The sequence below is a fragment of the Vespa mandarinia genome, chromosome 13 (genome assembly GCF_050613455.1).
Source record: "Vespa mandarinia isolate Hongniang chromosome 13, ASM5061345v1, whole genome shotgun sequence".
In the NCBI taxonomy this organism is placed as follows: domain Eukaryota; kingdom Metazoa; phylum Arthropoda; class Insecta; order Hymenoptera; family Vespidae; genus Vespa; species Vespa mandarinia.
In genome coordinates this window covers 1-72089 of record NC_140822.1, presented here as the reverse complement: position 1 = coordinate 72089, position 72089 = coordinate 1, and the positions used below count along the sequence as shown (strand labels likewise).

General features: G+C 46.5%; 1 protein-coding gene and 1 long non-coding RNA gene across 10 annotated transcripts; one reads left to right on the top strand and one right to left on the bottom strand.

The window, feature by feature from the left end:
- Positions 1–45669: 45669 nt before the first annotated feature.
- Positions 45670–62834, bottom strand: aop (ETS variant transcription factor anterior open). 7 transcript variants are annotated; one of them, XM_035879441.2, is made up of 5 exons: positions 62693–62834; positions 50741–50991; positions 49957–50622; positions 49502–49751; positions 45670–48951 (listed from the first exon to the last, which is right to left on the bottom strand). In XM_035879441.2, exons 2-5 carry the CDS (start codon positions 50958–50960, stop codon positions 48681–48683), a joined length of 1407 nt encoding a protein of 468 aa, XP_035735334.1. In that variant the 5' UTR covers positions 50961–50991; positions 62693–62834; the 3' UTR covers positions 45670–48680. The 7 variants fall into 7 exon arrangements, with proteins under 7 accessions (XP_035735334.1, XP_035735331.1, XP_035735332.1 ...); XM_035879438.2 differs by lacking the exon at positions 62693–62834 and adding an exon at positions 61463–62661; XM_035879439.2 differs by lacking the exon at positions 62693–62834 and adding an exon at positions 60470–61446.
- A 2544-nt stretch (positions 62835–65378) lies between these two features.
- LOC118447473 (uncharacterized) lies at positions 65379–70895 on the top strand. Of its 3 annotated transcripts, XR_014982898.1 has the most exons (4): positions 65379–66106; positions 66558–66741; positions 66903–67194; positions 67602–70895. It is a non-coding gene; the product is annotated as an uncharacterized LOC118447473 (long non-coding RNA). The 3 variants fall into 3 exon arrangements; XR_014982897.1 differs by lacking the exon at positions 66903–67194 and having other exon boundaries at positions 65412–66106; XR_014982896.1 differs by lacking the exon at positions 67602–70895 and having other exon boundaries at positions 65412–66106; positions 66903–67591.
- The last annotated feature ends 1194 nt before the right edge of the window (positions 70896–72089 follow it).

Sequence of the window (72089 nt, the reverse complement as noted above, 5' to 3'; positions counted from 1 at the left end):
TTCCGTAACATTACATTCTCTCATCTTATAGATACGATTGTTTTATAATTATTTAAACAAAATATATTGCTCTCGGAATACGGTGCGACGATGAGTAATTAAATAATTATAAAATGACTGTGTCTATATAACGAGTAGCTGTACGGAAAGATTTCATTTCGACGTTTATACCTCGGAGTACGAAAAAAGACTGACGTGGTATCTCTTATCGTCCTTCCAATGAACCTTTCTTGTTGGCATGATCGATCGACGAAGATCGAATGAAAACTATTTATCTATCACGTCTCACAAGTTATCCAACGCTAACGCAAAACTATATTGGGTTATTACTGTTTCATCGTACTCCGAGTGCATTCTACATTGTTTAAATAATTATAAAATAATCGTATCTATAAGAGGATAGAATTTAACGGTACGGAAGAGTTTCATTTCGACGTTTACACCTCGGGATACGAAAGGAGACTGACTTAGTATCTCGTATTGCCCTTCCAGTGTTCCTTTTACTTGAAATTATCGATCGAAGATCGTTGAATGAAAACAACTTTTTCTAACGCGTCTTAAGAGCTATACAACGCTTTACGAAATGTAATATTAATTAAACAACGTACAATACACTCGGAGTACGATGAGAGAGTAAATAAATAGTATTACATTTCGTAAAGCGTTGTATAGCTATTAAGACGCGTTACATAAAATAGTTTTCTTTCGCTCTTTCTTGTTCGATAATTTCAAGAAGAAGGAAGAACACTGGAAGGGCGATACGAGATACTACGTCAGCTTCCTTTCGTACTCCGAGATGTAAACGTAGAAATGGAATATTTCCTTACCGCTAAATTCTATCGTCTTATTGATACGATTACTTTATAATTATTTAAACAATGTACAATGCACTAGGAGTATAATGAGAGAGTAATTAAACAATATAGGCGTTCGTAAAGCGTTGTATAGCTCGTAAGACGTTTTATATAAAATAGTTCTCATTCACTTTTTGTCGATCGATAATGACAACAAAGAAGGAGTATTGGAAGGACGATACGAGATACCACCTCCTTTCGTACTCCGGAGAGTAAATGTCGAAATGAAATTTGTTCGTACCTCTATATTCTTTCGTCTTATAGATACGTATGTTTTATAATTTCATAAACCCGTGGGTTTCCATGTGCAGCAATTTCCACTTAGTGAGTCCTGTATCGATATTACTTGCGAAGTCTAATTCTAAATAACGTTACGTTCGCAGTTGAGACTGGTTTCGTTTGTAGTTGAGACTGGTTACATTCGCAGTGGCGACTGGTTACATTCGCAGTTGAGACTGGTTTCGTTTGTAGTTTCGACTGTATACATCCGCAGTTGCGACTGGTTACTTTTGTAGTTGCGACTGGATTCGTTCGTAGGTGAGACTGGTTATATTCGCAGTTGCGACTGCATACATTCGCTGTTGCGACTGCTTACGTTCGTAGTTGAGACTGGTTAAATTCGCAGTTGCGACTGGTTTCGTTCGTAGTTTCGACTGGATACATTCGCAGTTGCGACTGGTTACTTTTGTAGTTGCGACTGGTTTCGTTCGTAGTTGAGACTAGTTAAATTCGCAGTTGCGACTGAATACATTCGCAGTTGCGACTGCTTACGTTCGTAGTTGAGATTGGCTACATTCGCAGTTCCGACTGGTTACTTTTGTAGATGCGACTGGTTTCGTTTGAAGTTTCGACTGGTTATATTCGCAGTTGCGACTGCTTACGTTTGTAGTTGAGACTGGTTACATTCGCAGTTGCGACTGCTTACGTTAGTTGTTGCGACTGGATTCGTTCATAGTTTCGACTGGATACATTCGCAGTTGCGACTGTTTACTGTTGTAGTTGCGGCTGGTTTCGTTCGAAGTTGCGACTGCTTACGTTTGTAGTTGAGACTGGTTACATTCGCAGTACCGACTGGTTTCATTCGTAATTGAGACTGGTTACGTTTGTAGTTTCGACTGGATATATTCGCAGTTCCGGCTGGTTACATTCACAGTTGAGACTGGTTACGTTTGTAGTTTCAACTGGATACATTCGCAGTTGCGACTGGTTACTTTTGTAGTTGCGATTGGTTTCGTTCGTAGTTGCGACTGCTTACGTTCGTAGTTGAGACTGGCTACATTCGCAGTTGCGACTGCTTAAGTTCGTAGTTGAGACTGGTTACATTCGCAGTACCGACTGGTTTCATTCGTAATTGAGACTGGTTACGTTCGTAGTTTCGACTGGATACATTCGCGGTTGCGACTGGTTTCGTTCGTAGTTGAGACTGGTTATATTCGCAGTTGAGACTGGATACATTCGCAGTACCGACTGGTTACATTCGCAGTTGAGACTGGTTCCGTTTGCAGTTGCGACTGGTTACTTTTGTAGTTGCGACTGGTTTCGTTTGTAGTTGAAACTAGTTAAATTCGCAGTTGCGACTGGATACATTCGCAGTTGCGACTGCTTACGTTCGTAGTTGAGATTGGCTACATTCGCAGTTCCGACTGGTTACTTTTGTAGTTGCGACTGGTTTCGTTTGAAGTTGAGACTGGTTACATTCGCAGTTGCGTCTGGTTACATGCGCAGTTGAGACTGGTTTCGTTTGTAGTTTCGACTGGTTATATTCTCAGTTGTGACTGGATACATTCGCAGTTGCGACTGCTTACGTTTGTAGTTGAGACTGGTTACATTCGCAGTTGCGACTGCTTACGTTAGTTGATGCCACTGCCTACGTTCGTAGTTGAGACTGGTTACATTAGCAGTTCCGACTGGTTACTTTTGTAGTTGCGACTGGTTTCGTTCGTAGTTGAGACTAGTTAAATTCGCAGTTGCGACTGGATACAATCGCAGTTGCGACTGCTTACGTTCGTAGTTGAGACTGGTTACATTCGCAGTTCCGGCTGGTTACATTCGCAGTTGAGACTGGTTACGTTTGTAGTTTCGACTGGATACATTCGCAGTTGCGACTGTTTACTTTTGTAGTTGCGGCTGGTTTCATTCGTAGTTGAGACTGATTACGTTTGTAGTTTCGACTGGATACATTCGCAGTTGCGACTGGTTACTTTTGTAGTTGCGACTGGTTCCGTTCGTAGTTGAGACTGGTTTCATTCGTAATTGAGACTGGTTACGTTTGTAGTATCGACTGGATACATTCGCAGTTGCGACTGGTTTCGTTCGTAGTTGAGACTGGTAATATTCGCAGTTGAGACTGGATATATTCGCAGTACCGACTGGTTACATTCGCAGTTGAGACTGGTTCCGTTTGCAGTTGCGACTGGTTACTTTTGTAGTTGCGACTGGTTTCGTTTGTAGTTGAGACTAGTTAAATTCGCAGTTGCGACTGAATACATTCGCAGTTGCGACTGCTTACGTTCGTAGTTGAGATTGGCTACATTCGCAGTTCCGACTGGTTACTTTTGTAGTTGCGACTGGTTTCGTTCGTAGTTGAGACTAGTTAAATTCGCAGTTGCGACTGGATACACTCGCAGTTGCGACTGCTTACGTTTGTAGTTTCGACTGGATACATTCGCAGTTGCGACTGTTTACTTTAGTAGTTGCGGCTGGTTTCATTCGTAGTTGAGACTGATTACGTTTGTAGTTTCGACTGGATACATTCGCAGTTGCGACTGGTTACTTTTGTAGTTGCGACTGGTTCCGTTCGTAGTTGAGACTGGTTATTTTCGCAGTTGAGACTGGATACATTCGCAGTTGCGACTGCTTAAGTTCGTAGTTGAGACTGGTTACATTCGCAGTACCGACTGGTTACATTCGCAGTTGAGACTGGTTACGTTTGTAGTTTCGACTGGATACATTCGCAGTTGCGACTGATTACTTTTGTAGTTGCGATTGGTTTCGTTCGTAGTTGCGACTGATTACGTTCGTAGTTGAGTCTTGTTACATTCGCAGTTCCGACTGGATACATTCGCAGTTGAGACTGGTTCCGTTTGCAGTTGCGACTGGTTACTTTTGTAGTTGCGACTGGTTTCGTTCGTAGTTGAGACTAGTTATATTCTCAGTTGCGACTGGATACATTCTCAGTTTTGTCTGCTTACGTTCGTAGTTGAGACTGGTTACATTCGCAGTACCGACTGGTTACATTCGCAGTTGAGGCTGGTTCCGTTTGCAGTTGCGACTGATTACTTTTGTAGTTGCGACTGGTTTCGTTCGTAGTTGAGACTAGTTATATTCGCAGTTGCGACTGGATACATTCTCAGTTGTGACTGCTTACGTTCGTAATTGAGATTGGCTACATTCGCAGTTCCGACTGGTTACTTTTGTAGTTGCGACTGGTTTCGTTCGTAGTTGAGACTGGTTATATTCGCAGTTGAGGCTGGATACATTCGCAGTTGCGACTACTTACGTTCGTAGTTGAATCTTGTTACATTCGCAGTTCCGACTGGATACATTCGCAGTTGAGACTGGTTCCGTTTGCAGTTGCGACTGGTTACTTTTGTAGTTGCGACTGGTTTCGTTCGTAGTTGAGACTAGTTATATTCTCAGTTGCGACTGGATACATTCTCAGTTTTGTCTGCTTACGTTCGTAGTTGAGACTGGTTACATTCGCAGTTCCGGCTGGTTACATACGCAGTTGAGACTGGTTACGTTTGTAGTTTCGACTGGATACATTCGTAGTTGCGACTGGTTACTTTTGTAGTTGCGATTGGTTTCGTTCGTAGTTGCGACTGCTTACGTTCGTAGTTGAGACTGGCTAAATTCGCAGTTGCGACTACTTAAGTTCGTAGTTGAGACTGGTTACATTCGCAGTACCGACTGGTTTCATTCGTAATTGAGACTGGTTACGTTTGTAGTTTCGACTGGATACATTCGCAGTTGCGACTGGTTACTTTTGTAGTTGCGACTGGTTACATTCGCAGTTGCGACTGGTTACATTCGATGTGGAGACTGGTTTCGTTTGTAGTTTCGACTGTATACATCCGCAGTTGCGACTGGTTGCTTTTGTAGTTGCGACTGGATTCGTTCGTAGGTGAGACTGGTTATACTCGCAGTTGCGACTGGGTACATTCGCTGTTGCGACTGCTTACGTTCGTAGTTGACACTGGATACATTCGCAGTTGCGACTGCTTACGTTCGTAGTTGCGACTGGTTTCGTTCGTAGTTTCGACTGGATACATTCGCAGTTGCGACTGGTTACTTTTGTAGTTCCGACTGGTTTCATTCGTAGTTGGGACTGGATAGGTTTGTAGTTTCGACTGGATACATTCGCAGTTGCGACTGGTTACTTTTGTAGTTGCGACTGGTTTCGTTCGTAGTTGAGACTGGTTATATTCGCAGTTGAGACTGGATACATTCGCAGTTGCGACTACTTACATTCGTAGTTGAGACTAGTTACATTCGCAGTTCCGACTGGATACATTCGCAGTTTAGACTGGTTACGTTTGTAGTTACGACTGGTTACGTTCGTACTTGAGACTGATTACATTCGCAGTTGCGACTGGATACATTCGCAGTACCGACTGGATACATTCGCAGTTGAGACTGGCTCCGTTTGCAGTTGCGACTGGTTACTTTTGTAGTTGCGACTGGTTTCGTTCGTAGTTGAGACTAGTTATATTCGCAGTTGCGACTGGATACATTCTCAGTTGTGACTGCTTACGTTCGTAATTGAGATTGGCTACATTCGCAGTTCCGACTGGTTACTTTTGTAGTTGCGACTGGTTTCGTTTGTAGTTGAGACTGGTTACATTCGCAGTTGCGTCTGGTTACATGCGCAGTTGAGACTGGTTTCGTTTGTAGTTTCGACTGGTTATATTCTCAGTTGTGACTGGATACATTCGCAGTTGCGACTGCTTACGTTTGTAGTTGAGACTGGTTACATTCGCAGTTGCGACTGCTTACGTTAGTTGTTGCCACTGCCTACGTTCGTAGTTGAGACTGGTTACATTAGCAGTTCCGACTGGTTACTTTTGTAGTTGCGACTGGTTTCGTTCGTAGTTGAGACTAGTTAAATTCGCAGTTGCGACTGGATACAATCGCAGTTGCGACTGCTTACGTTCGTAGTTGAGACTGGTTACATTCGCAGTTCCGGCTGGTTACATTCGCAGTTGAGACTGGTTACGTTTGTAGTTTCGACTGGATACATTCGCAGTTGCGACTGGTTACTTTTGTAGTTGCGATTGGTTTCGTTCGTAGTTGCGACTGCTTACGTTCGTAGTTGAGACTGGCTACATTCGCAGTTGCGACTGCTTAAGTTCGTAGTTGAGACTGGTTACATTCGCAGTACCGACTGGTTTCATTCGTAATTGAGACTGGTTACGTTTGTAGTTTCGACTGGATACATTCGCAGTTGCGACTGGTTTCGTTCGTAGTTGAGACTGGTTATATTCGCAGTTGAGACTGGATATATTCGCAGTACCGACTGGTTACATTCGCAGTTGAGACTGGTTCCGTTTGCAGTTGCGACTGGTTACTTTTGTAGTTGCGACTGGTTTCGTTTGTAGTTGAGGCTAGTTAAATTCGCAGTTGCGACTGAATACATTCGCAGTTGCGACTGCTTACGTTCGTAGTTGAGATTGGCTACATTCGCAGTTCCGACTGGTTACTTTTGTAGTTGCGACTGGTTTCGTTCGTAGTTGAGACTAGTTAAATTCGCAGTTGCGACTGGATACACTCGCAGTTGCGACTGCTTACGTTTGTAGTTTCGACTGGATACATTCGCAGTTGCGACTGTTTACTTTTGTAGTTGCGGCTGGTTTCATTCGTAGTTGAGACTGATTACGTTTGTAGTTTCGACTGGATACATTCGCAGTTGCGACTGGTTACTTTTGTAGTTGCGACTGGTTCCGTTTGTAGTTGAGACTGGTTATATTCGCAGTTGAGACTGGATACATTCGCAGTTGCGACTGCTTAAGTTCGTAGTTGAGACTGGTTACATTCGCAGTACCGACTGGTTACATTCGCAGTTGAGACTGGTTACGTTTGTAGTTTCGACTGGATACATTCGCAGTTGCGACTGATTACTTTTGTAGTTGCGATTGGTTTCGTTCGTAGTTGCGACTGATTACGTTCGTAGTTGAGACTGGCTACATTCGCAGTTGCGACTGCTTAAGTTCGTAGTTGAGACTGGTTACATTCGCAGTACCGACTGGTTTCATTCGTAATTGAGACTGGTTACGTTTGTAGTTTCGACTGGATACATTCGCAGTTGCGACTGGTTACTTTTGTAGTTGCGACTGCTTTCGTTCGTAGTTGAGACTGGTTATATTCGCAGTTGAGACTGGATACATTCGCAGTTGCGACTACTTACGTTCGTAGTTGAGACTAGTTACATTCGCAGTTCCGACTGGATACATTCGCAGTTTAGACTGGTTACGTTTGTAGTTACGACTGGTTACGTTCGTACTTGAGAATGGTTACATTCGTACTTGAGACTGATTACATTCGCAGTTGCGACTGGATACATTCGCAGTACCGACTGGTTACATTCGCAGTTGAGGCTGGTTCCGTTTGCAGTTGCGACTGATTACTTTTGTAGTTGCGACTGGTTTCGTTCGTAGTTGAGACTAGTTATATTCGCAGTTGCGACTGGATACATTCTCAGTTGTGACTGCTTACGTTCGTAATTGAGATTGGCTACATTCGCAGTTCCGACTGGTTACTTTTGTAGTTGCGACTGGTTTCGTTCGTAGTTGAGACTGGTTATATTCGCAGTTGAGGCTGGATACATTCGCAGTTGCGACTACTTACGTTCGTAGTTGAGTCTTGTTACATTCGCAGTTCCGACTGGATACATTCGCAGTTGAGACTGGTTCCGTTTGCAGTTGCGACTGGTTACTTTTGTAGTTGCGACTGGTTTCGTTCGTAGTTGAGACTAGTTATATTCTCAGTTGCGACTGGATACATTCTCAGTTGTGACTGCTTACGTTCGTAATTGAGATTGGCTACATTCGCAGTTCCGACTGGTTACTTTTGTAGTTGCGACTGGTTTCGTTCGTAGTTGAGACTGGTTATATTCGCAGTTGAGGCTGGATACATTCGCAGTTGCGACTACTTACGTTCGTAGTTGAGTCTTGTTACATTCGCAGTTCCGACTGGATACATTCGCAGTTGAGACTGGTTCCGTTTGCAGTTGCGACTGGTTACTTTTGTAGTTGCGACTGGTTTCGTTCGTAGTTGAGACTAGTTATATTCTCAGTTGCGACTGGATACATTCTCAGTTTTGTCTGCTTACGTTCGTAGTTGAGACTGGTTACATTCGCAGTTCCGGCTGGTTACATTCGCAGTTGAGACTGGTTACGTTTGTAGTTTCGACTGGATACATTCGTAGTTGCGACTGGTTACTTTTGTAGTTGCGATTGGTTTCGTTCGTAGTTGCGACTGCTTACGTTCGTAGTTGAGACTGGCTAAATTCGCAGTTGCGACTACTTAAGTTCGTAGTTGAGACTGGTTACATTCGCAGTACCGACTGGTTTCATTCGTAATTGAGACTGGTTACGTTTGTAGTTTCGACTGGATACATTCGCAGTTGCGACTGGTTACTTTTGTAGTTGCGACTGGTTACATTCGCAGTTGCGACTGCTTACGTTCGTAGTTGCGACTGGTTTCGTTCGTAGTTTCGACTGGATACATTCGCAGTTGCGACTGGTTACTTTTGTAGTTCCGACTGGTTTCATTCGTAGTTGGGACTGGTTAGGTTTGTAGTTTCGACTGGATACATTCGCAGTTGCGACTGGTTACTTTTGTAGTTGCGACTGGTTTCGTTCGTAGTTGAGACTGGTTATATTCGCAGTTGAGACTGGATACATTCGCAGTTGCGACTACTTACGTTCGTAGTTGAGACTAGTTACATTCGCAGTTCCGACTGGATACATTCGCAGTTTAGACTGGTTACGTTTGTAGTTACGACTGGTTACGTTCGTACATGAGACTGATTACATTCGCAGTTGCGACTGGATACATTCGCAGTACCGACTGGATACATTCGCAGTTGAGACTGGCTCCGTTTGCAGTTGCGACTGGTTACTTTTGTAGTTGCGACTGGTTTCGTTCGTAGTTGAGACTAGTTATATTCGCAGTTGCGACTGGATACATTCTCAGTTGTGACTGCTTACGTTCGTAATTGAGATTGGCTTCATTCGCAGTTCCGACTGGTTACTTTTGTAGTTGCGACTGGTTTCGTTCGTAGTTGAGACTGGTTATATTCGCAGTTGCGACAGAATACATTCGCAGTTGCGACTGCTTACGTTCGCAGTTGAGACTGGTTACATTCGCAGTTGCGACTGCTTACGTTAGTAGTTGCGACTGGATTCGTTCGTAGTTTCGACTGGATACATTCGCAGTTGCGACTGTTTACTTTTGTAGTTGCGACTGGTTTCGTTCGTAGTTGTGACTGCTTACGTTCGTAGTTGAAACTGGCTACATTCGCAGTTGCGACTGCTTAAGATCGTAGTTGAGACTGGTTACATTCTCAGTACCGGCTGGTTTCATACGTAATTGAGACTGGTTACGTTTGTAGTTTCGCCTGGATACATTCGCAGTTGCGACTGGTTACTTTTGTAGTTGCGACTGGTTTCGTTTGTAGTTGAGACTGGTTACATTCGCAGTTGCGACTGGTTACATTCGATGTTGAGACTGGTTTCGTTTGTAGTTTCGACTGTATACATCCGCAGTTGCGACTGGTTACTTTTGTAGTTGCGACTGGATTCGTTCGTAGGTGAGACTGGTTATACTCGCAGTTGCGACTGGGTACATTCGCTGTTGCGACTGCTTACGTTCGTAGTTGACACTGGTTACATTCGCAGTTGTGACTGCTTACGTTCGTAGTTGCGACTGGTTTCGTTCGTAGTTGAGACTAGTTATATTCGCAGTTGCGACTGGATACATTCTCAGTTGTGACTGCTTACGTTCGTAATTGAAATTGGCTACATTCGCAGTTCCGACTGGTTACTTTTGTAGTTGCGACTGGTTTCGTTCGTACTTGAGACTGGTTATATTCGCAGTTGAGACTGGATACATTCGCAGTTGCGGCTACTTACGTTCTTAGTTGAGTCTAGTTACATTCGCAGTCCCGACTGGATACATTCGCAGTACCGACTGGTTACATCCGCAGTTGAGACTGGTTCCGTTTGAAGTTGCGACTGGTTACTTTTGTAGTTGCGACTGGTTTCGTTCGTAGTTGAGACTAGTTATATTCGCAGTTGCGACTGGATACATTCTCAGTTGTGTCTGCTTACGTTCGTAGTTGAGACTGGTTACATTCGCAGTTCCGGCTGGTTACATTCGCAGTTGAGACTGGTTACTTTTGTAGTTGCGATTGGTTTCGTTCTTAGTTGCGACTGCTTACGTTCGTAGTTGAGACTGGCTACATTCGCAGTTGCGACTGCTTAAGTTCGCAGTTGAGACTGGTTACATTCGCAGTACCGATTGGTTTTATTCGTAATTGAGACTGGTTACGTTTGTAGTTTCGACTGGATACATTCTCAGTTGTGTCTGCTTACGTTCGTAGTTGAGACTGGTTACATTCGCAGTTCCGGCTGGTTACATTCGCAGTTGAGACTGGTTACGTTTGTAGTTTCGACTGGATACATTCGCAGTTGCGACTGGTTACTTTTGTAGTTGCGATTGCTTTCGTTCGTAGTTGCGACTGCTTACGTTCGTAGTTGAGACTGGCTACATTCGCAGTTGCGACTACTTAAGTTCGTAGTTGAGACTGGTTACATTCGCAGTACCGTCTGGTTTCATTCGTAATTGAGACTGGTTACGTTTGTAGTTTCGACTGGATACATTCGCAGTTGCGACTGGTTACTTTTGTAGTTGCGACTGGTTTCGTTCGTAGTTGAGACTGGTTATATTCGCAGTTGAGACTGGATACATTCGCAGTTGCGACTACATACGTTCGTAGTTGAGACTAGTTACATTCGCAGTTCCGACTGGATACATTCGCAGTTTAGACTGGTTAAGTTTGTAGTTACGACTGGTTACGTTCGTACTTGAGACTGATTACATTCGCAGTTGCGACTGGATACATTCGCAGTACCGACTGGATACATTCGCAGTAGAGACTGGCTCCGTTTGCAGTTGCGACTGGTTACTTCTGTAGTTGCGACTGGTTTCGTTCGTAGTTGAGACTAGTTATATTCGCAGTTGCGACTGGATACATTCTCAGTTGTGACTGCTTACGTTCGTAATTGAGATTGGCTTCATTCGCAGTTCCGACTGGTTACTTTTGTAGTTGCGACTGGTTTCGTTCGTAGTTGAGACTGGTTATATTCGCAGTTGCGACAGAATACATTCGCAGTTGCGACTGCTTACGTTCGCAGTTGAGACTGGTTACATTCGCAGTTGCGACTGCTTACGTTAGTAGTTGCGACTGGATTCGTTCGTAGTTTCGACTGGATACATTCGCAGTTGCGACTGTTTACTTTTGTAGTTGCGACTTGTTTCGTTCGTAGTTGTGACTGCTTACGTTCGTAGTTGAGACTGGCTACATTCGCAGTTGCGACTGCTTAAGGTCGTAGTTGAGACTGGTTACATTCGCAGTACCGACTGGTTTCATTCGTAATTGAGACTGGTTACGTTTGTAGTTTCGACTGGATACATTCGCAGTTGCGACTGGTTACTTTTGTAGTTGCGACTGGTTTCGTTTGTAGTTGAGACTGGTTACATTCGTAGTTGCGACTGGTTACATTCGATGTTGAGACTGGTTTCGTTTGTAGTTTCGACTGTATACATCCGCAGTTGCGACTGGTTACTTTTGTAGTTGCGACTGGATTCGTTCGTAGGTGAGACTGGTTATACTCGCAGTTGCGACTGGGTACATTCGCTGTTGCGACTGCTTACGTTCGTAGTTGACACTGGTTACATTCGCAGTTGCGACTGCTTACGTTCGTAGTTGCGACTGGTTTCGTTCGTAGTTTCGACTGGATACATTCGCAGTTGCGACTGGTTACATTTGTAGTTCCGACTGGTTTCATTCGTAGTTGGGACTGGTTAGGTTTGTAGTTTCGACTGGATACATTCGCAGTTGCGACTGGTTACTTTTGTAGTTGCGACTGGTTTCGTTCGTAGTTGAGACTGGTTATATTCGCAATTGAGACTGGATACATTCGCAGTTGCGACTACTTACGTTCGTAGTTGAGACTAGTTACATTCGCAGTTCCGACTGGATACATTCGCAGTTTAGACTGGTTACGTTTGTAGTTACGACTGGTTACGTTCGTACTTGAGAATGGTTACATTCGTACTTGAGACTGATTACATTCGCAGTTGCGACTGGATACATTCGCAGTACCGACTGGTTACATTCGCAGTTGAGACTGGTTCCGTTTGCAGTTGCGACTGGTTACTTTTGTAGTTGCGACTGGTTTCGTTCGTAGTTGAGACTAGTTATATTCGCAGTTGCGACTGGATACATTCTCAGTTGTGACTGCTTACGTTCGTAATTGAGATTGGCTACATTCGCAGTTCCGACTGGTTACTTTTGTAGTTGCGACTGGTTTCGTTCGTAGTTGAGACTGGTTATATTCGCAGTTGAGACTGGATACATTCGCAGTTGCGACTACTTACGTTCGTAGTTGAGTCTAGTTACATTCGCAGTTCCGACTGGATACATTCGCAGTTTAGACTGGTTACGTTTGTAGTTACGACTGGTTACGTTCGTACTTGAGACTGATTACATTCGCAGTTGCGACTGGATACATTACCAGTACCGACTGGTTACATCCGCAGTTGAGACTGGTTCCGTTTGCAGTTGCGACTGGTTACTTTTGTAGTTGCGACTGGTTTCGTTCGTAGTTGAGACTAGTTATATTCGCAGTTGCGACTGGATACATTCTCAGTTGTGACTGCTTACGTTCGTAGTTGTGATTGGCTACATTCGCAGTTGAGACTGGTTAAATTTGTAGTTGAGACTGGTTACAATCGCAGTTTCGACTTGTTACGTTCGTAGTTGAGACTGGTTACATTCGCAGTTGCGACTGGATACATTCGCAGTTACGACTGCTTGCGTTCGTAGTTGAGACTGGTTTCATCCGCAGTACCGACTGGTTACATTCGCAGTTGAGACTGGTTACGTTTGTAGTTACGACTGGTTACGTTTGTAGTTGAGACTGGTTACATTTGCAGTTGCGACTGGTTACGTTCGTACTTGAGACTGGTTACATTCGCAGTCGCGACTGAATACATTCGCAGTACCGACTGGTTACATTCGCAGTTGAGACTGGATACATTCTCAGTTGTGACTGCTTACGTTCGTAGTTGAGTCTAGTTACATTCGCAGTTCCGACTGGATACATTCGCAGTTTAGACTGGTTACGTTTGTAGTTACGACTGGTTACGTTCGTACTTGAGACTGATTACATTCGCAGTTGCGACTGGATACATTCGCAGTACCGACTGGTTACATTCGCAGTTGAGACTGGTTCCGTTTGCAGTTGCGACTGGTTACTTTTGTAGTTGCGACTGGTTTCGTTCGTAGTTGAGACTAGTTATATTCGCAGTTGCGACTGGATACATTCTCAGTTGTGACTGCTTACGTTCGTAATTGAGATTAGCTACATTCGCAGTTCCGACTGTTTACTTTTGTAGTTGCGACTGGTTTTGTTCGTAGTTGCGACTGCTTACGTTCGTAGTTGAGACTGGCTACATTCGCAGTTGCGTCTGCTTAAGTTCGTAGTTGAGACTGGTTACATTCGCAGTTGCGACTGCTTAAGTTCGTAGTTGAGACTGGTTACATTCGCAGTACCGACTGGTTTCATTCGTAATTGAGACTGGTTACGTTTGTAGTTTCGACTGGATACATTCGCAGTTGCGACTGGTTACTTTTGTAGTTGCGACTGGTTTCTTTCGTAGTTGAGACTGGTTATATTCGCAGTTGAGACTGGATACATTCGCAGTTGCGACTACTTACGTTCGTAGTTGAGTCTAGTTACATTCGCAGTTCCGACTGGATACATTCGCAGTTGCGACTGGTTACTTTTGTAGTTGCGACTGGTTTCGTTCGTAGTTGAGTCTAGTTATATTCGCAGTTGCGACTGGATACATTCTCAGTTGTGACTGCTTACGTTCGTAGTTGTGATTGGCTACATTCGCAGTTGAGACTGGTTAAATTTGTAGTTGAGACTGGTTACAATCGCAGTTTCGACTTGTTACGTTCGTAGTTGAGACTGGTTACATTCGCAGTTGCGACTGGATACATTCGCAGTTACGACTGCTTGCGTTCGTAGTTGAGACTGGTTTCATCCGCAGTACCGACTGGTTACATTCGCAGTTGAGACTGGTTACGTTTGTAGTTACGACTGGTTACGTTTGTAGTTGAGACTGGTTACATTTGCAGTTGCGACTGGTTACGTTCGTACTTGAGACTGGTTACATTCGTACTTGAGACTGGTTACATTCGCAGTCGCGACTGAATACATTCGCAGTACCGACTGGTTACATTCGCAGTTGAGACTGGTTACGTGTGTAGTTTCGACTGGATACATTCGCAGTTACGACTGGTTACGTTTATAGTTGAGACTGGTTATGTTTGTAGTTGCGACTGGTTCCCTTTGTAGTTGCCAATTCTTACATCCGTAGTAGCGACTGTTTACGTTTGTAGTTGTGACTGGTTATGTTTGCAGTTGCTACTGGTACGGTTTGTCGTTATGACTGGTTACGTTCGTAGTTGAGACTGGTTCCGTTTGCAGTTACGACTGGTTATGTTTGTAGTTGCTACTGGTTTAGTTTGTAGCAGAAACTGGTTAAGTTTGTAGTTGAGACTGGTTACGATTGTAGTTGCGACTGATTACGTTTGTAGTTGCGACTAGTTAAGTTCGTAGTTCCGACTTCTTACATCCGTAGAAGCGACTGGTTACGTTTATAGTTGTGACTGGTTATGTTTTTAGTTGCTACTGGTTTAGTTTGTAGTGGAGACTGGTTACGTTCGTAGTTGAGTCTGTTTATGTTTGTGGTTATTACTGGTTTAGTTCGTAGTTGTGAATGGTTTTGTTTGTAGTTGAGACTGGTTATGTTTGTAGTTGCGACTGGTTATGTTTGTATTTGCGACTGGTTATGTTTGTAGTTGAGTCTGCATATGTTTATGGTTACTACTGGTTTAGTTCGTAGTTGTGAATGGTTTTGTTTGTAGTTGAGACTGGTTACGTTCGTAGTTGCGACTGGTTATGTTTGTAGTTGAGACTGGTTATGTTTGTAGTTGCGACTGGTTATGTTTGTAGTTTCTACTGGTTATGTTTGTAGTTTCTACTGGTTATGTTTGTTGTTTCTACTGGTTTAGTTTGTAGTTGAGACTGGTTATGTTCGTAGTTGAGTCTGCTTATGCTTGTGGTTATTACTGGTTTAGTTCTTAGTTGTGAATGGTTATGTTTGTAGTTGAGACTGGTTACGATCGTAGTTGAGTTTGTCTATGTTTGTGGTTATTACTGGTTATATTTCTAGTTGCTACTGGTAATGTTTGTAGTTGGTACTGGTTTCGTCCGTAGTTACTACTTGTTGTGGATGTAGTTTCTAATGGTGAATTTTTTTAGTTGCGTCAGGGTTGCGTCAGGGTTGCGTCAGGGTTGCGTCAGGGTTGCGTCAGGGTTGCGTCAGGGTTGCGTCAGGGTTGCGTCAGGGTTGCGTCAGGGTTGCGTCAGGGTTGCGTCAGGGTTGCGTCAGGGTTGCGTCAGGGTTGCGTCAGGGTTGCGTCAGGGTTGCGTCAGGGTTGCGTCAGGGTTGCGTCAGGGTTGCGTCAGGGTTGCGTCAGGGTTGCGTCAGGGTTGCGTCAGGGTTGCGTCAGGGTTGCGTCAGGGTTGCGTCAGGGTTGCGTCAGGGTTGCGTCAGGGTTGCGTCAGGGTTGCGTCAGGGTTGCGTCAGGGTTGCGTCAGGGTTGCGTCAGGGTTGCGTCAGGGTTGCGTCAGGGTTGCGTCAGGGTTGCGTCAGGGTTGCGTCAGGGTTGCGTCAGGGTTGCGTCAGGGTTGCGTCAGGGTTGCGTCAGGGTTGCGTCAGGGTTGCGTCAGGGTTGCGTCAGGGTTGCGTCAGGGTTGCGTCAGGGTTGCGTCAGGGTTGCGTCAGGGTTGCGTCAGGGTTGCGTCAGGGTTGCGTCAGGGTTGCGTCAGGGTTGCGTCAGGGTTGCGTCAGGGTTGCGTCAGGGTTGCGTCAGGGTTGCGTCAGGGTTGCGTCAGGGTTGCGTCAGGGTTGCGTCAGGGTTGCGTCAGGGTTGCGTCAGGGTTGCGTCAGGGTTGCGTCAGGGTTGCGTCAGGGTTGCGTCAGGGTTGCGTCAGGGTTGCGTCAGGGTTGCGTCAGGGTTGCGTCAGGGTTGCGTCAGGGTTGCGTCAGGGTTGCGTCAGGGTTGCGTCAGGGTTGCGTCAGGGTTGCGTCAGGGTTGCGTCAGGGTTGCGTCAGGGTTGCGTCAGGGTTGCGTCAGGGTTGCGTCAGGGTTGCGTCAGGGTTGCGTCAGGGTTGCGTCAGGGTTGCGTCAGGGTTGCGTCAGGGTTGCGTCAGGGTTGCGTCAGGGTTGCGTCAGGGTTGCGTCAGGGTTGCGTCAGGGTTGCGTCAGGGTTGCGTCAGGGTTGCGTCAGGGTTGCGTCAGGGTTGCGTCAGGGTTGCGTCAGGGTTGCGTCAGGGTTGCGTCAGGGTTGCGTCAGGGTTGCGTCAGGGTTGCGTCAGGGTTGCGTCAGGGTTGCGTCAGGGTTGCGTCAGGGTTGCGTCAGGGTTGCGTCAGGGTTGCGTCAGGGTTGCGTCAGGGTTGCGTCAGGGTTGCGTCAGGGTTGCGTCAGGGTTGCGTCAGGGTTGCGTCAGGGTTGCGTCAGGGTTGCGTCAGGGTTGCGTCAGGGTTGCGTCAGGGTTGCGTCAGGGTTGCGTCAGGGTTGCGTCAGGGTTGCGTCAGGGTTGCGTCAGGGTTGCGTCAGGGTTGCGTCAGGGTTGCGTCAGGGTTGCGTCAGGGTTGCGTCAGGGTTGCGTCAGGGTTGCGTCAGGGTTGCGTCAGGGTTGCGTCAGGGTTGCGTCAGGGTTGCGTCAGGGTTGCGTCAGGGTTGCGTCAGGGTTGCGTCAGGGTTGCGTCAGGGTTGCGTCAGGGTTGCGTCAGGGTTGCGTCAGGGTTGCGTCAGGGTTGCGTCAGGGTTGCGTCAGGGTTGCGTCAGGGTTGCGTCAGGGTTGCGTCAGGGTTGCGTCAGGGTTGCGTCAGGGTTGCGTCAGGGTTGCGTCAGGGTTGCGTCAGGGTTGCGTCAGGGTTGCGTCAGGGTTGCGTCAGGGTTGCGTCAGGGTTGCGTCAGGGTTGCGTCAGGGTTGCGTCAGGGTTGCGTCAGGGTTGCGTCAGGGTTGCGTCAGGGTTGCGTCAGGGTTGCGTCAGGGTTGCGTCAGGGTTGCGTCAGGGTTGCGTCAGGGTTGCGTCAGGGTTGCGTCAGGGTTGCGTCAGGGTTGCGTCAGGGTTGCGTCAGGGTTGCGTCAGGGTTGCGTCAGGGTTGCGTCAGGGTTGCGTCAGGGTTGCGTCAGGGTTGCGTCAGGGTTGCGTCAGGGTTGCGTCAGGGTTGCGTCAGGGTTGCGTCAGGGTTGCGTCAGGGTTGCGTCAGGGTTGCGTCAGGGTTGCGTCAGGGTTGCGTCAGGGTTGCGTCAGGGTTGCGTCAGGGTTGCGTCAGGGTTGCGTCAGGGTTGCGTCAGGGTTGCGTCAGGGTTGCGTCAGGGTTGCGTCAGGGTTGCGTCAGGGTTGCGTCAGGGTTGCGTCAGGGTTGCGTCAGGGTTGCGTCAGGGTTGCGTCAGGGTTGCGTCAGGGTTGCGTCAGGGTTGCGTCAGGGTTGCGTCAGGGTTGCGTCAGGGTTGCGTCAGGGTTGCGTCAGGGTTGCGTCAGGGTTGCGTCAGGGTTGCGTCAGGGTTGCGTCAGGGTTGCGTCAGGGTTGCGTCAGGGTTGCGTCAGGGTTGCGTCAGGGTTGCGTCAGGGTTGCGTCAGGGTTGCGTCAGGGTTGCGTCAGGGTTGCGTCAGGGTTGCGTCAGGGTTGCGTCAGGGTTGCGTCAGGGTTGCGTCAGGGTTGCGTCAGGGTTGCGTCAGGGTTGCGTCAGGGTTGCGTCAGGGTTGCGTCAGGGTTGCGTCAGGGTTGCGTCAGGGTTGCGTCAGGGTTGCGTCAGGGTTGCGTCAGGGTTGCGTCAGGGTTGCGTCAGGGTTGCGTCAGGGTTGCGTCAGGGTTGCGTCAGGGTTGCGTCAGGGTTGCGTCAGGGTTGCGTCAGGGTTGCGTCAGGGTTGCGTCAGGGTTGCGTCAGGGTTGCGTCAGGGTTGCGTCAGGGTTGCGTCAGGGTTGCGTCAGGGTTGCGTCAGGGTTGCGTCAGGGTTGCGTCAGGGTTGCGTCAGGGTTGCGTCAGGGTTGCGTCAGGGTTGCGTCAGGGTTGCGTCAGGGTTGCGTCAGGGTTGCGTCAGGGTTGCGTCAGGGTTGCGTCAGGGTTGCGTCAGGGTTGCGTCAGGGTTGCGTCAGGGTTGCGTCAGGGTTGCGTCAGGGTTGCGTCAGGGTTGCGTCAGGGTTGCGTCAGGGTTGCGTCAGGGTTGCGTCAGGGTTGCGTCAGGGTTGCGTCAGGGTTGCGTCAGGGTTGCGTCAGGGTTGCGTCAGGGTTGCGTCAGGGTTGCGTCAGGGTTGCGTCAGGGTTGCGTCAGGGTTGCGTCAGGGTTGCGTCAGGGTTGCGTCAGGGTTGCGTCAGGGTTGCGTCAGGGTTGCGTCAGGGTTGCGTCAGGGTTGCGTCAGGGTTGCGTCAGGGTTGCGTCAGGGTTGCGTCAGGGTTGCGTCAGGGTTGCGTCAGGGTTGCGTCAGGGTTGCGTCAGGGTTGCGTCAGGGTTGCGTCAGGGTTGCGTCAGGGTTGCGTCAGGGTTGCGTCAGGGTTGCGTCAGGGTTGCGTCAGGGTTGCGTCAGGGTTGCGTCAGGGTTGCGTCAGGGTTGCGTCAGGGTTGCGTCAGGGTTGCGTCAGGGTTGCGTCAGGGTTGCGTCAGGGTTGCGTCAGGGTTGCGTCAGGGTTGCGTCAGGGTTGCGTCAGGGTTGCGTCAGGGTTGCGTCAGGGTTGCGTCAGGGTTGCGTCAGGGTTGCGTCAGGGTTGCGTCAGGGTTGCGTCAGGGTTGCGTCAGGGTTGCGTCAGGGTTGCGTCAGGGTTGCGTCAGGGTTGCGTCAGGGTTGCGTCAGGGTTGCGTCAGGGTTGCGTCAGGGTTGCGTCAGGGTTGCGTCAGGGTTGCGTCAGGGTTGCGTCAGGGTTGCGTCAGGGTTGCGTCAGGGTTGCGTCAGGGTTGCGTCAGGGTTGCGTCAGGGTTGCGTCAGGGTTGCGTCAGGGTTGCGTCAGGGGTTGCGTCAGGGTTGCGTCAGGGTTGCGTCAGGGTTGCGTCGAAGGGTTGCGTCAGGGTTGCGTCAGGGGGGGTTGCGTCAGGGTTGCGTCAGGGTTACTGCGTCAGGGTTGCGTCAGGGTTGCGTCAGGGTTGCGTCAGGGGATTTTGCGTCAGGGTTGCGTCAGGGTTTGCGCGTCAGGGTTCACGTCAACCTTGCGTCAGGGTTGCAACCCTGACGCAACCCTGACGCAACCCTGACGCAACCCTGACGCAACCCTGACGCAACCCTGACGCAACCCTGACGCAACCCTGACGCAACCCTGACGCAACCCTGACGCAACCCTGACGCAACCCTGACGCAACCCTGACGCAACCCTGACGCAACCCTGACGCAACCCTGACGCAACCCTGACGCAACCCTGACGCAACCTGACGCAACCCTGACGCAACCCTGACGCAACCCTGACGCAACCCTGACGCAACCCTGACGCAACCCTGACGCAACCCTGACGCAACCCTGACGCAACCCTGACGCAACCCTGACGCAACCCTGACGCAACCCTGACGCAACCCTGACGCAACCCTGACGCAACCCTGACGCAACCCTGACGCAACCCTGACGCAACCCTGACGCAACCCTGACGCAACCCTGACGCAACCCTGACGCAACCCTGACGCAACCCTGACGCAACCCTGACGCAACCCTGACGCAACCCTGACGCAACCCTGACGCAACCCTGACGCAACCCTGACGCAACCCTGACGCAACCCTGACGCAACCCTGACGCAACCCTGACGCAACCCTGACGCAACCCTGACGCAACCCTGACGCAACCCTGACGCAACCCTGACGCAACCCTGACGCAACCCTGACGCAACCCTGACGCAACCCTGACGCAACCCTGACGCAACCCTGACGCAACCCTGACGCAACCCTGACGCAACCCTGACGCAACCCTGACGCAACCCTGACGCAACCCTGACGCAACCCTGACGCAACCCTGACGCAACCCTGACGCAACCCTGACGCAACCCTGACGCAACCCTGACGCAACCCTGACGCAACCCTGACGCAACCCTGACGCAACCCTGACGCAACCCTGACGCAACCCTGACGCAACCCTGACGCAACCCTGACGCAACCCTGACGCAACCCTGACGCAACCCTGACGCAACCCTGACGCAACCCTGACGCAACCCTGACGCAACCCTGACGCAACCCTGACGCAACCCTGACGCAACCCTGACGCAACCCTGACGCAACCCTGACGCAACCCTGACGCAACCCTGACGCAACCCTGACGCAACCCTGACGCAACCCTGACGCAACCCTGACGCAACCCTGACGCAACCCTGACGCAACCCTGACGCAACCCTGACGCAACCCTGACGCAACCCTGACGCAACCCTGACGCAACCCTGACGCAACCCTGACGCAACCCTGACGCAACCCTGACGCAACCCTGACGCAACCCTGACGCAACCCTGACGCAACCCTGACGCAACCCTGACGCAACCCTGACGCAACCCTGACGCAACCCTGACGCAACCCTGACGCAACCCTGACGCAACCCTGACGCAACCCTGACGCAACCCTGACGCAACCCTGACGCAACCCTGACGCAACCCTGACGCAACCCTGACGCAACCCTGACGCAACCCTGACGCAACCCTGACGCAACCCTGACGCAACCCTGACGCAACCCTGACGCAACCCTGACGCAACCCTGACGCAACCCTGACGCAACCCTGACGCAACCCTGACGCAACCCTGACGCAACCCTGACGCAACCCTGACGCAACCCTGACGCAACCCTGACGCAACCCTGACGCAACCCTGACGCAACCCTGACGCAACCCTGACGCAACCCTGACGCAACCCTGACGCAACCCTGACGCAACCCTGACGCAACCCTGACGCAACCCTGACGCAACCCTGACGCAACCCTGACGCAACCCTGACGCAACCCTGACGCAACCCTGACGCAACCCTGACGCAACCCTGACGCAACCCTGACGCAACCCTGACGCAACCCTGACGCAACCCTGACGCAACCCTGACGCAACCCTGACGCAACCCTGACGCAACCCTGACGCAACCCTGACGCAACCCTGACGCAACCCTGACGCAACCCTGACGCAACCCTGACGCAACCCTGACGCAACCCTGACGCAACCCTGACGCAACCCTGACGCAACCCTGACGCAACCCTGACGCAACCCTGACGCAACCCTGACGCAACCCTGACGCAACCCTGACGCAACCCTGACGCAACCCTGACGCAACCCTGACGCAACCCTGACGCAACCCTGACGCAACCCTGACGCAACCCTGACGCAACCCTGACGCAACCCTGACGCAACCCTGACGCAACCCTGACGCAACCCTGACGCAACCCTGACGCAACCCTGACGCAACCCTGACGCAACCCTGACGCAACCCTGACGCAACCCTGACGCAACCCTGACGCAACCCTGACGCAACCCTGACGCAACCCTGACGCAACCCTGACGCAACCCTGACGCAACCCTGACGCAACCCTGACGCAACCCTGACGCAACCCTGACGCAACCCTGACGCAACCCTGACGCAACCCTGACGCAACCCTGACGCAACCCTGACGCAACCCTGACGCAACCCTGACGCAACCCTGACGCAACCCTGACGCAACCCTGACGCAACCCTGACGCAACCCTGACGCAACCCTGACGCAACCCTGACGCAACCCTGACGCAACCCTGACGCAACCCTGACGCAACCCTGACGCAACCCTGACGCAACCCTGACGCAACCCTGACGCAACCCTGACGCAACCCTGACGCAACCCTGACGCAACCCTGACGCAACCCTGACGCAACCCTGACGCAACCCTGACGCAACCCTGACGCAACCCTGACGCAACCCTGACGCAACCCTGACGCAACCCTGACGCAACCCTGACGCAACCCTGACGCAACCCTGACGCAACCCTGACGCAACCCTGACGCAACCCTGACGCAACCCTGACGCAACCCTGACGCAACCCTGACGCAACCCTGACGCAACCCTGACGCAACCCTGACGCAACCCTGACGCAACCCTGACGCAACCCTGACGCAACCCTGACGCAACCCTGACGCAACCCTGACGCAACCCTGACGCAACCCTGACGCAACCCTGACGCAACCCTGACGCAACCCTGACGCAACCCTGACGCAACCCTGACGCAACCCTGACGCAACCCTGACGCAACCCTGACGCAACCCTGACGCAACCCTGACGCAACCCTGACGCAACCCTGACGCAACCCTGACGCAACCCTGACGCAACCCTGACGCAACCCTGACGCAACCCTGACGCAACCCTGACGCAACCCTGACGCAACCCTGACGCAACCCTGACGCAACCCTGACGCAACCCTGACGCAACCCTGACGCAACCCTGACGCAACCCTGACGCAACCCTGACGCAACCCTGACGCAACCCTGACGCAACCCTGACGCAACCCTGACGCAACCCTGACGCAACCCTGACGCAACCCTGACGCAACCCTGACGCAACCCTGACGCAACCCTGACGCAACCCTGACGCAACCCTGACGCAACCCTGACGCAACCCTGACGCAACCCTGACGCAACCCTGACGCAACCCTGACGCAACCCTGACGCAACCCTGACGCAACCCTGACGCAACCCTGACGCAACCCTGACGCAACCCTGACGCAACCCTGACGCAACCCTGACGCAACCCTGACGCAACCCTGACGCAACCCTGACGCAACCCTGACGCAACCCTTTTTTTTTTTTTTTTTTTTTTTTTGTTTCGTCAGGAGGAAAAACCTTCATAGGCCCTCTGAGCCCGGTACTCAGAGGAGTGTCGGATTCAGCCCGCCTGGGAATGCTCCCAGGAACGGGTCGCCTACCGACTAAAAAACCTCCCGATTCTTATATCTAACGCGCTGAGAAAACAAGGTGGTGGGCGGGATTACACATATGCGTATTACAAATTCACCCACCACCCCTTCTCGGTGAGCCAGGCCGGTATTCGCCTTGCTCTCATTCATCCATACATCCACATTCACACCACTATAGCGCACTCGACAGGGGCCAACGAGCTCCTGGAGACGCAAAATACTCCCTGACTATATACATATTGGCCCGATTTCCACCCCATGGTGCTCTGACCGGGCCCACTCACCTTCGTTTATACGAACTACCGACTATAAAGGAGCGACGCTTGAGCCAGGCGCCGCCTGAGCTGCTCGGAGCCTTGCCCGAGGTGGCCGCACTGGAATCACTCTCCTATGCGGCCAATCGTTCGCGCTCCCATCCGCGTACGAACCCACACGCTCATTCACACATCCATCATCTGCACGCAACCGTTCCCTGCGCCTTTCAGCGTCCTCCTTTGCGCGCATAACCCGTCCAGCGAAGGTCCGAAAGGCCGCCCATCCTCCCGGGACAGTCAGGGAAACCCTGACTATCCCGGGAAGGGTTAGCTGACCTCCCCCCATCGCGGCGATCAATTCATTCCTGGCATCCATCCACGCCGGGCAGTCGATCAGGGTGTGTTCCGCCGTATCCTCACTCCCCTCGCAGTGAAAACAACGTGGGGAGGGGATTTTCCTTATTCCATATAAATACGCCGAGAAACATCCATGACCGGTCATCAGCTGCGTGGTATGAAATGTCGTTCCGATAGAGAACGGCCTTCCAATCCACTCAGCCAACCATTCGGCAATGGCCGCCCTCGTGCGCACTCCCGTTGCCTCTGGGGACCCGATGAACTCTAGTTCCTCAGCCTTCCATGCCTCTATTGCCCTCCTTCTGGCAAGAGCACCCAATACAGCCTTAGCGCGCGGAGAAACAGGTTCCTCCGCGCCTCTAACGGCCGCATACGTCTCCGCCAGCTGGGGTGCCAAATGACCGAGAGGAATAATCCCCGCGATCATCATAGCCGCATGGAAGGAGATCGTCCTATAGGCACAACACACCCGGATCGCCACCTTCCTTTGGAGGCTCCGCACAGCCCGCCCGATTCGCGTATCCTCCACAATGGCGCGCCACCACACCGGTGCCCCATATAGGAGCACCGAGTGGATCACGCCGCTATAGAGGCGCCGCTTCCTCTCGCCCGGTCCGTGAAGGTTCGGAAGGAGCCTTCCAAGGTGCCGAAGGATACCCTCGGCTTTTGGAATTACGGCCTCAAAGTGGGGCCTGAACGACATTTTTGAGTCTACGACAATGCCCAGGTATTTCACACTGGTTCTGACCTCTACGCGAACCCCTCTAAGGCAAATCTTAGGGGGTGAGACATTCCTGCGTCTGCAGAAGGCAGAGGCAGGGAAGGCCATGGCCTCCGTCTTTTGTGGCGCCACTTTAAGGCCCAATCCCTCGATCTCCCTTACCAGGACTTCCAGGTCCTGCTCGGCGTTCACGATGGCCTGCGACAGGTCCCATCCCGATGACAGGAGGGCCGTGTCGTCCGCATAGCAGACGACACGGGAGCCACCTGGCATCGGGATTCGGAGGACACTGTCATAGGCAATGTTCCACAACGTAGGGCCCAAAACGGATCCCTGTGGGACCCCACAATACACCTGTCTTTTCACGACGCGTCCATACTTGTTCGTGTATGCTATGGCGCGTTTGTCCAGGTAACTCTTTATGATGTCCACTATGTAACGTGGAAATTTTCCACGCTCCATAGCCCTAACGATCACAGTCCACGGCAAGGAATTGAAGGCGTTCGAGATATCCAGACTCACCAGGATAACCACCTTCCCGATCCGCGTCGATGCCTCCACGAAGTTTTTAACATCGAGGACGGCATCCACAGTGGATCTTCCCGGCCTAAACCCATATTGTGATGACGACAGGGTACGAGTCTCCTCTAGATAGTTGTTGATCCGGCCAACGACTATCCGCTCGAATAGTTTCCCCAGTTCGCCAATCACGCATATGGGTCTATATGATCCCGATGAGTCCGGGGGCGCGTCCCTTTTCTTTTTGATAAGGACGAGCCTCGCTATCTTCCACGCTGTTGGGAACTTTCCTGTGCTAAGGCATGCAGAAAAGCACTGCGCCAACCCTTTCCCACAGTGTATCGACGCAGCACGCACAACCACACCCGGTATTCCATCCAGTCCAGGAGCCTTTCTTCCTCTTCCTTTTTTCCGGGCAGCAGCCAAGACCTCCTCTTCAGAGATAGTTACCTCCGATAGCGTAGGTTCCTGCGGCTCTTCAACTCCCGGTCCTCCTGGGAACAACTCACAGAGGATTTTTTCCAGTACCTCCTCCTCCATGGTTTCGGTTACTGGTGGGGCATATGGCCTTAGTTTCCCCAAGACCAGTTTGTAGGGTCTTCCCCATGGATCCTCCTCTATGGAGTCCAGCAGGTCCCTCCATGAGTTCCTCTTGGCCACTTTAATAGCCCTAGACAGTGCCCTCCTTGCGTCCCTTCGAGCGTCCAGGCACCGCACTATTTCATCGCCGTTCTTCTTTTTCTTCCTGGCCCTGGAAAGTTTCCTTACTGTGGTCGTCGCAACGGCCCTAAGGTTCGCTAGTTCGTCCGACCACCAGTAAGTACTTCTTCTACCACGGGTTTGTCCCCTTACCCGGGACATGGCCGTGTCGCACGCCTGTTTCAGTGTAGACTGTGCCCACTTCACCATCTTGTCCACACAGTCCGCACCGATCGCACTTCTCCCGCATCCAATTCCACCCGTCCACTCCCCCGAGATGAGGGCCGCCGCCAAGTAGTCCTCATCCAGGGAGTTAATCTTCCAGCGAGGAAACTTTTTCTCCTGTGGGCAAGAGTTTCGGACCCCTGTAGCTTCGTGCCTATAATTATATCTAATATGTAGGTGGTCCGACAGGGACTCAACCTCATCCACTCTCCAGTCCGAGAGGCGGACGCCAGCCGCCGACGTGCCCCACGTTAGATCTATGACGCTCGACCCCTGTGGTCGAACGCACGTAGGACAGCCAACCCGGTTCAGCAAACCCAGATCCAATCTATTGGCCCAGGCACAGAGCAACTCACCTCTCCGGTTACTCCTGCCTTCTGGGTCCCATCTGCTGGACCGGGCATTAAAGTCGCCAGCCACCAACGCTGGGAGAGCGGGAAATGCTTCTAAAAGCTCCTCAAGCTCATTAAGGAGTCTACTAAACATAATTATGTTCTCGCTGGGAGGAAAGTAAACCGAGACTACCAGCGAGTCCCCCCATTTAACGGCTACATAGAAAAGGCCCCTACGCACAAGGCTACAGGGTCTTCTACTTTCGCCCACAAGCACCGCGGAGAGTGAGGTCCCTCCTAGGGATGAGAACCACCTCTCATCCCCCGGAGGAACCCACCATGGTTCCGCAATGATCGCCAGCTCTACTCTGTCCTCGCGCATGCGCTGTGCCAGCAAGTCCTGTGCACGGCGCGCGTGGTTTGTGTTGGTTTGTAGAACAGCAGAGAACATTGTCTATGGACTCTCCGCTGTTTCTACCACTATTGAGGTGCTCGGTACCCCTTGTTCCACCTCCATGTCTTCCTGTGACATTCCTCTATGGGTCTCTTTCCCTGTCACTACACTTCTCCTGTTTGTCATTGTCTCCGAACCACCATTTGGTGCCCTCACGAACACCTTGTCCACCCATTTCTTGGGAGGCACAACCGGGCACTCCCAGGAACCGGCTCGATGGTTAGTCTGTTTCCGGCCAGCATCTGTGCAAACCGGGCACGCCACCTTGTCCGTACATGCTTTGGCCACGTGGCCCGGCTTCCCACAGATGTAGCACAAGTCTGTCCTAGACTTTGTGGCCGGGCACGTTGCCACGACATGTCCTCGCGCAAGGCACCGGTGGCATGTGAGGGGCCGCTGCCTGAGTTCGTGCACTCTCACCTTTGTGAGTCCCACGTCTATTCTGCCCCTTTCCAGGGCCGCTCTGATAACAGGCATCGGAGCCGTGACAGTGGCCTCACCAAGTCTGCCCCTGCCAATCCTGATCTCTCCGACCTTAATGAGGTTGGGGTCCGTTCCAGATCGCACCTCCAAAAGTGCGTTCCTTATGACGGTACCATTGGCGTACGCGTCCAATCCCACCAGCCTCATGGTGCTCGTACGAAGGGGGCGGGTGATTTTTGCCCCTGGGACAGCATTCCTCAAGGCCTCCGCCACCCGGTCGGCCTTCGCATTTGCCCCTTTGCCTCGTACCTGCCATATAAAGGCACCTGTAAGTCCTCTCCTGCAGGACATGGTGCCAATTCCCAGGTCCTTCAGGTTGATTCCTTCCGTGGCCCGCATAAGTGCATCCCTGTACGTCGTCTCCTCGGTACAGGATAGGGAAATTGCAGCGACTTCTCTTTCCCTTTGCAACTTCCTCCTCCGTCGTTGCGCACGGTTTCTCCCCTTCCTTTTCTTCTTGGAGGGCGCCTGTACCAGCAAGGGTTGAGCGTCGTTGACTACATCCCTTGATGCAGCCAGGGAGAGTACATTAGCTTCTCTCCTCTGGACCCTCCTCCTCTTACGGCCAAGTACCTGGACAAAATCATCCTGCGGGGTTAGTGCCTTACCTACACTTACCTGCTTCGCAGGAGGTCTAGTGGACTCAGCACGGAGTGTGGGGCCCCTGTGCGGTCCACCAGCCCCAGTCGCTGCTCCACTCAGCGTCTGCTGCCGTTGTTGTTGCTGCTGCTGCTGTTGTCTCTGCGGCTGCGGCTGACGCTGCTGCTGTTGCCGCTGCGGCTGTTGGTGTAGCTGTTGCAGTACTTGCTGCAGTTGTTGCTGTTGTTGCTGCTGTACTTGCTGCAGCTGTTGCTGCACACTGCGGACAGCCTCCGCCAGTGCCTTCACCGACCCGTCTGAATGCCTTGCGTCCGGGGTCCTATCCTTCGTTTTGGTAACCAAGGGAGTTTCCATCCTCTTGATTACCCTTTTGAGGCGGGTGTTCTCCTCTGACACTTCCTTGTTGCGCAGCTCCATCGCTTTCAGTTCAGCCTTCAGCTGCGCAATTGTTTCCTTCGCCGACGGAGGATCATCTTCACAGTTTTGGAGCCTTACTCTCAGGGTCTTGAGTCCCTCCATAGTTATTCTATGGGTCCTTTTCATTACCCCCGAGATGTCTCCTTTGAGGTTCCGGCATCTCAGCCTAGCTCTTTCGGCATCGATGGAGGCCTCCTTTAGCGTGTCGATCACCCTACCAGTCTCCACCTGAGACAAGGCAGGGGTCTCCGCTCGTCCTCCTTCCCCCAGCACGGGCCAGTCTAACACCGACTCATCCTCCTCGGACGAGTACACTACGGGCCTCGCACGCTTCGCCTTCCGCGTCTCCCGTTTGATGGTGAGTCCGGCAAAACGCATGCCTTCAGCCGCCCTAGCAGCCTTCTGCCACTCCTCCAGGTGGCCCTCATCCCTACCTGCTCTTCCTGACGCATTAGACACACCGCAGGCCAGGTCGCCTACCTGCGATGCACTTCCTGACGCATTATCCAGAGCTGGGGCCAGGTTGCCTACCCCAAACTCCTGGCAGTCGTTGGTTGACGACGGCGGGTGGCCTGCCCTACCACCACCTGACACCGCCGTGGCATGGGTATCCCTCCCATGCCCGCTTATTCCATTCGTCGTACTCATCATATTTTATTTTAATACAAGGGAGCCAGGCTCCCCAAGGGAAAGGAAAGGAACGGAAGGAAGCAATAGAGAGCAAAGAGTAGAAAAGAGAGTGATAGAAGAGTAAAGATAGGAATAGCCATACGAGAACATTCATACACCATTCATACAATCCCTTTTAGTCGCCTCATACGACAAGCAGGGAATACTGTGGGAGTATTCTAACCCCCTACCCACAGGGGGAACCCTGACGCAACCCTGACGCAACCCTGACGCAACCCTGACGCAACCCTGACGCAACCCTGACGCAACCCTGACGCAACCCTGACGCAACCCTGACGCAACCCTGACGCAACCCTGACGCAACCCTGACGCAACCCTGACGCAACCCTGACGCAACCCTGACGCAACCCTGACGCAACCCTGACGCAACCCTGACGCAACCCTGACGCAACCCTGACGCAACCCTGACGCAACCCTGACGCAACCCTGACGCAACCCTGACGCAACCCTGACGCAACCCTGACGCAACCCTGACGCAACCCTGACGCAACCCTGACGCAACCCTGACGCAACCCTGACGCAACCCTGACGCAACCCTGACGCAACCCTGACGCAACCCTGACGCAACCCTGACGCAACCCTGACGCAACCCTTTTTTTTTTTTTTTTTTGTTTCGTCAGGAGGAAAAACCTTCATAGGCCCTCTGAGCCCGGTACTCAGAGGAGTGTCGGATTCAGCCCGCCTGGGAATGCTCCCAGGAACGGGTCGCCTACCGACTAAAAAACCTCCCGATTCTTATATCTAACGCGCTGAGAAAACAAGGTGGTGGGCGGGATTACACATATGCGTATTACAAATTCACCCACCACCCCTTCTCGGTGAGCCAGGCCGGTATTCGCCTTGCTCTCATTCATCCATACATCCACATTCACACCACTATAGCGCACTCGACAGGGGCCAACGAGCTCCTGGAGACGCAAAATACTCCCTGACTATATACATATTGGCCCGATTTCCACCCCATGGTGCTCTGACCGGGCCCACTCACCTTCGTTTATACGAACTACCGACTATAAAGGAGCGACGCTTGAGCCAGGCGCCGCCTGAGCTGCTCGGAGCCTTGCCCGAGGTGGCCGCACTGGAATCACTCTCCTATGCGGCCAATCGTTCGCGCTCCCATCCGCGTACGAACCCACACGCTCATTCACACATCCATCATCTGCACGCAACCGTTCCCTGCGCCTTTCAGCGTCCTCCTTTGCGCGCATAACCCGTCCAGCGAAGGTCCGAAAGGCCGCCCATCCTCCCGGGACAGTCAGGGAAACCCTGACTATCCCGGGAAGGGTTAGCTGACCTCCCCCCATCGCGGCGATCAATTCATTCCTGGCATCCATCCACGCCGGGCAGTCGATCAGGGTGTGTTCCGCCGTATCCTCACTCCCCTCGCAGTGAAAACAACGTGGGGAGGGGATTTTCCTTATTCCATATAAATACGCCGAGAAACATCCATGACCGGTCATCAGCTGCGTGGTATGAAATGTCGTTCCGATAGAGAACGGCCTTCCAATCCACTCAGCCAACCATTCGGCAATGGCCGCCCTCGTGCGCACTCCCGTTGCCTCTGGGGACCCGATGAACTCTAGTTCCTCAGCCTTCCATGCCTCTATTGCCCTCCTTCTGGCAAGAGCACCCAATACAGCCTTAGCGCGCGGAGAAACAGGTTCCTCCGCGCCTCTAACGGCCGCATACGTTTCCGCCAGCTGGGGTGCTAAATGACCGAGAGGAATAATCCCCGCGATCATCATAGCCGCATGGAAGGAGATCGTCCTATAGGCACAACACACCCGGATCGCCACCTTCCTTTGGAGGCTCCGCACAGCCCGCCCGATTCGCGTATCCTCCACAATGGCGCGCCACCACACCGGTGCCCCATATAGGAGCACCGAGTGGATCACGCCGCTATAGAGGCGCCGCTTCCTCTCGCCCGGTCCGTGAAGGTTCGGAAGGAGCCTTCCAAGGTGCCGAAGGATACCCTCGGCTTTTGGAATTACGGCCTCAAAGTGGGGCCTGAACGACATTTTTGAGTCTACGACAATGCCCAGGTATTTCACACTGGTTCTGACCTCTACGCGAACCCCTCTAAGGCAAATCTTAGGGGGTGAGACATTCCTGCGTCTGCAGAAGGCAGAGGCAGGGAAGGCCATGGCCTCCGTCTTTTGTGGCGCCACTTTAAGGCCCAATCCCTCGATCTCCCTTACCAGGACTTCCAGGTCCTGCTCGGCGTTCACGATGGCCTGCGACAGGTCCCATCCCGATGACAGGAGGGCCGTGTCGTCCGCATAGCAGACGACACGGGAGCCACCTGGCATCGGGATTCGGAGGACACTGTCATAGGCAATGTTCCACAACGTAGGGCCCAAAACGGATCCCTGTGGGACCCCACAATACACCTGTCTTTTCACGACGCGTCCATACTTGTTCGTGTATGCTATGGCGCGTTTGTCCAGGTAACTCTTTATGATGTCCACTATGTAACGTGGAAATTTTCCACGCTCCATAGCCCTAACGATCACAGTCCACGGCAAGGAATTGAAGGCGTTCGAGATATCCAGACTCACCAGGATAACCACCTTCCCGATCCGCGTCGATGCCTCCACGAAGTTTTTAACATCGAGGACGGCATCCACAGTGGATCTTCCCGGCCTAAACCCATATTGTGATGACGACAGGGTACGAGTCTCCTCTAGATAGTTGTTGATCCGGCCAACGACTATCCGCTCGAATAGTTTCCCCAGTTCGCCAATCACGCATATGGGTCTATATGATCCCGATGAGTCCGGGGGCGCGTCCCTTTTCTTTTTGATAAGGACGAGCCTCGCTATCTTCCACGCTGTTGGGAACTTTCCTGTGCTAAGGCATGCAGAAAAGCACTGCGCCAACCCTTTCCCACAGTGTATCGACGCAGCACGCACAACCACACCCGGTATTCCATCCAGTCCAGGAGCCTTTCTTCCTCTTCCTTTTTTCCGGGCAGCAGCCAAGACCTCCTCTTCAGAGATAGTTACCTCCGATAGCGTAGGTTCCTGCGGCTCTTCAACTCCTGGTCCTCCTGGGAACAACTCACAGAGGATTTTTTCCAGTACCTCCTCCTCCATGGTTTCGGTTACTGGTGGGGCATATGGCCTTAGTTTCCCCAAGACCAGTTTGTAGGGTCTTCCCCATGGATCCTCCTCTATGGAGTCCAGCAGGTCCCTCCATGAGTTCCTCTTGGCCACTTTAATAGCCCTAGACAGTGCCCTCCTTGCGTCCCTTCGAGCGTCCAGGCACCGCACTATTTCATCGCCGTTCTTCTTTTTCTTCCTGGCCCTGGAAAGTTTCCTTACTGTGGTCGTCGCAACGGCCCTAAGGTTCGCTAGTTCGTCCGACCACCAGTAAGTACTTCTTCTACCACGGGTTTGTCCCCTTACCCGGGACATGGCCGTGTCGCACGCCTGTTTCAGTGTAGACTGTGCCCACTTCACCATCTTGTCCACACAGTCCGCACCGATCGCACTTCTCCCGCATCCAATTCCACCCGTCCACTCCCCCGAGATGAGGGCCGCCGCCAAGTAGTCCTCATCCAGGGAGTTAATCTTCCAGCGAGGAAACTTTTTCTCCTGTGGGCAAGAGTTTCGGACCCCTGTAGCTTCGTGCCTATAATTATATCTAATATGTAGGTGGTCCGACAGGGACTCAACCTCATCCACTCTCCAGTCCGAGAGGCGGACGCCAGCCGCCGACGTGCCCCACGTTAGATCTATGACGCTCGACCCCTGTGGTCGAACGCACGTAGGACAGCCAACCCGGTTCAGCAAACCCAGATCCAATCTATTGGCCCAGGCACAGAGCAACTCACCTCTCCGGTTACTCCTGCCTTCTGGGTCCCATCTGCTGGACCGGGCATTAAAGTCGCCAGCCACCAACGCTGGGAGAGCGGGAAATGCTTCTAAAAGCTCCTCAAGCTCATTAAGGAGTCTACTAAACATAATTATGTTCTCGCTGGGAGGAAAGTAAACCGAGACTACCAGCGAGTCCCCCCATTTAACGGCTACATAGAAAAGGCCCCTACGCACAAGGCTACAGGGTCTTCTACTTTCGCCCACAAGCACCGCGGAGAGTGAGGTCCCTCCTAGGGATGAGAACCACCTCTCATCCCCCGGAGGAACCCACCATGGTTCCGCAATGATCGCCAGCTCTACTCTGTCCTCGCGCATGCGCTGTGCCAGCAAGTCCTGTGCACGGCGCGCGTGGTTTGTGTTGGTTTGTAGAACAGCAGAGAACATTGTCTATGGACTCTCCGCTGTTTCTACCACTATTGAGGTGCTCGGTACCCCTTGTTCCACCTCCATGTCTTCCTGTGACATTCCTCTATGGGTCTCTTTCCCTGTCACTACACTTCTCCTGTTTGTCATTGTCTCCGAACCACCATTTGGTGCCCTCACGAACACCTTGTCCACCCATTTCTTGGGAGGCACAACCGGGCACTCCCAGGAACCGGCTCGATGGTTAGTCTGTTTCCGGCCAGCATCTGTGCAAACCGGGCACGCCACCTTGTCCGTACATGCTTTGGCCACGTGGCCCGGCTTCCCACAGATGTAGCACAAGTCTGTCCTAGACTTTGTGGCCGGGCACGTTGCCACGACATGTCCTCGCGCAAGGCACCGGTGGCATGTGAGGGGCCGCTGCCTGAGTTCGTGCACTCTCACCTTTGTGAGTCCCACGTCTATTCTGCCCCTTTCCAGGGCCGCTCTGATAACAGGCATCGGAGCCGTGACAGTGGCCTCACCAAGTCTGCCCCTGCCAATCCTGATCTCTCCGACCTTAATGAGGTTGGGGTCCGTTCCAGATCGCACCTCCAAAAGTGCGTTCCTTATGACGGTACCATTGGCGTACGCGTCCAATCCCACCAGCCTCATGGTGCTCGTACGAAGGGGGCGGGTGATTTTTGCCCCTGGGACAGCATTCCTCAAGGCCTCCGCCACCCGGTCGGCCTTCGCATTTGCCCCTTTGCCTCGTACCTGCCATATAAAGGCACCTGTAAGTCCTCTCCTGCAGGACATGGTGCCAATTCCCAGGTCCTTCAGGTTGATTCCTTCCGTGGCCCGCATAAGTGCATCCCTGTACGTCGTCTCCTCGGTACAGGATAGGGAAATTGCAGCGACTTCTCTTTCCCTTTGCAACTTCCTCCTCCGTCGTTGCGCACGGTTTCTCCCCTTCCTTTTCTTCTTGGAGGGCGCCTGTACCAGCAAGGGTTGAGCGTCGTTGACTACATCCCTTGATGCAGCCAGGGAGAGTACATTAGCTTCTCTCCTCTGGACCCTCCTCCTCTTACGGCCAAGTACCTGGACAAAATCATCCTGCGGGGTTAGTGCCTTACCTACACTTACCTGCTTCGCAGGAGGTCTAGTGGACTCAGCACGGAGTGTGGGGCCCCTGTGCGGTCCACCAGCCCCAGTCGCTGCTCCACTCAGCGTCTGCTGCCGTTGTTGTTGCTGCTGCTGCTGTTGTCTCTGCGGCTGCGGCTGACGCTGCTGCTGTTGCCGCTGCGGCTGTTGGTGTAGCTGTTGCAGTACTTGCTGCAGTTGTTGCTGTTGTTGCTGCTGTACTTGCTGCAGCTGTTGCTGCACACTGCGGACAGCCTCCGCCAGTGCCTTCACCGACCCGTCTGAATGCCTTGCGTCCGGGGTCCTATCCTTCGTTTTGGTAACCAAGGGAGTTTCCATCCTCTTGATTACCCTTTTGAGGCGGGTGTTCTCCTCTGACACTTCCTTGTTGCGCAGCTCCATGGCTTTCAGTTCAGCCTTCAGCTGCGCAATTGTTTCCTTCGCCGACGGAGGATCATCTTCACAGTTTTGGAGCCTTACTCTCAGGGTCTTGAGTCCCTCCATAGTTATTCTATGGGTCCTTTTCATTACCCCCGAGATGTCTCCTTTGAGGTTCCGGCATCTCAGCCTAGCTCTTTCGGCATCGATGGAGGCCTCCTTTAGCGTGTCGATCACCCTACCAGTCTCCACCTGAGACAAGGCAGGGGTCTCCGCTCGTCCTCCTTCCCCCAGCACGGGCCAGTCTAACACCGACTCATCCTCCTCGGACGAGTACACTACGGGCCTCGCACGCTTCGCCTTCCGCGTCTCCCGTTTGATGGTGAGTCCGGCAAAACGCATGCCTTCAGCCGCCCTAGCAGCCTTCTGCCACTCCTCCAGGTGGCCCTCATCCCTACCTGCTCTTCCTGACGCATTAGACACACCGCAGGCCAGGTCGCCTACCTGCGATGCACTTCCTGACGCATTATCCAGAGCTGGGGCCAGGTTGCCTACCCCAAACTCCTGGCAGTCGTTGGTTGACGACGGCGGGTGGCCTGCCCTACCACCACCTGACACCGCCGTGGCATGGGTATCCCTCCCATGCCCGCTTATTCCATTCGTCGTACTCATCATATTTTATTTTAATACAAGGGAGCCAGGCTCCCCAAGGGAAAGGAAAGGAACGGAAGGAAGCAATAGAGAGCAAAGAGTAGAAAAGAGAGTGATAGAAGAGTAAAGATAGGAATAGCCATACGAGAACATTCATACACCATTCATACAATCCCTTTTAGTCGCCTCATACGACAAGCAGGGAATACTGTGGGAGTATTCTAACCCCCTACCCACAGGGGGGACCCTGACGCAACCCTGACGCAACCCTGACGCAACCCTGACGCAACTACAAACATAACCAGTCACAACTGCGAACAAAACCAGTCGCAACTACAAACGAAACCAGTCGCAACTGCATACATAACAAGTCTCAGCTACGAACATAACCAGTCGCAACTACAAACATAACCAGCCGCAACTAAAAACGTAACCAGTCGCAACTGCGAACATACCCAGTCTCAACCACGAACGTAACCAGTCTCAACTGCGAACGTAACCAATCGCACCTACAAACGAAACCAGTCGCAACTGCGTACATAACTAGTCTCAACTACAAACGAAACCAGTCGCAACTACAAACATAACCAGTCGCAACAACAAACATAACCAGTCGCAACCACAAACGGAAACAGTCTCAACTACGGACGTATCCAGTTTCAACTACAAACTAAACCAGTAGCAACGACAAACAAAACCAGTCGTAACTGCGAACGGAACCAGTCTTAACTACGAACGTAACCAGTCACAACAGCAAACTGTACCAGTAGCAACTGCAAACATAAACAGTCGCAACTACAAACGGAACAGGTCTCAACTACAGACGTAACCAGTCTCCACTACAAACTTAACCAGTTGCAACCACAAACATAACCAGTCGCAACTACAAAGGTAACCAGTCACTACTACAGATGTAAGAAGTGGCAACTACAAAGGGAACCAGTCGCAACTACAGACATAAACAGTCTCAACTACGAACGTAACCAATCTCAACTACAAACTAATCCAGTAGCAACTGCAAACATAGCCAGTCTCAACTATAAACGGAACCAATCTCAACTACGAACGTAACCAGTCTCAACTACAAACTTATCCAATAGCAACTACGAACATAACCAATCGCAACTACAAACGTAACCAGTCGTAACTACGGATGTAAGAAGACGCAACTACAAAGGAAATCAGTCGCAACTACAAACACAACCAGTCTCAACTACGAACGTAACCAGTTTCAACTACAAACTAAATCAGTAGCAACTGCAAACATAACCAGTCACAACTACAAACGTAACCAGTCGCTACTACGGATGTAAGAAGTGGCAACTGCAAAGGGATCCAGTCGCAACTACAAACGTGAACAGTCGCTACTACGGATGTAAGAAGTCGCAACTACAAAGGGAAATAATGGCAACTACAAACATAACCAGCCGAAACTAGGGACGTAACCAGTATGAAATACGAACGAAACCAGTCACAACTACGAACCGAAACCAGTAACAACTACAAACATAACCAGTCGCAACTACAAACGTGACCAGTCGCTACTACGGATGTAAGAAGTCGCAACTACAAAGGGAACCAGTAGCAACTACAAACATAACCAGCCGAAACTTGGGACGTAACCTGTCTCAAATATGAAAGAAACCAGTCACAACTACGAAACAAAACCAGTAACAACTACAAACAGAACCAGTCGCAACTACAAACGGAACCAATCTCAACTACGAAAGTAACCAGTCACAACAACAAATTATACAAGTAGCAACTACAAACATAACCAGCCACAACTACAAACGAAATCAGCCGCTACTATGGATGTAAGAAGTCGGTACTACGTACTTAACTAGTCGCAACTACAAACTAAACCAGTAGCAACTACAAACATAACCAGTCGTAACTACAAACGGAACCAGTCTCAACTACGAACGATACCAGTCACAACCACGAACCAAAACCAGTAGCAACTACAAACATAACCAGTCACAACTACAAACGAAACAAGTCGCTACTACGGATGTAAGAAGTCGCAACTACAAAGGGAACCAGTCGCAACTACAAACATAACCAGTCGAAACTAGGGACGTAACCAGTCTCAACTACGAACGAAACCAGTCACAACTACGAAGCAAAACCAGTAACAACTACAAACAGAACCCGTCGCAACTACAAACGGAACCAATCGTTACTACAAACGGAACCAGTCTCAACTACGAACGTAACCAGTCACAACTACAAACTATACCAGAAGCAACTGCAAACGGAACCAATCCCAACTACGGACGAAACCAGTCTCAAATAAAAACTTAACCAGTAGCAACAACAAACATAACCAGTCGAAACTACAAATGTAAACAGTCGCTACTACGGATGTAAGAAGTGGCAACTACATAGGGAACCAGTCGCAACTACAAACATAACCAGTCTCAACTACAAACGTAATCAGTCGTAACTGCGAATGTATCCAATCGAAACTACACACGTAACCAGTCCCAACTGCGAATGTATCCAGTCGGTACTGCGAATGTATCCAGTCGCAACTGCGAAAGTATCCAGTCGAAACTACAAACGTAACCAGTCTCAACTCCGAATGTAACCAGTCGGTACTGCGGATGAAACCAGTCTCAACTACGAACGTAAGCAGTCGTAACTGCGAATGTATTCAGTCGCAACTGCGAATGTAACCAGTCTCAACTACGAACGTAACAAGTCGCAACAGCAAATGTAACCAGTCTCAACTACAAATTTAACAAATCTCAACTGCGAATGTAACCAGTCAGAACTACAAAAGTAACAAGTCGCAACTGCGAATGTATCCAGTCGAAACTACGAACGAAACCAGTCGCAACTACGAACGTAAGCAGTCGCAACTGCGAATGTAACCAGTCTCAACTACGAACGTAAGCAGTCGCAACTGCGAATGTATCCATTCGCAACTGCGAATATAACCAGACTCAACTACGAACGAAACCAGTCGCAACTGCAAATGTAACCAGTCGCAACTGCGAATGTATCCAGTCGAAACTACAAACGTAACCAGTCTCAACTCCAAATGTAACCAGTCGGTACTGCGGATGAAACCAGTCTCAACTACGAACGTAAGCAGTCGTAACTGCGAATGTATCCAGTCGCAACTGCGAATGTAACCAGTCTCAACTACGAACGTAACAAGTCGCAACAGCAAATGTAACCAGTCTCAACTACAAATTTAACAAATCTCAACTGCGAATGTAACCAGTCAGAACTACGAACGAAACCAGTCGCAACTACGAACGTAAGCAGTCGCAACTGCGAATGTAACCAGTCTCAACTACGAACGTAAGCAGTCGCAACTGCGAATGTATCCATTCGCAACTGCGAATATACCCAGTCTCACCTACGAGCGAAACCAGTCGCAACTACAAACATAACCAGTCGTAACTGCAAACGGAACCAGTCTCTACTACGAACGAAACCAGTCACAACGACAAACTGTACCAGTAGGAACTGCAAACATAACCAGTGGCAACTACAAACGGAACCAATCTCAACTACGAACGTAACCAGTCTCAACTACACAATTATCCAGTAGCAACTACAAACATAACCAGTCGTAACTGCAAACGGAACCAGTCTCAACTACGAACGTGATCAGTCATAACGACAAACTGTACAAGTAGGAACTACAAACATAACCAGTCGCAACTACAAACGGGACCAATCTCAACTACGAACGTAACCAGTCTCAACTACAAACTTATCCAGTAGCAACTACAAACATAACCAGTCGCAACTACAAACGTAAAGAGTCGCTAATACGGATGTAAGAAGTCGCAACTACAAAGGGAACCAGTCGCAACTACAAACATAACCAGTCTCAAGTACGAGCGTAACCAGTCGAAACTACAAATGTAACCAGTCAGAACTGCGAATATAACCAGTCTCAACTACGAACGAAACCAGTCGCCACTACAAAAGTAACCAGTCGCAACTGCGAATTTATCCAGTCGAAACTACAAACGTAACCAGTCTCAACTACGAATGAAACCAGTTGGAACTACAAAAGTAACCAGTCGCAACTGCGAAAGTATCCAGTCGAAACTACGAACGAAACCAGTAGCAACTACAAAAGTAACCAGTCGCAACTGCGAATGTATCCAGCCGAAACTACAAACGTAACCAGTCTCAACTGAGAATGTAACCAGTCGGTACTGCGAATCTAACCAGTCTCAACAACGAACGTAAGCAGTCGCAACTGCGAATGTATCCAGTCGCAACTGCGAAAATAACTAGTCTCAACTACGAACGAAACCAGTCGCAAGTGCGAATGTATCCAGTCGCAACTGTGAATGTAACCAGTCTCAACTACGAACGAAAGCAATCGCAACTAAAAAAGTAACCAGTCGCAACTGCGAATGTATCCAGTCGAATCTACAAACGTAAGCAGTCGCAACTACGACTGTATCCAGTCGCAACTGCGAATATAACTAGTCTCAAATACGAACGAAACCAGTCGCAATTACAAAAGTAGCCAGTCGCAACTGCGAATGTATACAGTCGAAACTACGAACGTAAGCAGTCGCACCTGCGAATGTACCCAGTCGCAAGTGCGAATATAACTAGTCTCAAATACGAACGAAACCAGTCGCAATTACAAAAGTAACCAGTCGCAATTGCGAATGTATACAGTCGAAACTACATACGTAACCAGTCTCAACTGCGAATGTAACCAGTCGCAACTGCGAATGTAACCAGTCTCAACTACAAACGAAATCAGTCGCAACTACAAAAGTAACCAGTCGCAATTACAAAAGTAACCAGTCGCAACCGCGAATGTATACAGTCGAAACTACGAACGTAAGCAGTCGCAACTGCGAATGTATCCAGTCGCAAGTGCGAATATAACTAGTCTCAAATACGAACGAAACCAGTCGCAATTACAAAAGTAACCAGTCTCAACTGCGAATGTAACCAGTCGGAACTGCGAATGTAACTAGTTCCAACTACGAACGTACGTAGTCGCAACTGCGAATGTATCCATTATCAACTGCGAATATAACTAGTCTCAACTACGAAGGTAACCAGTCGGAACTACAAACGAAACCAGTAACAACTTCAAACATAACCAGTCGCAACTACGGACGTAACCAGTCGCAACTACGAACGTAACCAGTCTCAACGACAAACTTATCCAGTATCAACTATAAACATAACCAGTCGCATCTACAAACGTAACCAGTAGCTACTACGGACGTAAGAAGACGGAACTACGAACTTCACCAGTCGCAAATATAAACGTAACCAGTCTCAACTACAAACTTATCCAGCAGCAACCACAAACATAACCAGTCGCATCTACCAACGCAACCAGTCGCTACTACGTACGTAAGAAGACGGAAATACGAACTTTACCAGTCGCAACTACAAACGTAACCAGTCTCAACTACAAACGTAAGCAGTCGCTACCACGGTCGTAAGAAGTCGCAACTACAAAGGGGACCAGTCGCAACTACAAACGTAACCAGTCCCAACTACGAACGTAACCAGTCACATCTACAAACTATACCAGTAGCAACTACAAACGTAACCAGTCTCAACTACAAATGTAACCAGTCGCTACCACGGTCGTAAGAAGTCGCAACTACAAAGGGAACCAGTCGCAACTACAAACGTACCCAGTCTCAACTACGACCGTAACCAGTCACATCTACAAACTATACCAGTAGCATCTACAAACTTTACCAGGCGCATCTACAAACGTAACGAGTCGCAACTACGGACGTAACCAGACTAAACTACGAACTTAACCAGTCGCAACTACAAACGTAACCAGTCTCAACTACAAACGAAACCAGTAACAACTACAAACATAACCAGTCGCAACTACGGACGTAAGCAGTCGCAACTACGAACGTAAGCAGTCGCAACTACGAACGTGTACAGCCGCAATTAAGGATGTATGCAGTCGGAACTACGAACGGAACCAGTCGCAACTACGGATGAAAGCATTCGCAACTACAAACGTATCTAGTCTCAACAACGGACGTAAGCAGTTAAAACTACGGACTTAGGCAATCGCAACTACGAGAGGCAGCAGTCGCAACTACGAACGGGCTCGCCGCAACTACGGACGTATGCAGTCGCAACTACGAAGGTAACCAGTCGGAACTACAAACGAAACCAGTAACAACTTCAAACCTAACCAGTCGCTACCACGGACGTAAGAAGACGTAACTACTAGCGGAACCAGTCGCAAATACAATCATAAACAGTCTCAACTACGAACATAACAAGTCACATCTACAAACTATACCAGTAGCAACTACAAACGGAACCAGTCGCAACTACAAACGTAGCCAGTCTCATCTACAAACGAAACCAGTAACAACTACAAACATAACCAGTCGCAACTACGGACGTAAGCAGTCGCAACTACGAACGTAAGCAGTCGCAACTACAAACGTGTACAGCCGCAATTAAGGATGTATGCAGTCGGAACTACGAACGGAACCAGTCGCAACTACGGATGAAAGCATTCGCAACTACAAACGTATCCAGTCTCAACTACGGACGTAAGCAGTTAAAACTACGGACTTAGGCAGTCGCAACTACGAGAGGCAGCAGTCGCAACTACGAACGGGCTCGCCGCAACTACGGACATATGCAGTCGCAACTACGAAGGTAACCAGTCGGAACTACAAACGAAACCAGTAACAAGTTCAAACATAACCAGTCGCAACTACGGACGTAACCAGTCGCAACTACGAACGTAACCAGTCTCAACTATAAACTTATCGAGTAGCAACTACAAACATAACCAGTCGCATCTACAAACGTAACCAGTATCTACTACGGACGTAAGAAGACGGAACTACGAACTTCACCAGTCGCAAATATAAACGTAACCAGTCTCAACTACAAACTTATCCAGTAGCAACCACAAACATAACCAGTCGCATCTACCAACGCAACCAGTCGCTACTACGTACGTAAGAAGACGGAAATACGAACTTTACCAGTCGCAACTACAAACGTAACCAGTCTCAACTACAAACGTAAGCAGTCGCTACCACGGTCGTAAGAAGTCGCAACTACAAAGGGGACCAGTCGCAACTACAAACGTAACCAGTCCCAACTACGAACGTAACCAGTCACATCTACAAACTATACCAGTAGCAACTACAAACGTAACCAGTCTCAACTACAAACGTAACCAGTCGCTACCACGGTCGTAAGAAGTCGCAACTACAAAGGGAACCAGTCGCAACTACAAACGTACCCAGTCTCAACTACGACCGTAACCAGTCACATCTACAAACTATACCAGTAGCATCTACAAACTTTACCAGGCGCATCTACAAACGTAACGAGTCGCAACTACGGACGTAACCAGACTAAACTACGAACTTAACCAGTCTAAACTACAAACGTAACCAGTCTCAACTACAAACGAAACCAGTAACAACTACAAACATATCCAGTCGCAATTACGGACGTAAGCAGTCGCAACTACGAAAGAAACCAGTCGCAACTACGAACGGAACCAGTCGCAACTACGAACGTAGCCATTCGCAACTGCGTTCGCAACCAAATACAACTCAGACGCAAAGTTAGACCGGTCTTAGCGGATCTTTTACGCAACTTCATACGCAACTTTGTCGAAACATTGACAGAGTATTGACGCAACTTTGATGAAACCACTACTACAATAGATTATATAAGTAGCACGTAATTGCAAATCTAATGTATGAAAACAGAGGTGAAATGCAAATAAAACACAAGTGAAACGCAACCGAGATGCGAAGGAGACGCTGGAAGATGTAACTATCAGACGGAACACCACGGGGCGGACTAGCCGATGGCGTGACCAAGCGAGACTAAAAAAAAAAAAAGGAGATCAAGGAAAAAAGTATATAAGAGGTAACTAAGAAATAATTGATACGTTTCTTGGAGACAAACAGCCGCAACTCGTACGCACCAAATTCAATCCAATAATAATAGCAGCATTCATAAGTTTATTCATAATTATGAAAACAGTATAAGTAATTTTTTTTTGTTAACTGTAACCATAATAATTCGCATAATAATAATAAGAATAGAGATATTGATAATAATATTTTACAATATTAATTACTTTGGTATTAGTAATCAAAATAAGTTAATGTGTTAAGGCGTTGAATGCCATGGTGGAGAGAAATTGCGAACAACGAAGGCTCCGACGACTATTGCGGCAACGTTCATGCTATATGATGCCCATGAACTGTTTATATATTACTTTTATTAAATAAGCAATATTCTGTTTCTCTGAACCGTTCGGAGAGCAAGAGAAAACTAACTCGCTAACTGTCAAAGTCGTATAAAAGTGCGTTTATGTTTATGTTACACGAGGCAACTACTCCGAAATTAAAATTTTAAAGTAATAGAAGTTTATATTAGAATTATTCCAAGTCCCGCGCGCGATTCAGACTTTTTAATGTTTAAATAAATGAACTATTGTTTAAATATTACTCTATTCTATCCAGCGTGCAATAAAAATCGTTTAAATAATTGTAAAATTACCGAAAATATTAATTTATAATCTTTAGCGTTTAGAAAAGAGAATCAAGATGTGCACAGGTCAGAGAGCAAAAGAAAACTAACTCGCGAACTGTCAAAGTGAAGAAAAAGGCGTTGATGTCTTGTTGGCATTATCGATTGACGAAGGTTGAATGGAAACTATTTTATCTAATCCGTCTTACGTGCTATGAAACGCTTAACGAAATGTAAAATTATTTAATTAATGTCTCATCGTACTACAAGTGTATTGTACATTGTTTAAATAATTATAAAATAACCGTATATATAAGACGAGTGAATGTAGTGGTACGGAAAGATTCTATTTCGACGTTTACTCCTTGAAGTACGAAAGAACTAAACCGACGTAGTAACTCGCATGACCATTCCAAAGGATATTTATTTATTAACATTGAACGATCGACGCACTCTGTAAGAAAAAAAATCCCTAAGTCTTCCTTAAGTCTTCTTCTTCTGTTTATGTATGTTCTTTTTCCTCTTAACGCGATTCTGAGAGTTTCCTTGTCACGTGTTTGTAGGAGAAATGATGGTAGGGCCTCAACAAAGGATTCTTATTTCGCTCAAGGCAAACGTCTAACCACATTCTGTTCTTTTCTTTGTATCTTTGATATTGTTTGTATAAAAGAATAATAAAACGTGTATTTCATACCTCGTAACTATTACCAGATCTATGTGATTTTTTTCTCAAATGGAAAATTGCTTAGCAAATCGATATCATTTTTCTGAATATCTTTTAGATGTGATAATGTCTAAATTTGCGAATTTAGGTCACTTAAAGAACACGTGTTTAGCTCTCTATTGATATATATGAGGAGGTTCTATGTTAGAAAAAATCTACACATCACCTGAAATCAACGAGAACGTAACGAAGGCCCGTCGAGTTCATGTTCGCCCCCCCGTCATCACATCAATCCCATCGTAAGGATATGGCTTTGCGCTCACTGCAAAAATATTTTAATATTTCGCTCAACGCATACGCAGAGAATAATCCTTGATAAACTTTGCGACTTTAAATATTGGAGCCAATGTAAAAATTCAATATAACCTGAAATACAATGTATGAAGACAATTAATGAACAGTAATGTTAATTAAAATGTAATAAAAAATCAAACTAAGTATCTCGATTATTGTTACTATCAAATCTATGTAATTATTTCTCAACTGAAAAACTGTTTAGTAAATCATTTAGGATCATCACCGTTTGATCTAATTCGTATTTCAATTTATATCTCTACATTTTTCGCTGGTTTGTAATCCTATGTAAAACGTTTGACCATATATCTTTATATCATCTAGTAATGTCCATTTTATTCTGTTCAATATAATGCGGCACGATATAACCATACATATATCCTCTAAATAAAATTGCAAATATTCATTATAAAAATGGCATACCTACATTGTGAAGTAGACAAAACCATTTAAAACGAAATTGACTATACAGTATAGTAGACAAAACTATTTGAAAAGTAAACAGAACCGTCTGAAAGTATCTATACTTTTCTAATGAAGTAATCATAACCTTCGGAGAATAATTCTATCATTTAGTAATGCAAATGAAACCGTAGAAAAGCAAAAAAGATTAGTTAGAAAGAAACCCAGTCGCAACACCGAATGGACAGATGCAACCCATCCTCGAACAGGTGTAGAATAGACGAAATATTATAGAAATATGGTAAATATTGAAGCCCACGATACTTACTAGATGTAGATTCATATAAATATTCATTGATATTTTTGAAATAAAAAACGAAAAGGAAAGAATAGGTATATTTCACGTTTAGATCCGATCTCGAAGAGCCACTCTACTAGGGTAATGGACGACGATAATAAAAAGGTGAGACTTCGATAAGTAAATAAGTTTATATTTACAGCGATTATCGTTCACCTTATTTTCGCAACAAGTTACATAATAAAAGTGTCGCTAACTTCTAGTTTCGATATATTTGCGCAGGATGAGTAAAATGTATAGTTCTTCCCATTGATTTAATCAATAAATTTTTTCATTTATATTCGTGATTCCCCTGCGTGAATATTAAATATTACATTTATATATACTATAAATCACGTTTTCTCTCTTCCCATCGGTTCACGTGTTTATGTACTTATATATCGCAAACACAAATCTATAAGACACACGTAGTTATAGTTTTCTTTAAACAACGTTATGCATTTATTATTACACGAGCATGTATGCTCTTGCCTCTTACATTCGTAATTCATTATTTTCACTTTGTTATCATAATATAAAAATCACAGCATACAAGAAGCCTAATACAACTTATCGATTTATCTTCATGGAGTACGGTCACAAATTTTGCACGAACGTTCACTATATTTTTCAAATTTTCAATTTTATATTTTTGTTTTGTGCAAAAGTACTACAATAATCATGAAAAGCGGCTCTCTCTCTCTCTCTCTCTCTCTCTCTCTCTCTCTCTCTCTCTTTTACGTATATTTACGTATTTTTCTCCCAATCAGATCTCTCGTAATTCACGTAAATGATTCTAGATTGAAATCGTGGAATGTAAGCCACAATCGCGTCAGTAACAGATATATAAATTTCGAATATAAATTTTGGTAGTAAAAATATATATATATATATTTATTTGTTTGTTTATCTATACATAAATTTGTGTGTGTGTATATGTGTGTGTAGGAGGTGTGCGTGCGTGCGTGTGTGTGTGTGTGTGTGTTCGTGCGCGCGTGCGCGCGCGCATCTGTGTATATATAACTCTGGCCCCGAGTTTCCATAAAATTCTTTTTCTAGTTTTTTAATAGAGTTCTTTAATAGAGGTTTTTCCATCATTTTCTCTGTACGATAATAACCTATATACATTTACAATATTCTTAAATATAGTCCACACTATATATAAATTCTATGTAACGGTGCGCGTACACTTTTACTCACCAATTACTATTCGTAATTAGACTATTTCAAATTGTTCATTTAAAACAATCGATGAAATATACATACACAGTCTTATTAACTAGAAAAATCGTCCTTGGCACAAATGACAGCTTAAAAATGAACTAGGCCGCGAAGCATTAACCGTAACGACATTTTCGTTTTAATAACTTGACAATAACGAACGTAGAACGAAAAAAAATGGACGATGATCATTTTTATCTCATACGTTATAATCATCGAAAGAGGTGTAACAGAAAATAAAGTTGTTTTTGTACTAACAACGCTCATTAATTTGAAACGTACAACGGAATAAAATTATCGAGATATATATGTGTGAATGTCGCTAAATCGTTTACGAATAAAGTTTCCATATGGATGCAGACATTGCGCATATCTTTTTTATGTTCGCACTGATAATATGATTTATTAGTAGTATACTATCGCGCGTATGTATATATATATACACACACATACACACACACGCACACACACACACACACACACACACACACACATATATATATACATACATATGCGCGCGCGCGCGTGTGTGTGTGTGTGTTTATATACGTATATGCATATATATATATATATATATATATATATATATATATATATATACGTATATGAAAAGATGTATATACGTATATATGTACATATACATACATTTAGGCATACGTAAATTAGGTACATATACGTATATAAGTATATTTAGTCTAAATTTGAGGAGAGAAAGTAAAACTAAAACGTTTCGCATTAAAAAGAGGGTTTCATGAAAGAAGATATGGAGAAACATTAGCGGAATATCCGCAAACCTTTAAGCTTCACTGAAGCGTCCACCGATTCGACACGACGATTCACCGCTTAAACTAAAGTATTTTTCCACGACGGTTATAACGAATCATCATGTATTACGAAGCGTACAATAATAGGCAATCCAGATCTTTCGCTTTTTACTAGAGTCGATATGTTGGGAGAATAGCATGGAGATGGTGATATCTTGATTCCGCAAGGGAGTAACTTTAACAAAGATCGTACAGAGATCTCCTGGCAAGTATACCTTCGACCAATTTTCCCATTTTTCAGCTTACGTTGTCTTATTGAATATTATGCATTATATAATATCCGAATTTAATAAAATATTATATTTCGTAAATATCTCCTTAAAAAACCACGACATCCTACGATATCCTACGTATTACACGTAATTTTTGTTAAAATATTTTGCACGCTTATTGAAATCCATCTAAATAAGTTTAACGTCCTTTAATAACTGTGTGTTGCTCGGTAACCGATAGCTATCATCTGATTGCACTTGAGTAAGAGGCATTAATTCATAATGGACAATGATAAATCCCACGATATTTACTCATTCTTATGAGTCCCATATTCCTCAAGAGAAATGGTTCATAATCACAGACCGCTAAAACCTTACCCACCATTATGGCCCGATTATAAAGGCTCTCATTAAATCTTGGCTTTCTGTTAGGATCGTTCTCCCAAAAGTCCTTAGATAAAAGGGAGAGGAATCTTGTACTATTATAATCAGCAATAGATTTTTGACCGATGTATGGACGAAATTCGAGAGGCATCCTTTGGCATATCGCGTTTGCCACCGATAGAAATATCTTGCTACGATCTTCTCGATATCTTATATTCCTTATATTCTTGATTCTAGGCGATTCTAGTCGATTTCAATCGATTCTAGAATTGGTAACCAAATGGCGATATCCACTTCTTCTAAAGACTTTCATCACAGCTACCCTCGGAAATGCGTCCTCAATCGTATCCAACGACGTCGGTATAGATACTGGACGGCCTTTCGTTGTCTTTTCGCGTACCGTTCGGAGGCATCCAGTTTTAAAACGAGAGCCCGCAACATATTCGCATTAGCGCCAACGTCCAATGATAGCGTACTATCGTATGTAATCGTGCGCTGTCGCGCGATATCAACGCTAGGACCCTCGTCACTTCCTCTCTTCCGGTTCCTGACTGGCCTTAACGAGATTATACGCGTGACTTCTGTACTTGGTAGGTGGATCGTGTAGCGGTAGAGGCTGCTCGCTCGACGGTTGATTCATAGTGGACATCGAGAGATCCGTCGGCATGTCCGCTTCCGTGTCCAGACCGCTTCCGGTCATGCTTCCCTCCTCCTCGGGTTCCGATTTTATTCGCATTTGTTGTCGCAACAAAGATATATTCTTTATGTTCTTCAACTCGGTTGGATTTCGGAGAAACCTATGAAACATGAGATGGCATGTAATGTATTATGATTCATTTATATTATACGTTTTAATAAATAGATCCCCAAACTTTAAGAGCATCTGCTCACTGTAACAATGAAAAAAGTCATATAAACATGAGTTCGGAGGTACTTCCTTTCCAAGTTATAAATATTTTTTTTATATGAAAAAAGACTTTAAGAATATTTGGTATTGTTACAACATTTCATTATAGAAACAACTGAAAATGATTTCTTTCCGCATTAATGCATGCTTCGAATCGACGTCACATGAATTGTCCATGTGAGGCATGATGTAAATAAACAATGTGTGGTGTGTATATATATATAATGTATACACGAACGCGCACGCACGCAATAAATACGAATATCTATACGTAATAATATATTAAATAAATATATATATATATATATATGTATATATATATGTATATATATATATATATATATATATATATATATATACATATATATACATGCAAATGTGGCCTGCACAAACGTCTTCATTCGTGCCGTGTTGTGCCAATATGCACATGATATACTCACTGATAACAATGCCGCTCTCCCTGGACTTTCCTAAGTATGTTTACGCGGTAATAATAACGTAAAGCTCTGCTCATCTTGTCATAATTCATAGACAAATGATTTTTCTGTATACCCCACAACCGTGCTAAGCCAGGAGGATCAACAATCTTAAAAACTCCAGTCTCTCGACTCTTCCACGCTATATAATGTGTATATCGTTGAGATGGATCGTTGAGTAACTGTTGAAGAAAATCCCATAAAAGCCTCCCATCTGCAATAAAAGGAAGAACGAATAAGATTATATTAAAAGTTGAAGAAGAATCGTCATATTCTATATCCTATATTCTATATTCTGTATTCTATATTATTAAAGATATATATATATATATATATATATATATATATATATAGATAGATAGATAGATAGATAGATAGATGGATAGATAGATAGATAGATAGATACATATAATACGAACTGGTATTAGGTTCGGACGAGTCGCTAGGAAAGAATTCTCTCGCGGTATTCGCGGCGGCCTGCCTATATGCACCCGAAGTAAGTGGCATCATTTGGGAAGGCAGCGTCGGACTCGGTTGATCCTTAACGCAAACTTCGCTAAGTCTTTGCGCAGCGAGTGCCGTAGGTGTCGCCGGAGGACTGTTACTTCCTCCTACTTGATGATTGTCCTCGTCCGAATCGCTCTTATAAATCTGCGTCTGGTTGCCATCCGCGTGTCCAGGTGAACCAGCCTGACTATCAACAGACGGTGCCGGAGACAGAGTAACGGAATTGGCGGACATCAGTGAGGCCAGATTTGCGGCGTATGGATTTTCAGTCCACGTAGGCGTTGGCGGGTGCGAATGAGGACTGAGCGGATAAGCTGATGGTCTGGTAGGTGTTACAGGACTACTGGGAAGGCACCTCTGTAACTGATTGAAATCGCGCGCAAGCATCGCCAAGACATTGTGCAAGACGTCACCCGCCCCAGGGCACCTTTCGCCAAGATCGGCTTTCGTTAGGAGGCAAAGCGCCTTTCCGTTCATCTGGAACATATCCATGTCGAATTGGGGCAAATCAAATTCCCTTTCGGCCCACCGTAGAAACGCGGCGACGTCCTCTCTTGACCAAAGTCGTGGATCGGAGGCTGTGAAAGAAAAATATCCGGCATCGCTTAATTATCCATATAATATCCATATAAATATGAAATTCGTTATAATAATAATTAGCTGACTAGAACATGGCTTTCTTGCATCTCCTCTCACCTAAGCTTGCAGGCAGGTGCGTCTTGAAATCAAGCAACGGACTCGGTGGTGGATGTGTCGTTGGCGGAAAATTCATACTGGGTCCGTATCGCCAAAGCAAATCCGTAGGGCTAAAGGGCAACGATATACCCGGTGGTAGTCGAGAATCCATCCCGGTTAATCCGCTCGCGGCGGAAACCGGCGGTAATTGTGGCAATTGAATCGTTGGCAACAATTTCATAACACGCCTCAGATTTCTGACTACTGTTTTCCTATAAAGAAAAAAATAAATGCCTACGATATAACAATAATAATAATAATAATAATAATAATAATAATAATAATAATAATAATAATGATGATGATAATAATAATAATACAAATAACAATGATAATAATAATAAGAAGAGGAAGAAGAAGAGGAAGAAGAAGAATAAGAAGAAGGAAGATGAAGGTATGCGAATGCGACATGTACCATATACGTATACGTGCCATATAAAACATACATGCCAGATAGGAAAAGAGTGGATCGTTCTACGATTCGTTCTTGACGTAAGATACGAGATGATGATTTGTATCGATCACCCACGAGGGACTACGCTAATTCGACTCGAGCTCTCGTGTCTCTTGAGACTATGCTGTCTCGTACGATAGACATCCGAAAGGTTTGCGATCATTAGCATATAATGTAGAAGCATACAAAATGGAAGACAGCAGGAAAAGGTGTATCCGTTCTCAATGTAGATTTGCATAACTTATTTCCATCGACGTCGAAGTTATTTTCGTTCTTGAGGATCTCTCGCAAAAAAGGTCTACGACAGCAAATAATCGAAACTCCTGCAATCATCTATCTGCCACGTTGTAACATTTCTTACCGATTATATTACTTGTACGAACTATACGAACAGCTATGTACGTCTTTCAATGTCGGTCAAACTGTTGATTAAATAACGATTCACGTAATTTCATGCTAGACATACGAAATAGGTACGTAGGGCATACGAGTAGCGCGCATCGGGAGAGTAACTATCTACGTAGTAAAGTATGAGAGTCAAGCTATATCAGCATAGTCGGTGTCACTTTCTCGAAGAGGAAGTAGGTAACTACACGTTGCTAATATACGTAAGTATATGCACACGAAAAGAAGAAGGTGCCTGTGGAGTACGCGTATTCTCACGCACATCTCCAAGGATTAAGTCGAATGCAACTTGTCTCTCTCTCTCTCTATTAATTATCTACGTATGAAGCAGGAACTCATTTATTTGAGGGTCGCAAAGAATAGTCGTCGATCGATTCGCTGAAAAAAATTATGCAATTTTGATATATGCTTTTATTTTTATCGCCAATAAGTGAGGGCATGTAAGTTTGCACACAGTCGTATGTGTATGTCTCGTAGTGTTTGAAAGTACCTATATACAACCAGGAAACAGAAGAGCTGCGGAAGGTAACGGAGAAAGGGGGAGATACGGTGAGTCGAAGGAGGAAAATCCTTGCCTTGCTTCGAGAGGAATTTAACATTTATCATATAACGCGTGTTCCAACGCAACGTCTGTTCTCTTCCACAATCACACACGATCCATCGTATCTTTCTCTTCTCGATCCCGTTCTTCCGGGTTCTTTGCCGGAGAAGACATATACCTACATCCCGCTTCTCTTACCCTTACTTGTGCGGTTACATCGATAACAGGTGGTTTCTATTCGGTTTTGTCTCTCAATGATTCAACGATTAAGCTTTAAGCTTTACGTTACAAGCTCGATTACGTTACAAGTTACGTTAAAATCTTTTAGATTTAAAATTTGAGCGTCGATCGTACCCTCTCTCCTAGTCGTCCAAGACATTTTTCCTCCATAATAAGGAAAATCGAACGAACGTTTTCTATGAGAGAACATCCGTATTGTATAAACGCCGAAGAGCGAAAGCATAATAGAGAGAGAGAGAGAGAGAGAGAAAGAGAGAGAGAGAGAGAGAGAGAGAGAGAGAGAAAACGAGCAAGGAAAGGAGGATAAGTAATGACGAGGAGGAAATATGCAAGTTCTTAGAAAATTACGCACTACCAATACTTGAATTAAATGAATTAAAGTGGATGTTCGATGTTGTAAAAGATGTCGTTGAAGAGAGTGAGTAAAGTAAATCTCTCGTATGTGATATCTCTTGTGTAGGAAGGGAGAAGCCTTGATACGCGGGATGAACGTTGATAATCCGAAATAATGTGATAAGAATGTCATTTCAAAGTAAAAGGTCTGCGCGTCGAACATTTATTTCTTACGAGTTGATAAAATCGATAACAGTCGATCAATAGGATAAATCATTCTTCGAAGAGAAGCGCGTGGTAAGCGTTACGCGCTCTTAACGTAATCATTCGTTACGCGTGCGCCTATATAAGCGTTCCTCTCGCGTGGCTCCAAATCGGTCGACCGATAGCAGCCGAGATCAGACGGAGAAAGTCGAGCGCCTACGCTCGAAGCGTAACGGCACATACAGAGCTACCGGATTCTTCTCCCACTCCTTATACATACATATATTCCTTTTACCAGAGATCGAGGAACAAGGAAGCATTCTTTGATCCCATTTATTTCATCTTTCTTCATCGATCTTTACGGATTTTTATCGAACAGCATGATATATACCACGATCGATGAAATCAAAAGCAATCTTTACCAATTCTTCATACCATATTATCCAATTTAACATGTTTTTCTTTCTTAAGCAGTTCAATTTGAATATGCTATATCATTCAACAAAACTCAATATATTTCCAATACTTTTCACAATTAAAACGCAAATACAAAGACGTGTACGTGCCTTATCGTATATCATCCAATGACAATGCCCCAACGGCAACGAACGAACGAAACGTTAATTCTTTCCGTAAATCTATAAACCGTCTTAATCGCACGATTGCGCGTGCGTAAAACATCAATGCGGAAAATAAAGTTCACCGAATGACTGGCGGCGATATTTGTCTTGATGCATACGTATATAACCTTGTAAAACTTTCAACGATTTTGCCGAATAATCTCAATTAAAAAAGATACTCTCTCTACGTACGGTAAGTAATATATCATGAACGTGTACAGCTCCGAGCGATAAAACCGTTTCTAACGTAAGTCCGATCATCCCAACATATAGTACTACGCATACAAGCTCGCATATACATATACTATACCAATATAATAATATAAATGTATAAACATGAGATGCTTCTGTACTCTTTTTGTTTACGAGAGACTTATAGCGGGTTATCGCTCGCGGTGACACACTAAGTCGAAGCCAAAGTGCCGCAAAAATCATTCCTCGTAGGATCCTGCCAATGTTGTTGCTCGTCTTCAATCGTATCGTTGATTATTTATCAACTCGAATATTCGATTATGTGACTTACATTCTCAGTGATTGTAAATAATTATTATTGGATTTGATCGAGTTTTTCGATCGATAATAGCTCATTAGCTACACTCACTTTTCTTCTCTGGAAATTTCTATTAAAACTTATCAAATATTCTTTGATTTCGATAGTTATATACGTTACGCGACTACATGCATAGGTGAGACATGATACAATAACAAAAAACCTACAAACAATGATCATCGACCATGAATCGTTAGCGTCGAGACGTAGAGTCTGAGACGTGTGTGTGTATGTGTGTGTGTATATATATATATGCGATCGACATGTCAATAACTCTTCGTGGAACATGTTTTTTGAATACCGACAACATTCGAGATAGTGGACGATAATGGTGCTCATTGAAATCATTGGACTTTCCGTGTTTCTTTCTTTTTCCTTTCGTACTTCCATCCTGTAGCTTTGTCTTTCTCTCTCTCTCTCTCTCTCTCTCTCTCTACCTCATCCCGTCTTCTTCGCGTTTTTCTCTTTCCGCGTGCCGTGCACGCTAGCATACGTCCGTTCACGAACGACAGTCGAATATCTAGGCGCAGTAAAGAGGGGCGGACGGTACGATGTCCACGAGCACGTGTGAACGCAGCCTAACTATGTGGGCTGTGCACTCGACTGATAAAACGCTTCAGCGACGTGTCAGTGACCCTCCTCCCTCCCACTCTCTCTTTCTTCTTTAAATGCGCGTGCGCTCGCTCTCCTCCTCTTTCCTCCCTCTTCTTCTTCCTTCTTCTTCGCTCTTATCCGACATCTTCATGATGTCTGTCCAAGGCTTGGAAATATTACGCTTCGCGTTCGTATCTGCACGATTGAAAAAGAAATTAACTAAAATCGTTATAATTGCAACGATTCTAACGATTCTAACGATTCTAACGAATAAAAATTCTTGAAACATTATCGCTACGAATGTATCGTTAAATAATGGAAATATATAACGATGCATTGCGTTTATCGAAAGGATAGAGGAACGATACCAAACGCGTTAAATGTTTGGGGTTGATTGACTCGAGATCCAGAATCAACCGATTCCAAGAACTCGGACGATACGAATTGACCTCATGTTTGAGAACTACTGCTTGTGTTACAAAGAACAGCGACGAGCCCTCCGATGCACGTGCATGCGAGTAACGTCGACCGGAAGTCGATGGAAAAAAAAAGAAAAAAAAAAAAACCTAGTTCACCCTCGTCACTCGGCACCAGCTTCTCTTCATGGGAACCAACCTCCTCTTCTTTCTCTCACACATCAGCGCGCGCGCACGCACGCACTGCGCCACACGTACGACTCGTTTCATCTCGATCTTCCTCATCTCTTACGCTACGCTAGAAGAGGTCTGTTCAATTTCTAACTTATCGTATAAGTAATTCTCTACTTGCCAACATATGGACTAGGCTCCCTTTGTGTGTCGACGTTTGCTCTTTCGAGAAAGGAAAATTTCTATTGCCGGCCTATAGATTTCAAGATAGAAAAGAAAAAGAGAACGTAAAAGAAAATGAAAAATGCAAGCACGAGAGACGAACCAAATTCTCGACAGTATCACTCTCTCTCTCTCTCTCTCTCTCTCTCTCTCTCGCGCGCGCGCGCGCAACCGCACGCGCGCGCACGTTTCTGAGTAGTGTTATTTACATTTTTGTCCAACAATCAAACGGTATCCGCATTCAAACGACCTTCGTATTATTCGTATCCATTGCGATTTTATTCAAGGATAACTGTTGCTTCTAACCGAAGGCATAGGCGGAAGTTCCGAGTTTGAGAAGGCTAAAACAGAAACGGGATTGGAAATTTCTAAGAAGTTCCTCCTACCAAAAGGCTCATCGTGAAAAGGTGAAGGCCTTTTCTTTAAGAAACAAGAAAGAGAAAAATGAAGAAACGATACACGTTGGCAGGTAAGGCCGACTGGTTGATCCCTTTAATTCTGTGGCCTCTATAACCATTAAGAACGAATGGTGGGAGGAGCCGGTCGCAGGTAGTCCGTAAATCTTCGCCGTCACCTGCATTTTACCTGCCACCGAAGTACCACCATAAGACGAGGGTAAACTCGTGCGCTGTATCGCACTCTTGCGCGCATACCTCCTTCGACATTTAAATTAGTAATCAAATAGGTGATTACGTCGTTAATAAATAAACGATACCACGATAGATCCTACACCTTTCGTAACATGCACTACATAAAAAAGATAAATATCATTTAAATACCATTTTATCCTACATGTTTATCAAATCATTTTATAGGATAACAATGTAATAAAATGTATATAATCGATAGAATCAAGTTTTCTAAAAGTATCAAGAATTTTTACCGTACAAGAGTTAAACGTGCCAAGAAGGAAGTATACAATAATAGAACGCAAGCGCGCGCGTACGCGATCGAGTCCGCTATGCATCCTACCAAATAACAAAGTATCAAACTATAAAATGACAACATTGTCGACAAAAAATAATATTGTCAACAAGATTGTTAGACAGACAAATTTGTAATAATCCTCGTGACCTAACGTAAGGACGTGCTTTTTTACGATTTGAAAACTATCCTATACGAATAATTGAGATGAATATGACCAATTACGATGAATTATAAGAAAATCTAATACAATTTAACGCTTAAAGTACAAAGTGTTTTCCGATTGATGAATGAAATCTAGATACTCCGATAGTACAAATATCGAAACATTGAAAGAAAAAATTTCAACTCTCGTGGTCTGAAAATTACAGGCAATACGATCGACGAGAATACTTGGATGCGTTGAGATAAAACGTAGATAGGTAGGTCGCACTGGCAAAATTACTGGATGCTTAAATTCGGACCCCATCGTGAGGTCCAAGTACAGAAAATGTGAGGAGAGGGTTACTAGCGGTGGAACGAGAGGAACGAAGGAGGGGCATGAGAGAGAGAGAGAGAGAGAGAGAGAGAGAGAGAGAGAGAGAGAGAGAACGGGAGGAGAGGAGAACTATCGTCGTGTCTCTTGTCCCGGATCCGCCGACTCGTAATAATAGTTATCCCGACGGCAAGGAATGCCAGAGTTGTTGCCCTGTGAGAGAGCGTCGTACGTGTGAAATACGAGAAGGAACTCCGCGTTCCACATAAAACGAACGGAAGCAAATCGATTTCGATCGGTTTATTTTTCGCAGCTAGCATCTCATCCTGTTTTATCCTTTTATCAAAAACATATTAAATTAATACGATGTAGGATAAGAAACCAATTATTCCATTCGTTCTAGAATAGAATCGATCAAAATCAAAGGTATTATAGGCTAAACAACAAATGGAGATTCTTTTTATCAACTTTGTTATCATTTTGAAATAAAGATATTGATATTGATAAACTTTGTGACTGGACGAACATAAGCTTTGCTCGTTATGAGAAGACCTACCACTGCTACTTCCCTTTCCTCTGTCTTTTTCTTTCTCGCAACTCCGACCGAACGGATTCTTTCAAACGGCAGCAAGAGGAGCCGGATGCCATCCATCGTGTCCGCCAGTTTCCTTTTGCTTAGTTTTTCGTGCTTGGTCGGTCGAAAGATACGGTAAAAGGCGGGAATACGAAAGGCAGAGTTCCTCTTTCTCTCTCTCTCACACACACACGCGCGCGCGCGCGCGCGCTCTTCGTATTTGGTGGCTATAGGAACAATGAGGAAAGAAGAAGAAGAAAAAGAAGAGAGCAAAGTGACGGAAAGACGGAGAGAAGAAGACTAAGAAAGAAAGGAAGAGAGAGAGAGAGAGAAAAAGAGAGAGAGAGGCTCTTCGGAAGGGAAAAGATAAAAGATCTGACAAGACGCCAATGAGGCTCCATTCCTCGCCTCTTTTACAAGCGATAAAGAAGAAAAAGAGGACCAAGGTCCGTGCTTCCGGTCCGGATACCGACCGGTTCTTCTCTCTCGCTAAAGCAAAAAGGAAAAAACGATGAAATGAGAAAAGATGCAGACGATATTTCTTCTTCCTTCGTTCGATGAATATATTGCGTTTCATTGAATTTGTCAATAAAAGTATTCAATAAAATGAAATAGGATGGAATATAAAGAAGATTCGATGACAACGCTCCTGAACATTTTAAACGAACGACATTAATCGAATGATACACGTAGCATTATGCCGATATGCGATATAAGGATGTACGTAAAAATAAAAGAAAAGAAGAGAAGAAAAAAAAGAAAAAGAAAAGGAAAAAAAATTGAAATAATCGGAGATTCCCAAAGCATAGATCATCGATAGGATGAGATCATATTTTGATTCGTTAAATTTTCCAAGCACACCTATAAGAAGACTACGCCGGAGAAACATGTCGTAGACACAATGCGAATATGGCGTTCCTTACCACGCCTTAACTGTCGGAGACACGTCTCGTCTGACGTGTTCAGCCGTTCCTCGAGTCGAGTACCGCGGCGTCGTCAGGCATACGCTTGGTTATTTCTTATAATTATAATAATATCGCGCGAACTAGAGATTCGATTCAAATGAGGATAAACGATCGGATTTGGATCAACGAGGAAATGAAAAAATCGAGTCAAAAAAGAGTCTATGTCTTTAGGCATATCTATCTATAGCCGTTCCTAACGATATCGCTTTGTTATCTCGAGTCTTTCACATTCCTTAACAGTTAGTCCAGACATCCTCCGTACCGTGATCGCCGAGGTACTATCTAAGCGGCGAAACCATAGAATATAAATAGAATTAAATCGAAAGAATCGAATCTTTTGACTTTGTACGAAGGTCGTTTCAAAGTCGGCGGTGCGTTGTCACAATCCTCACAAAGATCGATCGAGCCCTTCCCTTCTGGGTCCTACAGAAATTTCCATTTCTCTTTCCAAGCCACAGTATATACTGCTTCCTCTCTCTTACTTCCGGGTTCGGGGCTCTTCCGGTGAGCTCGACGCAATAGCGTTGAAAGGGCTCCCCCCTCCTCTCGTCCCACTTCCTTTCTCCGCCGCCTTTCCTCCCGCTCTCCTCGCCGTCGTCAACTACGAACCGCTTTCTTACCGCGCCGCCTTCTCAGCCAAGCTCACCCTTCGTGCACTTCCCCTTTTGCCACTCCTCTATCCATCTCTTTACATGTACTATCCTCGCACACGCTCGCTCGTTCGCGCGCGCACACCTACTCTACTATACCTTCTCTCCCCACATTCTAACCATTCTCTCTTTGCTATCCAAGTAGCGCTTTTATCTTACTCGCAATCGATCACGATTGCCGTGCACCAAGATTTTCTTCCAGAAATAGAGAGAAAAAGATTTTCTAATCCTAAGGCAGGCAGGGCTTTCATGATATTGTACGAAGGACGATCATGACATGAACGTGGCCGCATAAATTTAGCACCTCGAGAGGGAGGTAAGAGAGGAGATAGCAGCCGAGGAATCGAAAAAGCGTATACGTATTGTTACTCGGAGAAGAAAAGAAATAATAAAATAATATAGCGACCTAGTCGAAACGATGACGCGATACGTAAGGCACTAAGATGTACCTTTTAACGAGCGTAATCCAAAGACAATTATTATTAGCGATTGCGTTATGACTTATGGGTCGAAGCATTACCTACTTACAATTAATAACACGATAATGAAATACGAAAAAGAAGGAAAGAAGAAGACAGGTAAGAAAAAGTCGAATAATAGTGCGAACAAGGTATTACATATATACACACCTATACCAAAGGTGGGAGTAGACAGTAGAGAAGAGCGAGAAAGAAGAGAGTGGGAAAAGAAACGGCGCGACAAGAAGACGGAAGGGAGCGAAGTAAGAAGGAGAAGACGGAAGAGAGAAAAGAGGGGCCGAGGTGCAGGACGGGCGGGAGGGAGTAGTAATCCGATGGTAGTAGGAGAGACTGGAAACGGAAGGAGGACGTCGGAGCGAGAGGAACGGTAGAGGCAATCGAAGAGACGTGGAAAGGGAAGAGAGAAGAGTGGGACGGAGAGGAAAGGGAAGGGGAAGAAAGGGAAGGAATGGGGAGCGAGGAAAGGAGAGAAGAGAAGAGACGACCTTTTCAATGTAATCACATCGAGCTTGTCTCAGAAGCGTCGGCAACCAGGAAGCAAAACAGAAATAGGTGACCGCAGCGTGCAGTATGGTGACGGAGACGAATTCCTACAGAAAATGGAGCTATTATTTTCTTCTACTCTGTAATCTTATGTATCTTGTTCAAATATAAACATTGCACTTGCGCATCTATATACATATACATACACATATATGTATATATATATATATATATATATACACGCACACATGCGTATGCATATATATATACATGCATATGTACATGTACGATCTATCTAATCCCAAATCTACCAAGTTGAAAGAATCACTGCAACATGTAACGAATCCCGCGAGACCGATTCGGAAAGTTTTAAAATATCACTTTGCTTACCAGATTTGTCACGTGTCGAAAAGAAACGTCGGGAGCGAAAAAGAGTAATCATGTGAATAATTTTTTCTTCCGACTTTTTATACGAGAACTCGCGGATAAGCGTTTAATATAATAGCGCTTATTTCACAACGCGGCTCGTTGCTCGCGCAGAGAGAGAAAGAGAGAGAAAGAGAGAGAGAGAGAGAGAGAGAGAGAGAGAGAGAGAGACGAATACGATCTCCTTTATTCTTCTACTATCATCGCTTCACATTTCATTTACTAATCCGTTCCCCCGTTTTATCGCACTTTCTACTCGATAATAATAATATCTACCAACGGGCTAGGAAAGAAAATCTAAATAAGAAAATGAAGAAGCAAACGATTAGTTCCATACATATGCGACGCGTTTACAAATCGCGTGACATCGGAACGCGTTAAATCCATTGAACTATATATCTAGCGATAACGATAACGATAACGATAAAGACGTTAGGAAGTCGGTTGAAAAAAATCGAAACGAATCTCACAGTTCTCTTCTGTCTCGTTATTCCATTGTGACGTGAGAATGAAAAAGATGAGGGGGCCTTTACGAATTATATTCGATATAAAACATTCTCATACCTACGAATATTTATTAACTGCAAAGAAAAAGAAAGATGCGACCCAAATAGCTTATCGAATTAATAACATAGATCGGAGATATTTCGATTTTTGCGTTTGATCTTTTCTCTTTTCAATTATTCCAATAAGAAGCATACAAATCGCAATGGAGAAACGCTCCATCGTTCGTGCTAATCGTTTATCGAAACGAAAAAGGTCTATATTTGATATTCCACTTTGAACGTTGCCCCGCGTCGCGTTGCGTTGCGTCGCGTCGCATCGCGTCGCGTCGCTCCAACGCGGAAAGTTTAAAAGAAGTAAACTGAACGCGTCGGAGATGCGTCTTTACGATAAAAGTCATAGAAACATTTGCTTCGAAAATACAAGGAGAAAAAGGATAAAATCGCTGTGTACCTCGATTAAACTATTTTTTCGCAGGTTTATCAAATCCCTCAGCGATACGATGCAGGTTTTGTTGTTAGAGCATCCCCGATCGTCCCGAAGAGCGATCTGCTTCTCTTTTTCCTCTTCCTCCTCTTCTTCCTCCTCCTCCTTCTCGCCACCTCCTTCTTCCGCTTCTCCTCCTTGTGCCGTGGCTGTCGTGTGATGTGACGTACCGTCTCACGATATCATCAATGTGACCCAACGTCGTTCGGTCCCTTAACTAACGTACGTTCCAATGACTTTTTATCGGCATTCACTCGATAAAGATTCTTTTTTTCGAATTCATCGTTCAGTGTTGTACGTCGAAAGACGTAACCGTGGTTCAAATATTTATCTTACGGAGGGAAAAAGCCTCCTCTCCCGTTCTCTCACTCTCTCGCTCTCGCTCTCGCTCTCGCTCTCTCTCTCTCTCTCTCTCTCTCTCTCTCTCTTTTTATTACGTACGTATGTATGTACACACACACGCACGCACGCACACACATACAAGCATACGCACACGCACGCACGTACGTACAGGCACACGCATACACACGTAAACCCGCCGTCACAATTCTGGATTAACGAAACGTCACTGCTCGCGCACGTGAGTACACGTCGAGGTTAGATGAACGTCAGCGAGGGCTCAACAACGGTTCAGCGATACTGCGCAATGTACTCGACAAAAAATAATAACGACGAGGACGTTGAATATCCACACGAACTGCGTACACTTGAGACTCATTTATCTCTAACAAGTCACAATTTCGTATTAACCATCTGGCCGCAAACAGGTCCTTCCTCCTCAATAAGTTTCCTTCCTTTAGCGGTAGGAAAAATAGGATGAGATTAGAAGGAGGGATGGGAGAGTGATCGAGAAGATCAGAGTGGATATCGGAGAGGGGACGAGAAAGAAAGAGAAAAAGCAAGAGAAAGAGTGGGTTGGTTGACTGGCGCGCGCGCCAGAGAAATACAGATAGATAGATAGATAGATAAATAGATAGATAGATAGATAGATAGATAGATAGATGGATAGAGAGAAAGATAGATAGATAGATAGAGAGAGAGAGAGAGAGAGAGAAAGAGAGAGAGGGAGAGAGAGGGGGGAGAGAGAGAAAGAGAGAGAGAGAGAGAGAGAAAGATATGCCGGCTTAAGCTCCTCGAAGAGACATTTACTGCTCTTCGAGAGCGGTGGCGGTAGTTTCGCGTAAGCTCTCTTCCTACTCGTTTTTCTTTCCCCTTACGCTGCACACACTCTGTATAGTGCCTGGTCGAGCAAAGTGCAAACGGAGCAACGGATGTAGTAGCGAACGAGAAGGAGAGACACGCGTCTCGTAGCTGGCGAGTGACTAAGCTCGTCCAAGTCGCGCGAGTCATGCAGTAGGAAGTATCGCCTGCTAGCTTGCCGCCAGATTCTATCCCCACTTTGGCATCGTCGATATCGGCAACGCTACTCGGAGAGATGGAAAGAGAGCGCCCTGATCCGCCAGTGGTGTACGCCGCCGATGCGCGCGGCCGATGCGCGCCACCAAACCCCTTGTCCCAGTGGTGTCCAATTCTCGAATAATACTGACCACTTGTTTGGATCGACGAGTTCTCGAGAACAGCCGCCCTTTTCGTTCTTGTCGGACTTGCATCCCACACATCGACACGTTACATCTATTTTCATTCTTCGATCCAATTGAAATGACAGCGAAGAATATTTGATCGTATACGAACGACTCGTATCCGAAAAAAGTAATTAGCAAAAGAGAGTAAACTATCGAACGGTCTTCAATAATCCTAACCTTCCTTTATCCGAAAAGTTTTCTACGGGTTTCGATCTACCGCGAGATGGCACCACCGCGTTAACGGATATACTCGTACATATGCATTGTCTATCTTAAATTATCCTCTTTATCGGACAGATTCTTCGTTCCGTCTTATTAAAATATCATCGTACAGCGAATACGATTTTGCGAATATAATATTTAAATTTCTTTAGTTCGGTATGCAATGCGCCTCCACCGTCTAAAGTCGAACGCGAAGAAATTCACGCGGCATCCATTGGCGAGATTCATTCTCCAATGAGACGCCGGCGTTAAACGTACTCCGTCGCTAACGGAAATAATCAAAGTGTAGCTACGACACGATAAACGGGTAGGGAACTCCGACGGGATATTATGGAAGGGGATTCGCTGACTTCCTCGTAGCTTCCTCGTAATCGTTATCGTGATTGTCGCCGAGTTAACCCCAGCCGATCGTTGACACTCGACGAGAATAAAACCGCTGGCAAACCGCTTTCCGAAGCAAACCGACGGAACAAAAATTATCGATCGTGCTACGCACACGGTTAAAATACTAGATGTACACTCGTATTTGCTTGTCGCCTTTACATTGACCGCTAGCAACCTCGAGTATCGCAGCAAGTGCATTCGATAGGTACGAAAATGTTTATTGCATTACGAATATTGAAATATTCTCATTACGTTCGTAGACGATTTTCTAGATATCGTCTCTTTAAATCTACTCCCTCCGACTAACCATTACATACGCCTTCATTACTTTCGACATCGATAACATTACATTATATATCGTTCAAGCTGTTCGTCCGGATTGCGTAATCACTACTTTCTTCCCCTTCCTTCTTACCTTTAACTATTCCCGTCATATTCAACCATATTTGTTGCAAAATCCCTTTCTATAAGCGCAAAATAATCCATCCTAAATTTTGACAAGTTCTCCTTTCCTCATGAAATATCGGAGCTCGGACTCAGCCCTGACGCAGCCCTGACGCAGCCCTGACGCAGACCTGACGCAGCCCTGACGCAACCCTGACACGTGCGGCACTTTTAATTCGGACCGTCCTACTTAAATGATGGACCCATTAAAAGTCAATCGATCGATTTTTACGATATTGAAAAAATAACCAATTGTATTTAAAAGCGATACTGTTTCCTGGAAGAAAAAAGAAAAAGGAAAAAAAGAAAAAAAAAAGAAAAAAGAAAAAAAAGCGCACCAAACACCATGACCAGCACCGTCGGTCACAAGCACCACAGGAATCGGTGGTACTCATAAGCCAGGCAGGGCAGAACATAACAGGTAAAACAGGTTTGTGGGCGTCCTGAGAGAGCTACCTGTACCGCTTCTTCTGGGCCCTTCCGATTCTCTGAGCCTCTCTTCTCCTCAACTTCGGTCTCTCCTTTTGATAGAGGAACCCTCGCTCCTACGGAAGGGTCTTCGAAAAAGATCAGAAAAAAAGGTCATGCGGTGGAAGAAGGGAGAGAAGCAGGAAAGGGAAACGGACCACGTCTACCGTGAGCGCTCTTATGCATACACGTTCACCTGCGCGAGAGCGCGCGTAACATAATACGATGAGGATCCCATCGTGCAAATGCCAAAAGAATTTCGTTACTCGAGAGTATGCGCGCTGCTGTCCAGGGACGCCTTGGGATTTGAACCTTCTCCCGCTATAGAAGCGGTTCGACACACTTCCTTCCCTTCCGATAAAGACAATTTAAATGTTTTCAACGATTCGAACCGATGGAGCTTCGCCTTTTTCTAATCGTTCTCACCTTTAATCGGACATAATTAGGTACATGTTATGATTTTGCTTACGAGCAAATCAAATCCTTTCTACGTAATAATAATAAATGTAATATGCTGTGTTTTTACAACGGCGTATCGCTGATATCGCTATATCATACGTACTTGTATATATCGAATTAAAGCTCTTCCTTTTATTTCTCACGAGTATCGATGGAACACATTCGATTATACATATCCTTAGATATACGCACACCTATATATATATATATATATATATATATATATATATATATATATAGCAATATGTAGAGGCACGCACATATATAGAGATATCTATAATATGAAGGTGACTGTGAAAGTGCACGCATACGTATGTATATATAAATGTAGACCTTAAAGAGCAGGTAGCGCGCTTTCAATTCGCCTTTGAGATAGCGCGGAAGATCGAAGAAGCTTGGAACTTTTGAGAAGTTAGTAGAGAGGGTCCTCCTTTCTTTGACTGATCGCACGTAAATTTTGAAAGAATCCACGGGTCCATTGTGGATCATCGGTCGTGCGAGAAAAGAAATTTTCCTTCGGCGAGCCGACCATAAGATCTTCCCACATACCTGCGTCGTGATTAATGTCACGCCTGTACGAGACATTTTTCAAGTTATATCTTTTTATACGAAAATACATATTTAATGTATTACGTCGGTTAACATTATCGTTCGTCGTAAGCTACGCAGTGTTAAAGTCTAGACGAAACAGCCGGATGGATCAAAGTGACCTATGGCCGTCATGTTGTGTGTACATATGTAGCTGAATCGAGTGATCGATTGAAATCCCGTTGGCGTATCTTATTCTTTCATTACTCGATGGCACTGTGTAATCGACGCATATCGCATTTACGATAGAGCATCGAACGCTGTAAGCGAAGTGGTTTAGTAATCCGGCAGCGGCACTTGCGCAATCCAGGAATTTCTCATGCGAGGCGAAGGAAGGAAATTGCGTTGCCCAATTAGAAATCGCGGGAGACCGCAGAAGGTGGAAAGGAACGAGATAAAGGAAAGAAAAGGAGATAAAAATAGGGAGAGGGAGACGAAAGGATGATCGTAAGAAAGAAGAAAGGTATACACCGGCTGAGAAGGGAACAATATATATATATATATATATATATATATATATATATATATATGTGTGTGTGTGTGTGTGTGTGTGTGTGTGTGTGTGTGTATGTGTATCTATATATATATATATGTGTGTGTGTGTGTGTGTGTGTGTGTGTATTTAAATGTGATTAAATGTCATCGTTTCACTTTTCACGTAATTCTCACCAAAAGCGGTCAAAGTTATCGATCTAACTAAAATAACTTAGTAGTAGTCACGGATTGGTCTTTTTTCATCGCGATTCGCGAGAATATCACATCTCGAAGGCAGACATTCTATGGCAACGAGCGATGACGAGGCCTTTGCAAGAATCCGGTCTCTTCCTCCTCCCCTCCTTTCTCCTTTTGCTTTTCTCGAACGATTACGACACTGCTCCTCTCACCTCCGCCTAATCCCAAATGCCGTGTTGCAGAAGCACTGGAATGAAGGAGGACGAGCGGTCGAAGAAGAAAGAAAAGGGTAGGAGGGCAAACGACAGAGAGGAGAAGAGAGCTCCACTCGTCATCCCGGATGTGCAACATCTTTACATGCTATTCTTCGATGCAGTTACCTACCAACACGATTGTTCTCTTTTTCGCCTATTAACGAGTCTTCAGGTATACTTGTCTACTGCATAGATGTATGTACACTCGTATGTAATAAATACGACATATATCCAACGCGTCTATGGCACGCACGCACGCACGTACGCACGCACGCACGCAATGAATAATAATAATCATGAAATAATAATAATCATGAAATAATAAAATATTAGAAGAAATATTCGACCGATTGAATTTGGACGCGAGTATGATTTCGTTATTACATTATTATTAAACGAATAATAGCAATCGTTGGCCTATTCGACTGAGAATCCGACCGAGCGAGTATTCGTTGCTTTGGAGAAAGTGTCTCTTGTACGATGCCTTAAGGCGCATTTCACATGCGCTTTAAGAGCCCCGGCAAAGAGCGAGTTCCGACTCGCGGGCCGTGTGTTAACGCACGCTCGGCTTATGTAATCGGTTACGGTAATAGCGTAGTTATAGCAATCCGGGAGCAACCAACGGGTAACACAATTCCTTGTTAATACGCTAACGAATATACTAACTCCAACAATATACACTGCTATCGTCAATTTTCATATGAGATTCGTCTTTATAAAATACAAAAACTAGAAAATACGAGTTATAAAGCATCTGTCCGCGAGGACTTTACCTCGACGACTTCATTTATCCCCCAAACGATATAAACTTTCCATTTCTTTATGAAGCACGAGTATTTATTTATCTATTATTTAACAATAAGTCGAAAGTAATTGATTCTTTTTCATTCCCAAGATAATCATTCCTTAAGCATAAACCTACCAATTATATCTGTTACATTAAAAATATGTCATTTCGATGGAATAACGATCGACCCTGCGTGCGATATGAGTTACTTGTAATTTAATACATGTGTTAACGCTCGAACGAAGGAAACGAAAGCGATCAAATGAACGATAAGGAAGAAACTCTTGAAGTGAGCGGCAGACGCTTACAGCTATGGCGACTTCATGATTTGACCCGTCGAGCCGACGAACCGGTTATCAATGCTCGGAAGCGTGTCGTTCGGCTCGATTACGATACGTCCTCGATGTAGGTGAGTACAGGAGCGTATATCGTCGTGCACCTACCCTATGATGTATGATGTATTATCGTTTATATGTTTATATCAGCATTGGAAACAGCATCAATCTTTTGCCCGCTAATAGAACCAACGTTTTACACCAAAATAATATCCTTTCTTCCTTCCTTTTTTCCGAACTTTCACGGTCTATTCCTTTTACCTTCGATTACTTGTTCATTTTCGAATCGGCTTTATTATTATTATCGAATCAAATCTCTCATGACAATCGAAGAATCAAAGTTTTCGCATTCATTTTTGAAACGTATAGGTATGTATTGCATAAGTTATATAGATATGTGCGCGAGTATTCGCGGAGGCAAAGAGAATCGGATAGGAAGACGAACGAGCGGAACTGAGGTCCGTGGAGCTTCCTTTCCTTTCGACATGCCTGGCTGCCTTCTCATCCTCTCCCACAGATTACGACCAACTTTTCTCTCTCTCTCCTTCTGCCCCTCTCTCTCTCTCTCTCTCTCTCTCTCTCTCTCTCTCTCTCTCGCGCGCGCGCGCGCGCGTCCATTACCTTCACTCGCTTGCTTATGCGCGCACAAACACACAGGTTCGAACGCACACGATTGAACGTACACGTTCACCTTCTTACTCTCCCTCTCTTGCTTACCGATGTGTAAGCACCACCACGTTAACGACAAGCAACGAGCCGCTGCTAATACTACTAAGAACAACAGTAATGGTCGTAAGACTATTCGAATCGGAGCAGGTCTGGAAAGAAGGAACTACGTTGGACGCACCTACTTCCGGGATGCGTCTCAGCTCGGCGCACCTTCATCAACGAATGATACGTTCTCAACGATCTACATCAAATCTTCTAATACAATTTGCTATCATCGAATTCCCCTTTTCTTTCGGATTATTAAAACTAAATCCTAACTATACTATCGATACGATCGATTATTTGATTTTAAAATAAATTATTTTCGACGAGAGATTTGACTCGTCAAATGATTATTCGAAGGAATTAACTTGCGAACAAAACTGTTAACACACGTACGTATATAATGGAGGAAACCATTACCTCATTCCGCATCCTTAAGTTCCTATCGAACGGCTTTACCGACTCGACCGACGATCGAATCACTTTACTTTCTACGTACAAGGAGCTTTTGCAAGTTTACAAATGTAAAACGTACTGTGATGGTGCGCTAACTCGTTTACCCATGGCAAAGATTTTGTATAAATTCTTTGTATATCGAACAACTAATCGAACAATATCGAATATCTTTGCAACCTCGAGAAAATACTCGTGGCACGATAACCACCAACGCCACTGAGCTCGAGTAACATTAAAATGATTGTGACCTTATCTCGATGCATGCGTACTTTCACCTACTTGAAGCACACAGGCTGTATGTTAAAACATGCAATACTTCGCGCGCTATACATACGATACCTTTGGAGCAATTTGAAATTGATGCATTATGCGTATAAATTTTACGCAAATTAATAACATAGTTGAATCATCCTCTCTCTCTCTCGCACGCGCGCACCTAGAATTTATCAAAATGATGTAATCGCTTTCTAGCGAGATTACAACTAGTACAACTAGCAACCTCCTTGCGTTATTGGTCCTTTTAGTAAAACCTTTAAAGTTTTACGAAGAGCATGAAATTTACCAAAAAATTCCAGGCGATCTGCAAAGGTATGAAATTCCATCCGTTCACCGATTTTCTCTTGTCACGACAACATAAGGTGCGCATAAGGTGAAGGTATCGATTGCGCAACATCTATATTATGCAACGAAGGCGGCTTCCTGCTGTTATCCAATCGTCCGGAGCACAGGAACTCGATATAGTTGCACAGTCGCTATTTTCAAAACGCTATTTTTCTTTCTCTTAGCTTCGTCAAAGTGCTCCGATAAATGAAATTATCTACGTAATCACAAACGAGTTTTTCGTCTATTGAAATATAGTTTTGAAACGCCCTGTTATACAATTACATTGCTAATGCAATACCTTGGGTAAAGTGATCGATCTTACGACGATACGACTTGTTTGATCCTTCTTCAAACATTTATACTTCCATTTCTACATTCCTTTTACGTAGACATCTACATACCTATTTTACTAACAATAAATCGGAAGGCTTCGTATGCTCATGCAGAAGAATGTAACGAACTTTTATAGGAAGCCGTAGCGCGCATCTGACATTTGGAAGCGTTGCGAAAGCGACTGTGGGAAGTTCTACGCGAAGCTGATATTTACGCGCGAAGAAAGTAAAGGCACCAGCCATGATGTTTCGAGCTCGATCGATTCTCGCTTGCTACGATGAAGTAGGTAGAATATAATTCTTTCTCCATGACAATTTGGTATTGGGCGGATTAAATGTCACAATCAATACCAGTTCATACGTCTAATTGAAAATTAATGCATCGTATAAAAGGATATCGCATTGAAAATGATTTAGATCTATGATTTAGATATTCGTTCTTAAAGGTATTCGGTCTTAAACCGTTGAAAAATAAAGGTCCGGACAAAATTGACGGGCGATTGTACGAGGGACACATCCGTAGACGATTGGAAATAATTCCTGTGTGAAATCCGTATGATGATGATCGTAACGCTCGCTCAACGATCGTCCATATTAATGTTCGTAAGCGTCGCTGATGCAATCCTGGTATTCGTAGCAAGTAGAGATAGACGATAAATCATGTATTTAACGCCCTGCTCTCCCTTACCTAGCCTTGAGTCTACGTTGCACGGAGCATATATCGTATTTAAGGATAGTAATCCGAACGAACGCATATCGTAGACGCTAGACGCTAGACGCTAGACGGTAGACGCTTACCGTGCTCTTGATTCTATTTTCCTTTTTTCTAACGCCTCGCCAATTCGCTAAGATACGCAACATAAATGTTGGAAAACTAAGGCATTCTCGCTATACTCGAACGACCGTATCGAGAGACGCGTGTATGCTTATATGCCTGATAGACATGAGTTGGTTTCATTAGGTTCTCAACTCTATCAATCGTTCCATGTTACGTCTTACCAGTATTAAAATATTTCAAATGTTCTTTATTAGAAAGGGTATGATCATAGCTGTTTGTTTTCTCTTTTTTTATGCAATTATACTTAGTAAAATCTCTACAACAATACTATACATTCATACATACATACATACATACATACATATATATATATATATATATATATATATATATATATGTGTGTGTGTGTGTGTGTGTGTGTGTGTGTGTGTGTGTGTGTGTGTGTGTGTGCGTGTGTATAGACATTCATATTGTATACACATATACATATATATATACATATACACACACACACACGCACAGACACACACACAGATACGTAAATAGATATGTTAATAGATAAGATAGAATAGTAATTGCGAGAGAGAATAAATCGTAATCTTCCTTCGCGTTGAGAAACGCGTTCAGTTGGATGGCAACTCGGTGGATGCTATCCACTCGCACGTTCTCTAGACAGAAAAGAGAACTGCGAGAAATTCTGGCGCGGAGCGCTACTTCCTGTTCAGTCGTCGCAGAAACTCCCGAGGGTTGGCTGGCTGGGAGGCATTTCATTTCCTTGGCGACTTCCGGCAAACGCGACGCTTCCGCCGTATCGGGACCGGGGCCGCCGTCGGCGTCGTAGTCGGCGTCGGCGTCGGCGTCGGCGTCGACGTCGTGTTCCTGCCCCACCCTTGTTCCGGTTCCCGTTTCATCCGCTTCCATCCCAACCACCCACCTAGGCATCCAAGCAGCCAGTCAGCCAGCCAGCCAGCCAGCCAACCAACCAACCAGTCAGCCAGCCAGCCAGCCAGCCAACCAACCAGCCAACCGACCGACCGACCGACCGACCAACCGACCGACCGACCACCCTCTATACTACGTCGCTTCTCTCACCCCTATCCTTTCCGCGCTTTCCTCTATCTGCCGCCCTTCCGCTCTACCCTCTTTCCCGTTCCTCTCCTTCCGCTCCACTCCTACCCACGTTGATGGTGCACAGAGCACTTCCGCCCACCCACCATCCCTTTCTCTGACATTTTCCTTTAACTTCCGTTCGTTCCTCTCCTTCGATCGTGCTTTTGCTTTTCTTTTAGAACCTTTCCAGTATCTAGACAATTAATAGATGTTCTATTTTTAGAAAATACACATTAGTGCTTCTTTTTACACTTTTTTCATTAATTCAATTCACATCTTCAAAAGCTAAAGCGACTTTTCTGCATTAACGATTGTAATCCGAAATAATAATCCTATTGGAGACGAAAACCTTCATGGCCTCCAATAAATATATCTATATGTGTATGTGTGTATTTCATAAGGTACTAT

Excerpts from the sequence above, each read along its gene's own strand:
- aop (XM_035879432.2), bottom strand. Across the intron at positions 50,623-50,740 it reads GCACCTGCCTGCAAGCTTAG|CCTCCGATCCACGACTTTGG; the intron begins GTGAGAGGAGAT and ends TTTCTTTCACAG. Across the intron at positions 49,752-49,956 it reads CTCGTCCGAACCTAATACCA|ATGGGAGGCTTTTATGGGAT; the intron begins GTTCGTATTATA and ends CTTTTATTGCAG.